Genomic DNA, 72,089 nt, shown 5'->3' with positions numbered 1-72,089 from the left:
AGTATGAGCCATCCACTGTTATATTTTCTATTTATTTATTTTCTTATTTTTAATTTTATCTATTTTTTAACTGGGTAAGCCTACTGGATACAAGAGTCCTTTCTCAGGGGTGATCTGGGACTATGGTTAAGTGACTTGCACAGAGTTAAACAGCAGGCAAATGGGGGTAGAAGAAATCAGACCCTGTACCTTTCATTGCCAAAAGTGGCTGATATCATTGCATTATAGAATCTCTGTATTTGACTGTAGCTTAATAAATATGCATATACACAAACTTGTTATAATGACGGAAGTTCTTTGGCTTCTCAGAGTACACTAATGTTTGAATTAAACTTATGGAAGATTATAATGTAAATACACACACACACACACACACACACACACACACACACACACACACACACACACACACACACACGCACACACATTTGAAAAGTTCACCCAGACTGTGCCACAACTTGCTGGGAGGGAAAGGTTAGTTTGTTATTGCTTTCTTGCATTTTGTGTTGCTTTTTTGACTTTTTCTGTTTTGTGTTTTCTGATTAATTTTCTTTACACTGTGTTTTACTGCTTTTAATTGAATATTAAAACTAGAAAAGAGACCATAACTGTGTCTCTTGTGAGTCATACAGAAATTAACTTTTCCCCACCTTCCCACCCCGGTGCTGTTGTGTTTTAAACTCAACTGTCTTTCTAATTGCCTGTCCCTTGTATTAATTTGACCACATATCTCCTTCCCTGTCCTTTTTTATTGGCTATTGTGAGTAAGCACAAAATAGTCATTTTATGAAATCACTCCCCTTCAACTATTTAAATTTATTGGTCATCCCACTGTATTCCACAGAACCAGAATACAAAGTGACCATGCCTTCCAATCTTTCTTGCTCTTTTAAAATTAGTTTCTCTCCACTTAAAGTTTAAGTTACACCTACTTTCATATCTAGCTGCTTAGTGCACACTGCAGCTCTTAAGATATTAACCGATTTTTTACATCTTACCTTTAAAATCTGCAACATCTAACCCCAGCCCACCAATTACTGGAGAGCCCACATTCTGCCTCTCAGTAGTCATCTTGGGATTAGTGCTTCTGTTTTGCTCCTGGTGAGAGAAGGAGCATAGAGACATTATTTCCTGGGGGAGAGGTGCTGATTACCAAGAGGCCTAATAACTGCTTCATCATAGATGCCAGCTTAGATTTTGTACTTAATTTTGTTCCTGATGGGAGAAGGAGCAGAGTGCATATATTATTGACTCTTTCTGGTTGGCAAGTGATTTCTGTGCTTGACCTTCCTGACTGGTCTGGTTGCTATTCATGGCATCTAACTGGAAAAGTTTACAAGAAGTCTACAGACACTTACATCATCTGGGACAAAGCTGTGAATCACCAAACAGACTGCAGCCTGCTTTTCTTCCTGGGATTGGTGCTACCATTTTACTTCTGGTGACAAAAGACACAAAGGAGCACTGTATCCCAGCAGAGAGAAGTTATGGTGAGACCAGCACTATTAGTAGTCCGGCAGGAGCCATTCAAGTGACTCTCCTCTTTTCATCATTCTTGACAAGCTAATTCTTTCTTTTCAGTAAGCACTGCTTTATTAGCTTCTAACTTTAGAATATCTGCCTAAATACGTTATCCATAAATCATCAGGTCCTACTAACTAGTTTCCCTTCAAGTCTTTGGTAGTGCCCTGTATAGTCACATAAACCTTGAGTTGACATCTTTCCTGTAAAAGCACCATTGAATTTCACCAATACCCAGCTACACACAGGACAACTAGTTTGCAGTCCCCAGAGTTGCAGACCTGATCCTCCTGACATTAATTTATATTCTCATTCCAACTGTTTAATCAATAAGAAATGGTCTGTTGCCATGGATATGAACTTTCCCACTATCTCTGTTACCAACTTTGTGGATGTGGGCATCCTGAGGCAATGTAGAAATTGCCTCATGTTTACTGACAACCAATTAATTCTCAAACAAACTGATATGGTATGTGAGAGATGTATTTATACAATGTCCTTGGAGGCAAAGCTCACACATAAAAAAACTTGTAATTTCAATAAGGTTGCCAGTAGTACACACTCTGCACCTATTGCAAACAATTCATAACAGACATATCAACCCACATATGCTGAGGTACTTAGATGTTACTTTCCTAAACTCTAATGACCTCCTAAATGAAGTACACATAACAAACAGTCTCAGCAACCCTGAATGCACTCTTTCAAAACAGCACCAACATCAACACATACAGTCACATCTCATGCAGCCTCTACTTCTAAGTCCATAAGGCAAGCCATCACAGAATCCAAAATTCAAGTCATTGGAGTCTCCATCATGAGACACACTGATGTCCCTCTCACCAGGATGAGTAAGGAGAAAGTCACGGTCAGTTGCTTATCAGGGGCAAGGATCTGCCACATTATGCATCCACTCAGGTCATTGGACCACAAGTACGAGTAAGACTCAGTCATGGTTAATGTGTGTGTGAATGATCTCAGACATACCTCCATAGACTATATAAAAAGAGACATTGTGGAGCTCTCAGAATATGTGTCATAGGCAGCTATGAGCCTAGCACTGAGCATCATTTTACCTTCTCCAAGGATAATGCCACAATATGAACAAAAGATGACTGACTTTAATAATTGACTTAGTTTCTGGTGTCATTCTTCTAAGGGGGTGTAATATTGTCAGCATGGAATGAGATGGTCAGCAGACCACATTGCTTTGCAAGGGATGGTCTGCACCTCTCCCCTCTAGGCTTTCAAATATTAGCTAAAACTTTGTTCTCCCCATAGTGGCTTTTTTTAGGCAATGCCAAACTGAAAGTACTTCCAATGTAGCAAATTAAAAATAAGAAAATCTAAAGGTATTACTGCTCAATGCTAGGAGTCTAAACAAAAACCTCCACTCCCTAGAAGCTCTCTTCACCCTAAAGAAAGATGACATCTGTCTGACAACTTAAACATGGTCTAAAGCTGTGGAAAGCACACTGACAGTGCAAGGTTATAATGCCTTCCACACATTCAGACCAGCTGCTAAACAGACAGGGAATATAGGTGGAGGTGTCTTGAATTACATCAAAAATAAATATACCTCAAGACTGGCCAAACAGGACAATGCACTTGAGCTTCTCCACATTCAAATCACCATAGCAAAAATCCAATACTACTTCCTTGCGAGCAATAGGTACTCCTCTTTGACCCAGGAAACCCATACCATGTATTAAAACTTACTAGAAGCACTCATCATCCAAACCAATACCATATTCATGGGTGACTTTAATTACCCTACTATTAACTGGGAATCATATATGACACCAAACGTACAGACACAGAGATTCCTGGATTTTGTAAACACAAACACCCTGGAGCAGATTTTCAATACAGCAACAAGGGGTGCACCATACTGGATCTGGTCCTCACTAATATTGGAGAGTTCTGCACTCCCCCTATTGTAATGTCTTCTCTGGTAAGATCAGACCACAAAATGATCTCCTTTGAAGTACAAATAAAACCTGGAACCCCAAATAACCCTGGAATATTCACAAGCTACTCTGAAGCTAAATTCCTACTATTAAGTTATAACCTGGCAAAATTTTAAGCCCCTATAAACCCTATAAACATTGTTACCTGTGCAGAACCATTCACAGGAACCCTATACAAGCATGTTAATAGTTGCATAGAGGCAGCAGTACCCATCGGGAGGAAATACAGAACTAACTCATAAAACAAGCCCCCTGGTGGAATCACAACATATATAACAGAATGAAGAATATCATGGCAAAAATCAGGAAGTGCAACAACCAGCAGGCTAAAAGCCCTCTCATCAAACTATATGAATAACTCAGAGGACAAATAAAGTCTACCAAGGACAACCACAAGGCATTCTTTAGCTATGCCACAATCTCCAAGGCAATGCACAATTGTGTGCAGAGCTCATTGTAAATGGAGCCAAAAGATATAGCAAACCTACTGGCCTACAAATACAACTCCAGTTTTACCCCTCTCTCCTTCTCAACTTACCGTCAGGAAATACAATCAAATATAACTCATCCTGCTATCACTGGAGAAGAGGTCCTTAATGCTCTCTAATGCTAAGAACAAGATCACTGCATCAATGGGCCTAGACAATATCCCAGGATGCCTTATAAATAGCATGAAACATGAACTATCAGGACCTCTGGAATTGTTATTTAACTGAAGCCTCCAAACAGCCTTTGTGCCTCATGAATGGAGAAGAGCAACTGTCATTCCTCTGCACAAAGGTGGACAATGTATAGACCCTGGAAAATGCAGACACATAAGTCTCACTAGTCTCATGTGCAAAGCCATGGAAAGAATTATCAAGAAAATAATCAATAATGACATAGAAAATCTCCAGACACTGAACTCGATCCAATTTGGTTTTATCAAGGGCAGGTCATGCCTACTCATCTTGGAGGACTTCTTTGAGAAGGTCACCAAAACAATAAATTAGGGAAAAATGGTTCACACTGCCTACCTTGACTTGGTCAAGGCATTTGACACAATTCCCTACTCAGGTATTGTTGACAAACCTATGAGGTTAGGTACAAATCCTTATGTCACCCAGTGGATAGCCAGTTAGTTCACAGACAGGACCCAGGAAGTAAAAATTCGGGAGTCCACCTCTACAAAGAAACCAGTCACAAGTGGAGTCCCTCAGGGATCGGTCCTGGGACCACTCCTTTTTGGCATTTACTTCTCTGAAGTCAAGACCAATGGCAATGGCCTCTGGCTGACTAAATTTGCAGATGATTGAAAATTAGTAGCTGTCATTGACTCATCCACTAACACAAATGTTCTCCAGGAAGAGCTGACGTAGACAAACAACTGGTGCCAGAGTAATGGACTAAAACAAAATGTCAAGAAATGCATAACAGGATCCTTTGGGAAATTATCCATCCCTGGTAACTATCATATTGACAACACACCCTTAAGAGTTGACCCAGTAGTCAGGGACTTGGACACACACACACACACACACACACACACACACACACACACACACACACACACACACACACACACACACTATAGCCTTTGACTATCGTGTGTCTACAGTAATGTGGAAATCATTCTGTTATGTAACTTATAAAAAAGGTATAGCATCTAGGTCCAAGGAAGTCATTGTTTCACTGTATTCAGCATTCATCAAACCTATGATTGAATACAATGCCCCTATGGTATGTACCTAACCAGGGATATCCAACAAATGGAATATCCACAGAGGTTCCTCACTAAAAGAATGCAGGGCATAAGTAACATGCCCTGTGCAGACTGGCATAAGACCCTATCCCTGTATTTTGTCTCCTACAGTCTGTTGACTGGAGATCTATGCCTGACATGCAAGGCATTATCTGACCCCACTCAGATGGACCTCCTGCATATTCAAAAAACAAACAGCAAAAAAATTACCCATTCTAAGGACTTTAACCTTGCATGTGATATAAATATTACCTGCTGGAGAGACGGGTATGTATCCCAGAAACTACCCCTTCTCTGGAACAGACTCCCTGTCCATGTGAAGCAGAGTACCTCCCTAACCCAATTCAAGTGTAACTTGGATAATTTAATGGGGAACAGGAAATTAATCCCTGGTTTGGTACCTAGGTCTCTAATGGACACAGGCATCCTGTAAATGTTTCACCTCCCAAGTCCCTGTTTACCCTTATCAAGGATACCAGAACTTGTCAGAGATTTGGGATGCATGGCTACGCTTAAGAAGGTGCTTGTGGTCGTTAGCCTAGTAAACACCTATGAACTTATGAATATATATATATATATATATATATATATATATATATATATATATATATATATATGAGAACACTTTACATGCTAAAAATACTAAAATATCGAATTTTAGAATTTTGAGCTTGTAAAGTCGAACAGATGAAAATCGCGAACCTGGAAATGTTGAATGTAGAATGTCGAACCAGCGGTATGGATAGCACTTTAGGTAAGTGTACTTTTTTAGGGTTTTGGGGAGGGCTTGTGAGTGTTTGAGTGTGTTGGGATGTTTCAGGTGTGGGTTAGGGTAGGTGTTGTGCAGTGTGAGTGTGTTACTGTTGGGAGAGCAGGTGTTCATGTGTATGTGGTGTGTGTTTGTGCGGGGGGGTGGAATGTGCAGTGCTGGGTTGTGTGTGTTATGAAGTATAGTGCAACCTCGGAGTTAGTATATATAAGTAGGGGGGTGTGGGGAATGCAGGGGGGCTTGTCTCCTGCATATACTAAGGGTGGGTGTGTGTATGTGTTTGGTTGTGTGCGTGTGTGTTATGTTTTTTATAGGGAAGTGTTGGGAGGTATGTACGTTCGTGTATGTATGTGTTTTCTAGTGTGTAATGTGTGTTTTTCGGGATTTTGTAGATTCGTGATTTTGAGTGTCAGTTTTAAGTATGTTCGGTGTTTAGGGTATTCAACTTCATGGTTTTGAGATACTGCAATTCGATATTGCAGTATTTTGAGATTATGAAGTGAATCTAGATATATATATATATATATTTATCTATAGATATATATATATATATATATTTATCTATAGATATAGATATACATATAGATATAGATACACACATGCACACACTAAAAACGGCTAGGAAAACTCAGCCAAGTGAAAGTTTTCTCTGTATGATATATTAAACCTCCTGTAATGGAGGCCCATAGAATATATGGAAATGACCCCTTATGGACATCAAATATTTCAACTACATGGCTTCTGAGTGCCAATGACTTTTTACTTTTTAAGTCTTTATGGCTACATTCAGGCCAATAAAGCCAAACCCCACTAACTGTGGACATGCATGTTTTGGCCTTTTTAATGACCTCATCAGAACAGCAAAAGTGAATTATATGGCTATACTTTAGAAGCATAAGCCTTTAAACCCAGCTGATGTCTATAAATGTTAAGGTACCTGCAAAATATCCCAACTAACATCCAAACCAAAGGGTAAAAAAGGTCACACAGACAAACCATTCAGTAAAAACTGCAGGATAAAACTCAGCCAAGCTAGAGTTTTCACTGTTTGATACCTTAAACCAGCTGTAACTGAGTCTAATGTATATATACCATAGGCTCTGTAGGGAACGCCCACAGTGCATTTGTATAGGTCCCACAAATCCATCCATCCATCCATCCTGAACCCCTTTTTCCCATTTTGCACATGGGGTCGGGGTATCACTTCAACAGTGACAATCATCTTTTGCCAAGGCGTGACTAATTTCTGCATAAACAGTATATAAGAAATACTGTAATGATTATGCAAAATATGTTCTTGGGCTGTGCCTGGATTATGGCCAAAAAGGGCTTTGTACTCACAATAACAATTCTTAAAGTGACAGTTCTGGTTAGTCCCCAAACTTCAATATATTTGTGTTGTACAAATGCCAAGATTTCTTTCCATACAGCTTTTCATCTTCCATATGAATATGATAGAATCTTGATACAGCTCCCTTTTCAATGACATCAATTTCAGGTTACATTTCCCATGGCTTCTGTATTCTTATTCTCTTCATCTTGTAGATGTGGTAGTCTCCTGCAACTTTTGTCATTTCTCACTCAGCTTTTTTCCAAGCTTTTCCCTATTTATTTCTATATCTTTTCCCTCCATGCCTTTCAGACATCAGACACCCTGTTAATGGGTCTTGTGCCCATTTGCTTATAATGCAGGAGTCCTGCCTACACCAAGTGAAAATTATCTGTAGGAAATAATCACCCATGCCACTGCTGACTTTGTGCCTCTGCCTGCTTCCTACCTTCCTATGGAAGGGTTGGTGTCTTCCTCCCAACAGTCTTAAATGCCTGACTTCTTGTTGCAGCTGTTCATGCTTCAGAATAAGCTTGATTGCCCCCTTGCCAGAGAGGTACACGACAGCCTTCACATTTAACAGACTACATCATGGTAGATAGAAGCTATTGAGGCATTTTCTGTTTTAGTCTCTAACCCAACACCCTGTGGTCTGATTCTAGCCTTCACATCACTGTGCATACGTCTTCCCAAACATGCACAGCGAAAACAGCCATCATTAGCTTGGAAGTTCCAAGCTTATATTGCTGCTTTCTATTTGTATCTTTGTTGTTTTCAATTCTCTACTTGCTGAAGGTAGACAGGTCGCCAGAATACCAGCCATCCAAATGAGCAAGCTGACATAAGCCACTCAACCCTACCACCTCCACCTTCATCTTCCATACCTAACCTGCTGTTCAAACAAGGATCATTTATGTTGTAGTCAGTGCTTTTTCCCTCAATGCAGCAGACCAGAAGACACCACTTTCTTTCTTCTGTGTTGTTCAGCAGGCATTGCTAAAGTAAGAAATTTGCTTTTCAACCTTTTACTCCTTAATTGTTGTCCTGGTGACAGATTGATCACCTGCAACAGGTTACTAATACTTCCAAAACTAATGTTTTCCAAAGAAATCCCTGCTATAGCTCTTTTGCATTAGATTTTTTATAATTTGTACAATTTTTTTCCATTTGTCCATTAGGCTGTGGTAATACAGAATGAGTATTATATGTTTGAATTTCCACTCTTTCAGAAAATTTTCTGACTTGCTGAATTTGATATTGTAGACCATTCTCAGATATGATTACATCAGGTAACCCCTGTCTTATAATATAGACTTCAGTGCATTTGTATTTATTGTGTCTGTCAGTTTGATTATTTCAATGTACTTTGGATAATAATTTACAAATACAAAACAAATAGCTTATTTAAACTGAAACAAGAATGCCCCCTTCTGTTCCTCAATAGAATGATACAATAGAATGATCTGAAGATGGCTATGCTAATATCACTTCCTTTGGATTAGTGTTATGGTATGCATTTCATATAGCACCCTACATAGTACTTTTTCTGTTTATAAATCAACATTGTTGGCCAACACAATTTACCTTATGTTCTTTCTTTGTACAGTATTATTTCCATTTGATTCAATTATCATCTCAAGCACTTGTTTTCTCAATTAAAAACTACTGTTGTGTGAACAATATGTCCTGAGCATAACTTCTTTCTTGAAAAAAAACTTACTTTTCTTTCTCAGTTTGCTCATGCTATGTTTTAATTGCAACTTCCTTTAGTATATATATATATATATATATATATATATATATATATATATATGGACTTCTCCTGTTTTTTTGTTTTTTTTATCTTATTTTATGTGTAACTGTTTATTCAGTCTTCTGTGGTAATTATATTCTGTTTCATGCATGTGCTATGTGTAACTTCTTGCATTTTCTACATTTTACTTTGGGATCATACTTCTGTAAATTCTGCAATTTCGGAAGCACCTTCTATAAAGATTTTGAATATGCTTTGCAAGGGTTTATTGCCTGTTTCCACCTAAACATCCTTAACATAGATATATTCATGGAATTTCTCACATCCCTGTGCTACTGCTAGCCATCCCTTTTTCAATCTGAGCAGTTGCAAATTATCTTGACCCATAGGAAACTTAATTATTCTCTTATAACATATCAGTTCCTGTATCATTGTGAATGGCATATACTTGCAACACAACAAGAGTATTTTTATCACAGTGTATGAATATTGGTGCTTCTGTAACTAGTACCTTCAGAATTTAAACACTGTTCTTCCATTCATACCACATGTCCAGGCTGCACATTGCTTTAACAATTTTCTTACATGCACAGTTATTTCAGATCATTAAGTATAAAATTTGCAAGATACTGCACAATTCATAGTAACCTTTGTAATGTTTGCATACTTTCTGGCACTGGCATTTGCACAACTGTCCTGAAGTTTTCTGTATCAGAGATCATGCCCTCTGATATTAGAGTACAATCTATGTATTTCATAGTTGTCCCTCTTACTTTACTTTTGCTCTTAGTTAACATGCAGCTATGCTGAATTAAACACTTTAGCCTTTGTAACAGTCCCTTGATATGTCTTTCTTCTGTCTAACCCAGCACTAGCAACCTCATTCTAAGCCTTCTATTAGTTATACAAGAGCTCTTTGAAATACCTCTGTGATGACGAAATGTCAAATGGAAGGCTTTGGAAACTGTATCTTCCTAATGGTGTATTAAGTATACAGAATTTGCAGCTTCATTTGTGTGGCTTTGTTAAAATTTCTGGTTCTTTATAATGCTGAAAAGAGCACTGATGATGCCCCCACCTCAAATTTAAGAAATGGGTAATACTCTATTTTAAGTACTTTATTCAGACAAAGCAGTACAAAATAAATATGAATTGTGTCTTGCTTCAAATATCAGCCATACCATCCACCCACTCTATTGAATCTAATTGTCACTTAAGGACATCTAAGCTTTCCAGTCTCCTCGGTTGTGCTCAATAATTTTGCTGAGAGTTAATGGTACTTTCCTTGGAGCATGTATTAACTGACATATCATCAGAATTTATTTGTGTTGGTGACCAAAGATGAGCTCTGAATAGCAGCAGATCTCTTCAACTCCACCAAGACTATCCCATAATCCAGGGAAATTTGTCACCAAACTCATCTAATGGATTTATTTTTCTTCTAATCTTATTTAGAACATACTTTTCTACAATAATATTTAAAAAAAAGGAAATTAGACAGATTTCCCTGTCAGAAATCCGCTCGGAAATTTCTTACTCATCTCAAGTCTTCAGAATGAGCTTCTGTAAGGCTAACAACCAGGATTCCATCCTTAAAAAGAACTTCAAACATTACTATCCAACATGCAGGAACTAACAACCAAAATAGATAAAATTGAGTCTAAAACAGACAACTTCAAAGTAAAAACTACTAAGCAAATGGACTTATTAGATGAAGACTTACAACAGCAAAAAACATAAATTTCAGGTATAGAAAAAGCACTTAATGACATGGACTGCAGGATTAAGGAAGGGGAAAACAACACTGAATTTTTACTCAAACAGAATACTTTTCTTCAAACTAAACTGGATGATTTGGAAAACAGATCACGACGCAATAACATAACGATTTTTGGGCTGCCAGAAAACATTGAAGGTAACAACATCATAAGGTTTTAACTACATGGCTTCCAAAAACTCTAGACTTACCTGAAGCATTTTCTTTCAGTATAGAAAGATCCCATAGGTCCTTATCATCCTCCGCTACTAACAAGAACATTCCTAAATCAGTTATAGTAAATTTTTTGTCTTCCTATGATAAAGAGATGGTGTTAAAAACAGCTTGGGCAAAAGCTCCTGTAAAAGTTAATGATGCAGTAATTTGCTTTGATAATGATTATTCTTCTTTGGTAATATCTAAAAGGAAAATCTTTTTACCACTGATAAGAGAACTCAACTGAAAATACATCTACATCTTTTATTCCTTGCCAAATTGAAAATCTTTCTGCCTGATGGCCCTAAAATATTTGGGGATCTGGACACTGCATTGGCTAATGTTAAAAAACAAAAAAATATTGGATAAGATAGAAGATAAGGAGTGGGCTAGTCCTTCATTAAAAAGACTGGAATCTGGCACAACCTGGAAGTCAACAGATAAACAAAAGAGACTGAGAAACAAATGACTAGCATTACGACCTTCTAATTACTCTGTGAAAACTCACAAGTCTCTTCAAATAATCTTCCATTAATCTGAGTTCTCCACAAAGACTCTTAAGCTCACAAAATATGTAATCTGTTTCACAAATAACTTTGCCTTTAAGGGATGGGCAACCTGATGCACCTTTTACTTATTAATATTCTTATCTCTCTTTCTGAGATCAAAGGTCAGTAATATGTTTGTTCATTTTTAACAAATAATATATTAAATCTATATAAATATGTTGCCTTTGCTTAATACTGTTTAGATATAATTGCTCCATGTTACAGTATAGGGATAGCATATATACTTTACAGCTGATAACTTGCTTTGATAAAAATGTAGTTGATTAATATTGTATGTGTGTATGTTTATTTCTTTGTGCTTTGATATAAAAGTAGTTGATTGATATAGTATGTGTGTGTTTAGCTCCCTCTGCTCCCCCCTTTTTTATTATATATAAAATATGTACATTGTTTCAGGGTTTGCATTTACATATGACATTGACTGGAAAATTTAAAAGTGGTAATGGTTCATGTTTGTAATACTTTCATATACAATGATTTCTTACTGCTTAACATGGTGGGACTTTGATTCGTGAGGTTTGTGAAGCAGCTCGTGCTGTCCTTTTGTTATACTGAGCCCTATTATTCTCAAAATTAGATGTAGTCACTCACTTTAATCAAGTTTCCTGCTGAAAAATCACTGGAGACAATTTTGGACCCAGGCAGCCTCGAGACTAGCGATCGCGAGCTGTTTTCAAAGCCTTCATCACTGAACTGAACAACTGAGAAGCAGCAAACAGGCAATATGAACTTTGACCCCTGCTCTCATGCATTTGCGATGTAACTCTGCAAAGCCAACTGGTATCAGAAAGCAGAACCATCGCAAATGCTGAAATATGATGAAAACGGACTTTTTATCATTAAACAAGTGAGTTAAAACTAATATAAAAGCTTTTTATTAACATAATATTTGTATGTGCAGTTACAAGTTATTTATGTAGCGTTACCTTATTTTAGCTGCCTTTTGAAGACTTGAAGCGACTGGATGCTGATTTGTGAAATGCTTTAGATAAGCAGTTTTTGAAGGTGCTCACCATAAGTGCAGAATTGTAGTTGCTAGTTCAAAGTGCTTTGTAGCTTATGCATTTATTCTCTGGTTATGTCCGGTAACCCTGTACACTGAATTCTTTTGAGTTAAAACCAGTTATTTGGTATAATTCTACTTTAGTAGTCAGTGCATTGACCATATGTAGCATATAGTAAGATGATTTCTTGACTCTTTTGTGATCCCTCTTAATTAATGAAACATTCTTAGTATTTTACTGATATTTGATAATTAACATATTTATTTCAGTTCTATGAACAGGTAGATAATATGTACATTTCCTTTTTCAAGTTACACTTATTTACTTCACTAACATTACTGTTATCATAATAACTTGAATGATTCAATCTGTCTAATGTGATTTGTAATATGATTACTTGTTAGGATATATTTTCTTAACACCAGAGGTGCTAAACACATTTGATGTAAATACCAAAACATAAATAGTTTAAATATGTGCCCCTTTTTTCCCCTTTCTTTATGCTAAGAATTTATATAGAAGGGACATATATATAAATGTGAGAAAGCAACAGGCAGGAATCCACACAGTCTTTTATTCACCTCTAGCACTTTGGCAAACACCTTTAAGGAGTATAAAACATTACAAACTCATCGCAATTAAATACACTAATCAATAAAACAATTAACCAATAAATATACAATTACATTAATTAATTACTACCAAACACAGAAATTAAAGAAACGCATACTAAATTAAATTAAAAACCTCCAGTTACACCCAACATTAAGACCCTGAGGAGACAAAGTATCATATTTTAAGATAAAAATACTTTCTTTATACAACAATTTTTTCTTATATAACTGACCAGAATACATTCCTTTATGCACTTGTTCCAAAATCGTGGCTTGTAAGCCATCAGGATTAGAATCATGAACCTGCATGAAGTGCTTAGCCACAGGACCATCTTCTTTCCAATTAATAATGCTCCTAATGTGTTCTTGCACTCTTGTTTTAAATTTACGTTTACTCTCTCCTATATATACAAGACCACAAGAACATCTCAGGGCATAAATAATTTCTTCAGTTTCACAATTATACATATCATTAGCACAAAATACATAACCATTTATATGACTAAAAGTCCGCACAACATAACGGCAGACATTACAATGGCCACATAACATAGTGTCCTTAACATTCATAGTTTGAACATTATTTACATTAATAGGATATTTAAACCTATTATGAACTAAAATATCCTTCAGATTCCTTCCCCTTCTGAAAGAAATACCTAACAATGAGGAAATTAACTTTGCCAGATCAGCAGATTTGAATAAAAAGTCCCAATAATATTTAATCAACTCAATCAAAATACTGCTGCAACACCATAAGCAGACACAAAATAAATCATAATTTTTTCATTCTTATTAATATATGTTCTATTTTCGCCTACTGTATCATGTTTTATGCTAATTTTAGGCCAATTATTAGTAACCTTATCAACAGCTACCTGAATACTTTGTCCATTATACCCCCCTGAAATAAACATATTAGTCATAATATTAACATATATAAATGTGCTCCTTTATGCTGTTATAAAATGATCAGCTAAGCTCAATGGTTGGTTAACATAGCTGTATACATGCACTTGACATGACTTACATACATTCCTCAGAAATGGTTTTGCTTTTATATCTTAATTCTTTTTAAAATGTTTCATGACTTGCGTACCTTTTGGTTACGCTCCAATGTCAATAAGTTTATTCTTGATAAGTGTGAATAACCTTACAGAACTCAGAATAGTTATATAAATACTTAATTTTATTTATAATTTTTTTCAGAAATACTCAGGTTGTATTTATCTGATTTACATATGTTCAGTTCGTTTGAATGTCCATTTTAAGATCATTTAACTAATCTTACTAAAAATGTTGTTTCAGGTTTCAACTTTCTGTTACTTAAGAAGTTAACTTGTGAGTGTTTCTGCCATTTCACACTGAGTTAATCGGAGGAAGGGCACTGAGCAAACCAATCTGTGATATATAACATTAAGTATCCTGTTTTTTGCTTATTTTTACGAGTTATTTATAGCACTTGTATTGTCTGCTGCATACTTTTCTAACTAGTTTCACTGTGTGTGAGGTATCAATTGAAAATTTTCTACATTTGTTAAGCATCTGTTTGGGTTTGTTTGTTCCGATTTTTGTTTCTCACACTCCCTCCCTATTGGTATCCTGTTCTTATACTTCATGGATTTGCAGTTGCCCACACCTATTGTAAATTTGATCTGGGACACTCCTCCCAGCCTAGTGTCATTACCTCATTCTATCCAATACAGGGAGAACATTTGAGAAGGCCAACCCACTTAGTTTATTAACCTTGAATTATCTTCTGCTCCTCCTTTCTCCCTTTCCACTTTTAAGCTTGTTTCCTGCCTTTCCTGTAAGAAGTCTAGTCCAGATACAGATTTGCTGTATCCAGGATTGTTTGTAAGTTTCTGAGCCTCCAAGTCTTTCTGTGTTGGAGAGAAGCCTTCTATCTTATCAGTGGAAGTGGTAAGCACTAGGTAGCTTATCTAAAAAAAAAAAAAAAAAACACTTTCTACATCACCGCTTAGCTAGGGTTAAACTATTCCAGGCTCCATAAAGTCTGCTCTTCAAATTTTCCCTTAGCACTAGCCAGTTTTTTAGTTTTAGCAATCAAATCTGTTTCTTTGAGCTCAGCACTTGTTCAGAACTCGTTGTAAGCACTAAATAAGCTACAAATTACTACAGCATTCAACTTTCCTCACTTGTCTAGAGGAAAACAGTTTTTAGTACTTAATAAATAAGCACCTATCCAGGCATGTCTAAGGGTCAGCTCCCAGTGTTTTCTCCTGTCTACCTGATGAGTCTGGGCATCTTGGAGCAATGCAGCAATTGCCTCATGTACACAGACAACCCTCTCCTCCTACCACCCAACACTACGACCTGTGAGAGATGCACTTATACAGCCAAAATGGAAGCAAAGCTCTCTTCACCCAAGACTGGACTAGACAGTCACGAGGAAAAGGTAAACACTTGCACCACACCACACTCATCACATAGTCCCTCAAAACCTACACCACCAAAACACACACATAGAAACATAACGCACACACCTACATTCATGGAGACTCCCAATAAAAATCTGCCCAAGCAAGAGGGACCTCCAAAGCAGAAACACAAGCAACCTCCACCCCCCAGCACAACCCAAATGACACATAGCCCACAAACTCAGTGTGCCACTCAACCACAGCCCATAAGACATAACAATGTACCCAACACTCTAGTCATAGGTGACTCTATAGTCAGGCACAGTGATGTTCCACTCGCCAGGCTAAACAAGGAGAAAGTTACTGTCAGCTGCCTGTCAGGTGCCAGGATCCACCACATAATGCATGCACTCAGGTCACTGCATAACAACTACAAATATAACTCTGTCATTGTCCATGTTGGTATGAAGGACCTGAGACGTACCTGCCTGGACTACATGAAAAGAGACATGGAGGAGTTGTCTTACCTTGTAGACCAGGTAGGTATGACCCTAGCCCTGAGTAGCATCCTGCCATCACCCAGTATGATACCACAGTACAAGGACAAAATGATTGACTTCAACAATTGGCTAAGCTTCTGGTGTTATTCTAACGGGATCCAGTATCTGTCTTCCTGGGATGACATGATCGACAAACCACGGTGCTTTGCCAGAGATGGCCTGCACCTGCCACCCTTGGGATTCTGGATACTGGGTAAGGCTCTTTCCACCCCTATAGTGCCTTTCTTAGGCAAGGTTCAAATGACAAATTCACCACCGTAACATGTACAAGCAAGCAAAATCTGAGGGTAATGCTACTCAATGCTTGAAGTCTAAACTTCAAAATGCACTCTCTTGAGGCACAACTTAAAATGGAGAACATCGACATCTGTACAGTGACAGAGACCTGGTTCAAACCTCCACAGAGCACCCCTGCATTACCAGGCTATAATTTATACCACACCTTTCGGCCACCTAACCTGGACCAAAACACTAAAGGCGGAGAAGTGTCCATATTCATTAAGGATATCCACACCTCCAGGCTAGTTGCTCAGCATAATGCATCTGAGATTATCCAAGTACAACTAACGCTGGGCAAGACTGCAATCCAAATTGTAGCTTGCTACAGATCCCCCACAATGCCCCAGGATTCCCACACCTCATTTGTTGATACACTGGAAAATATTTGGGTACAACCTAACACCTTAATAATGGGAGATTTCAACTACCCCACCATTAACTGGGAAAACTACTCATGTACCAACTCTTTTGCTCAACACCTTGGATCCACTTACCCAACACCCCCAACAGGGGCAGCAATATCTTTGACCTGGTCATTACCAACAAGGGCAACTGGTGTTCCACAACAGAGGTCAATTCCTCATTGATCAGATCCGACTGCAAGCTAATCAGCCTAGACATCCACATACCGCCCACAACCCCCCATTAGGGAAACCACTGTAAAAACTTTCTCCAAAGCCAACTTCATGCTTCTTAAGACAGAAGTGGCAAACTTCATGACACCCATGCAGATGGGCAATAGAGGTACAACTGCTGAATCCTATACAAATGCACTTTATAAGCACTTGCAAAAGTGCATGGATTGTGCAATCCCTAACAGAACCAAGACGGTATCCTCCAAAAAAAGGAAGCCAATCTGGTGGTCCCCTGCCATAAACAAACTCTACAACAGAAGAAAGAAACTGTTGCAAAAAAGAGTAAAATCCCATGATTGGAGGAACTCCCTGGTCAGCCTCAGTAAGAAGCTGTGATCCCTCATAAACTCCTCCAAAGCTAATTACGAAAACAAAATCACTATGATTCTGAAGACAACCACAAAGCATTCTATAGCTATGTCAAGAATCTCAAAGGCAACACTCAGATCTGCTCTGAGTTACAGCACAATGGCACTAAATATACAGAACCAAATGATACTGCAAACATCCTGGCAAATAGGTTCAGTGCTAACTTTACCCCCCTCTCACCCCCTAAAGGGCCCATCTCTATACTGGAAAAATGCAAAGTTTCTGTAATCACGGCTGCACAGATAAAAAACACAATCTCCAAAGCCAAGAACACAGCATCCATGGGACCTGACAACATCCCAGGCTGCATTCTACATGAACTACAGAACGAACTGGCACCCCACCTAAGTACCATGTTCAATAATAGCCTTCCCTCAGGCTTTGTGCCCACTGAATGGTGCACAGCAAAGGTTATCCCACTCCACAAAAGGGGAGCCACCAGAGACCCCGGGAACTACCACCCCATTAGCCTGACGAGCCTGGTCTGCAAGGATGTGGAATTTATCATCATGGAACTTATAAACAATGAAATAGGTAATCTCCAAACTCTGGACCCCACCCAGTTCAGGTTTATAAAAGGCAGATCATGTATCCTAAATCTGATAGACTTCTTTGAAGCACTCACCAAAGCCATAGATGAAGGTAAGGTGGTTCACACAGCCTATCTAGATCTTGCCAAGGTTTTTGACACCATCCCCCACTCTGGAATTATAGATAAACTCACTAAACTAGGTATAAATTCCTATATCACATGATGGGTTGCTAAATGGCTCACTGACAGAACTCACAATGTGAAAGTAGCAGACTCCAAATCCGACTTCAGACCAGTGAGAAGTGGAGTACCACAGGGTTCAGTCCTGGGTCCTCTCCTGTTTGGTATCTACTTCTCTGAAGTACAGGCTAACACAGAAGGTCTTTGGCTAACAAAGTTCACAGATGACTGCAAACTAGGAGCCATAATTGAAACTCATAATGACATGGACATCCTACAAAAGGGCCTCACTGAGACAGATGCCTGGTGTCAAAGCATTGGCCTCAAGCTCAATGCCAAAAATTTCATTGTCATCCCTTTTGGTAAATACTGTGTACCCATGAACTACCACATAGGTGGTAGTCTACTTAACACTGAAAGTGTGATAAGAGACCTTGGGACACAGATGGACAGTAATCTCTCCTTTGATAATCACATCACCACAGTAGTCAGGAAATCCTTCTACGTGGCACACCTCATTACAAAAGGTTTCTCATCCAGGAAAAAAGAGGTCATTGTTCCCCTCTACTCATCACTCATTAGACCCATTATAGAATACAGCACCACTTTTGGTATGTACCTCACAAAACATCTACAATAACTGGAAAGGCTGCAGAAATACCTCACAAAGAGAATTATCGGCCTCAAACAGATGCCATATGCAGACCACCTCAAAAAACTCCAGCTTTACTCCATCGCATATTGCCTATTCAGAGGCAATCTCTGCCTCACATACAAAGCCATGTCAAACCCAGAGCTGTTGGACATGCTCTACTTAAAGAAATCCCATTCCCTCTGAGCTACATGCTCTAGGGACCTAAACCTTGTCACCACAATAAACATAACATTCTGGAGGGATAGATTCCTGTCCCAGAGACTTCCCATACTCTGGAACAAACTACCTATCTATATCAAACAAAGCTCTTCATTAGCACTCTTCAAGAAAAATCTTGATGATTGGATGGGAGATAGGAAATTCACCCCAGGGATCACTTCTGTGGCTCTACTCGACAGGGACACAGGAAAATTATTTTCTTGGGTGGCAAAAGCCAGGGTACCTTTTTTGCTAGACTTATATTGGCCCTAGGGCCAATAGCCTAGTACCTACCTATGAACTTATGAACCTATGTTAAGAAGCATTTTAATGATTTACCTCATTGGTTCATATGTTCCTGCTGATAGCTTAAGTTATTTATTCTAGTTCTAAGAGAATAGTACATATAGAAGTCTTTAATGAAACTATTAACAAATAAGGAATAAATGCATAATCTGAATAAGTCCTTTTATAATAGACTTTAAAAGTGATGAGTTTAACTTTGATTTTGCAAACTTTAATGTTTACAGATAATAGGTGGTAGCTGGATTTCTGCTGTTATAGATAGAGTGGTAACTCAAGTGGTTGATGCTGCTCAAATTCAGTGTTCATAATTCCAGCCTGGGTACGAATTTAATTCCTAACACCTTATTATTTATTCATTGTCACAATATAATTATTGATCTGACATCCACTACATTCCTCATAATCACATTCTCATTTTCAATAAAAGTCAAAGACCCTCAAGCCCACATAGGAACTTCACAGGTCAAAGACTTGATTAATTCAACATCCAAAGGAGGGAATAGATTACAATCTCTTATAAAAAATGATAAGCATATTTTATCTTTTGCTACATACATTAAATGCAAATAAATTACAAGGATGCAACATGTAGCTTGCCATATATTTGTTCCAATGTGATATCCAACTGTTATAAATACGAAACCATAAGTAGAAAACAGCAATTTCTTTATTGATTCGAACAGTGGTAAGCGCTTTCACGTCTAAGAGATGCTTCTTCAGACCTCTACCTTACAGCTTGTGCTTGTTCATTAAATAAGAACAATACGAACATTTAACATATTCAATTGATTGATTATATCATAAACTATTTAAAGTGCTACTGCAATTTGTATTAAAATTCATATTCATTTAAAACTGTGTTTAAAAACAAGCCTTCAAGGTATACTATGCAAATAATACATATAAACAATGCATATAAATCTTATGTAAACCAATTATAAAATAAATGAATAAAAATGAATAAAGACTCCTCTAACCAAATGTATGTTGAGCATTTATATAATGTGTGCAACAACAACATTTAAAATTCTAAAATAATCTCTGGTTTATTACATAGAGGGAGACTCTTATAAAATGTAAAATATATCTAAAGTGTATGGGTATTAGTGTTTTAATGGCCTAGACAACAGATGTGGCTTAATGCTGATTTTCTCATTAAGCCCAAACTTATGTGCCTGTAGCCTGAGAATCCATCTATTTTCTATTTCTTCTGTGTGATTTTTTATGTTACCTAATCTATTTGTCCTTGATACTGTTTCTAATACCCCAAACTTAAAACTATGGGTGGATCCATGTTCCATAATGTGGCGTGCCAGGGCATTATTGTCATTCTCCTTATTTACTGCGTATATATGTTCCCTGATACGTTCACGAAGAGTTCTGTTCGTTTTTCCTATGTAAAAACTGTCGCATTTTGTACATTGTGTGACATAAATTAGGTCTTTGGTCTTACAATCCGCATACCCTCTAAATACATATATCTGCCCTGTGTGGGGGTGTGTGAAATTTTCTTTGTCAGTTATATATTTGCATTGGTTGCATGTACGACAAGGAAATGTACCAATCCTTTGTGACTGGTATGATGTATTCCCAACTTTCTCATAACACAATATTCTTTTTAGAGATTTCATATTTTTATAAGCTATACTTGGCTTATCATCTATGAACATCCTGATCTTATCTTCCATCAACAATAGCTTCCAATTATTCTCTATTATTTGTTTCACTTGTCCATTCCTATTGGTATATGGAATTATCAATCTGTTTTTCTTACTTTTGGTTGTTACAGTCTCCCCTTCTTCATGTCAGAATACATGTACAGATATATGTATTTAGAGGGTATGCGGATTGTAAGACCGAAGACCTAATTTATGTCGCACAATGTACAAAATGCGACAGTTTTTACATAGGAAAAACGAACAGAACTCTTCGTGAACGTATCAGGGAACATATATACGCAGTAAATAAGGAGAATGACAATAATGCCCTGGCACGCCACATTATGGAACATGGATCCACCCATAGTTTTAAGTTTGGGGTATTAGAAACAGTATCAAGGACAAATAGATTAGGTAACATAAAAAATCACACAGAAGAAATAGAAAATAGATGGATTCTCAGGCTACAGGCACATAAATTTGGGCTTAATGAGAAAATCAGCATTAAGCCACATCTGTTTTCTAGGCCATTAAAACACTAATACCCATACACTTTAGATATATTTTACATTTTATAAGAGTCTCCCTCTATGTAATAAACCAGAGATTATTTTAGAATTTTAAATGTTGTTGTTGCACATATTATATAAATGCTCAACATACATTTGGTTAGAGGAGTCTTTATTCATTTTTATTCATTTATTTTATAATTGGTTTACATAAGATTTATATGCATTGTTTATATGTATTATTTGCATAGTATACCTTGAAGGCTTGTTTTTAAACACAGTTTTAAATGAATATGAATTTTAATACAAATTGCAGTAGCACTTTAAATAGTTTATGATATAATCAATCAATTGAATATGTTAATTGTTCTTATTGTTCTTATTTAATGAACAAGCACAAGCTGTAAGGTAGAGGTCTGAAGAAGCGTCTCTTAGACGTGAAAGCGCTTACCACTGTTCGAATCAATAAAGAAATTGCTGTTTTCTACTTATGGTTTCGTATTTATAACAGTTGGATATCACATTGGAACAAATATATGGCAAGCTACATGTTGCATCCTTGAAATTTATTTGCATTGTTGGGGTTCTCCTTCTTGTTTTCAAGGTGCTTCACTCGTGAGGATCATCTCTTAACGTTACATACATTAAATGGTAACCTTAAAAGGGATCTCTCTTAACATTAATGGTTTAAACAACCCATGTAAAAGGGGAAGTTTATTCAGATACCTAAACTTACATAGATCTAACCTAATATTTCTCCAAGAAACCCATCTTCTGAAAAAAAAGATATAACTAAAATTAGACAATAACAAGTACACAACTTTAGTTAGTTCAGAACATACACTGAAAAAAGAGGTGTAGCTATTTTGTGGAACAAATCTATATTTACTCCCAAGATTATTAAGACATACAAGGATGACAAAGGAATGTTCTGCCTAGTTATAGCACAGATCAATAGAAAGATCCTTACCTTCATCAATATATATTGGATACCAGGTATAGGTATTAGTACAGTGAAACAACATCTCAATCAAATAGTACTCCTCTCCAAAGGAGACATCATTTTAGCTGGTGACTTCAATTGTACCCTACATGAAAATGGCACTAACATCCCTGGGAAGAGGAAAATTACTGCTAATGCAAAACATTTAAAAAACTTTATAAATTCATATAATTTGAATGACATTAACAACCAAGCAGATGCTAAGTCTTTACCATATACCTTTTTTAGGAATAGACATAAGTCTTATTCTAAGATAGATAGAGTTCTGATCTCTAACCAACTTGTTAATGATTTATCCAAATCTATGATCATCTCTTGCCCAGTATCAGACCATAACTCAATAACTTTTGAACTCATTGTGAATGTAATGCATAACCTTCAAATTAATAGAATTCCAGCTTACCTAACTCAACTAAAAGACTTCAAAGAATTCATAAACAAGGAGACACAAAATTTTATAGAAACAAACACCACACCAGATGTCTCAGTTATATATGTCTGGGATGCCCTGAAATCATATTTATATGGACAAAGTATTAGATAGTATAATAATAAAAGGAAAATGTGGGACAAGGACCTATTGGTCATACAGAATAAATTAGATACACTTAAACTCAACAACAAGGATAACATCACCAATAAAGAAGTCGCAAAAGAAATAAATAAACTAAATGATGAATATAAAAAATCCTAAACCACAAAACCAAAATATGCATAGAGAAATATAAATTCTTACCCTATTCAATAAATCCCAAGTATTTAAATAAACTTAAAAATAAAACAAAAAGACTTAGCAAACAAAACCATATTAAAGAGATTTTTTCCTTTAAGAAAAAGACGAATGTTTCTAACCTACCAGAAATTCTAGATGTATTCAGGGATTACTTTCATAAAATTAATCACACTAAAGTTAATATGGAATCAAATGATAAAATAAAAGAATTCATAACTAAGTATATAGATAAAAATCTTAACCAACAACAGGTTGAATTAACGGATAAACACATCTCATTTGCAGACATCTTCACTCAAATAAACAAACTCAAATTAAATAAAGCACCAGGAAACAACAGTGTTATACCCGAGTTCTATAAAATAATGCCTAAAAATGTTAATTCGTTAATACATAATGTATTTTTGATGGCTCAGATTGAATTTACTATCCCCCCATCTTGGAAATACACTTTCATATCACAAATTTTGAAATCTAATAAAGACTCAACAAGATGCTCCTCATATAGGCCCATCTCTCTACTTAATGTTGATTACAAGATGTTTATGAATACAGTTGCGGACAGACTAAAGGCAATTCTTCCAAATATAATTGAAGAATATCAAACAGGCTTTATTACAAACAGAAATATTCTTGCCAACATAAGAAGAACCTTAACTTTAATTGATTATGCAAATAAAAAAGAAAGACCTGAGATTAATAAGCCTTGACATAAATTTGGCGTTTGATTCTGTAAACTGGGACTATCTGTTCATCTTACTGAAATGCATACATTTCTCTGATACATTTGTAAATTTGACTGAACATTTATATAAAGGAGCAGTAGCCTACATAAAATTTGTCACATACATCTCTCAACATGTACCTATATTAAAAAGTACCAAACAGGGCTGTCCACTCTCCCCTTATTTATTTACTTTAATAATGGAACCCTGGGCTAACTTAATTAGAAACAACAGAGATATAGAAGGATTTAAAATAAATGATGATACATCATCAAAAAAACAGCTTTCTGCTGATGATGTTCTAATTACATCTAAAGGAAACAATTCTTCTCTAGCATCATTATTTATCTCTATTGTAGATTTTCAAAAAATCTCAGGCTTGGTTTTTAATGAAGAAAAAAACAAAAATGTTACCTATATACCCAGGGAAAACTATTCTAAATAGAGTTTACAATAAGTACAAACCTAAATCAGATCAAATAATTTATTTAGGTGTCATTTTAGCAAAACAATATTAAGTCTATTATTCATCTTAATTACAGTAAAAGTCTTGAAAACATACAAACACTTTTAACAAGTTGGAACAATATCCTTTTGTTCCACAGAGGAAAGATTTACAATAATTAAAATGATAATATTTCTGAAGATACTTTATTTAATTCAATCAATATTGCTTCTACCTTCTAAGACAATCATTAAAAAATTAAACTCTTTAATGTTAAAATTCTTCTGGGTGCCTTATAAACCCAGAGTGGCTTTAAGGACACACATAAATAGTTGGTCTAAAGGAGGCATAGCCTTTTCTGACTTTGACTTATATTCCATCTTCTCTATTATCAAGACTATATCACTACTATTAGATCAGTCATACTCCATGAAATGGAAGAAATATTGGGAATTAATTAGCATAGAATTAATCACTATACCACTAACATACAAAACTGTTATAAGTAATCCCATGTTGCGGATTCTCAAGGATTTCTGTCCCATCCCTATCATACCGAGCTACACATCTAATTACTTATTAAATATCATTATTACTTTCCAAAACTTTATATATAAACATCCTAAGTAAAAATAATGGTTCTTCATTTTATATCCTATAGCATACATACAATGTATTGTTTTATCATCTAACCCGGATAAAACACTATTATTTAAACAGAAAAAAAACATAATATATTGGTATCAGATGTTGCTAGATAATAAAGTTAAAAACTTAGACTTTTTAATCCAAGAGTTTGAATTGGATGAAACTTGTTGGTTGGAGATTCACACCTTCAGACATCTCTCTAATAAACTTGATTTAATATCACCGGCAGCTAAAAAATCCAACCCAATTCTGATAGATTATATGGTACTAAACTTACAGCTTAAGGTTTCAGATAATGGTAAACTTTCTCACATTCACAAAATTATTAGAGATGAAGCCTTTAGTTGTCCATAAAATTCCTGGAATTATTTCAATTCCATCAATAGTGAACCACCAAAAGAACAAGATAAGGAGTATATACTGAAATCAGCTTCTAAAACAACCTCTTCTATTAAATGGAAACTTTATACCTGGAAATTCTTACACAGTTCCTTCTATACTCCTCTAATAATGAGCAAAATTAATAAAAAGAAGCAATTTGTGTAACAGATGTACTTTAGTGATAAATGCTGACTGAGCATATATGTTCTATGACTGTACAAAATTGAATGATTACTGGAAATTTGTTAATAACTTTCTACAGGCTCTTTTTAAGGACAATTTCACAATTTCTAAACCACTAATCCTCTTCAACACCTCCTTACCTAAATGTGTTTAAAATATTAAACTTCCCTTATTATGGTCAATTCTAGCGGTGGCTAGAAAGATTATTACTAGAAATTGGATCTCAGATCCCTCTTCTTTTATTGAATTTAAAATGCTCCAACTGATGTATGTCAAATGGAACTAATGACTATTAAATCAAGAACTTCTAGGAAAACATCTTGCTACAGTATGTGGGCTACTCTACAAAGATTGTGAGAAAAAGATTTTGATTCTTTGTGAAATTTCATATATTTGTACATTGATGTAACCTAAATGTGGATGTCTTTGTAAATACTTTAGTTGTGTTATGACTGTTAAATTTCCTTTTCTTGTTAACTACTTGTATAAATTATTAAGTTTCACTGGTTATTTGTTAAAATCAATGAACTTGTTTTAAAAAAAAAAAATTTATTTGTCTTATTTTCTTGGCAAACTTCATAGCCATGCAAATAAATTGGTGCAGCTGTGAAAGATGTCATTGCTATGGTTCACTTCAGAATTTCAGATATGTCTAGGAATGAGTGACTATTTCTGTAAACATCTACTGTTTGTTTTCATGCATTGAATTTATTTTACCATTTCTAATACCTTACAAACTGAAAGCAATAGAATATCAGGTGGCTTAGCTTATTCAAGTGCTGTTCTTTGAAATGGGACTTTATACAACTTCCTTTTATAGTTACATCAGTTTCTTTTGATTTGGTGGCCTTACTTAGCGCATTGAATGTCTTAAAATATGCACACAGCTCTTTTTTGTAACTCTTAGGCTTGATGCTTCAAAAGTACATTCAGACAAAATACTATATTCTGCAGTAATGTTTGATTTAAAGTCATCATAATGTTTACATTTCAGCATTTGATTCTGTCATTCTGAGCCAGACATTTGTCTTACACTTTCTATAACAGTTTTACAACTCACAGTATTAGCTCTTTTCACATTAATAGCTCCCTTGAATAATTTATTTCCATGCTACTACTTAACATGACAAATCTTTACCTTTGCCATCTTTCTCAGAAAATGCATTTTTCTCTGTCAAACTATGCATATCATGCATTTTCAGCAGTTGTATCATTACTGCCATGATTCCATTTCACTGCTTGTGTCAATGCGCTAAGAGCCAGTCTGAAGTACTTCAGGCTGACTGTAGCTCAAAACAGAAATGTTACGTACCATATTAAGAAACCTGAATGCAGAGGACTATTCATGGAAAATCAAAGGCAGAAAAAAGAGTGAGAGAAGCTGGCAAGTGCTTTTTCATCTGAATGCTTCCATTTTCTTCTGCAATCAAAGCTTTGAAAAATGTTCCTTTCGTCTACAGCTTCTGCAAAATGAATTAAGTAGAGCACAATGCTTCCTATCATGCATGTAGCACCACCTAGTGCACAAAGCTTGAATTTTAAGTTATCATACTTCCTTTACCCATTATAGCTTTCCTTCTCATTTCCTTTAATGGTGTAATGCATTCTAACTTTCTTTGTCATGACTGCTTTTTATTTGACTCACATTTTAGCTTACATACTTACATTTCCTCACTTAATTCTTTTAACTGTATGAAAAACAAAAACTTAGACCACAAAATGAGTTTGTAAACTAATAAACAACAAAGAAAGTAAAAAAAAATGCACCATGGACTTCCAACATTAATGGAACACAGTTTAATAACTCCAATAAGTATACAAAAATATATAATAAAACAAATGACTAAGCACTTTCACCCTTCAATCACATAGGGCTTCAGCAGAGTAAAGAACCTTATGTAAAATCACCATTAAATAATTTGAGAACATCACATGATCCAACTAATTCAATAAATTCCACCCCTTACAAATTAGCCAGTTGTAAACCAAAAATATGTAATAATACAGTTTATATAATAAACCTAAAAACATTTATAACATCACTACTTGATGTAAAATAAACAACAATGTTAAGAACCATGCCCAGGAAACTTCCTAAAACAATAATAAAAATGTTAATAATAATGAACAACTGTGCAAAACTTAATAGATAGTAAAAGGGTGATGTGCAGAGCTGTAGTAACTACAGAGGTATTAAATTGATCAGTCACAGCATGAAGTTATGGGAAAGAGTAGTGGAAGCTAGGTTAAGAAGGGAGGTGATGATTAGTGATCAGCAGTATGGTTTCATGCCAGGAAAGAGCACTACAGATGCGATGTTTGCTTTGAGAGTGTTGATGGAGAAGTACAGAGAATGTCAGAAGGAGTTGCATTGTGTCTTTGTGGATTTAGAGAAAGCACATGACAGGGTGCCTAGAGAAGAGTTGTGGTATTGTATGAGGAAGTCGGGAGTGTCAGAAAAGTATGTAAAAGTGGTACAGGATATGTACGAGGGTAGTGTAACAGTGGTGAGGTCTGCTGTAGGAGTGACGGATGCGTTTAAGGTGGAGGTGGGATTACATCAAGGTTCAGCTCTGAGCCCTTTCTTATTTGTAATGGTGATGGATAGGTTGACAGACAAGATCAGACAGGAGTCCCCGTGGATTATGATGTTTGCAGATGACATTGTGATCTGTAGTGAGAGTAGGGAACAGGTGGAAGAGACCCTGGAGAGGTGCAGATATGCTCTAGAGAGAAAAGGAATGAAGGTCAGCAGGACTAAGACAGAATATATGTGTGTGAATGAGAGGGAGGATAGAAGAATGGTGAGGATGCAGGGAGTAGAGGTGGATGAGTTTAAATACTTGGGATCAGCAATTCAGAGTAATGGTGAATGTGGAAGAGAGGTGAAGAAGAGAGTACAGGCAGGATGGGGTGGGTGGAGAAGAGTGATTTGTGACAGACGAGTACCAGTAAGAGTGAAAGGGAAGGTCTGCAAGAGGGTATTGAGACCAGCTATGTTATATGGGTTGGAGACAGTGGCATTGACAAAAAGGCAGGAGTCAGAGCTTGATGTGGCAGAGTTGAAGATGTTAAGATTTGCACTGGGTGTGACGAGGATAGACAGGATTAGGAATAAGTGTATTAGAGGGTCAGCCAGGTTGGAAGGTTTGGAGACAAAGCCAGAGAGGCAAGATTAAGTTTGGACATGTGCTGAGAAGGGATGCAGAGTATATTGGGAAAAAGATGCTAAGGATGAAGCTGCCAGGTAACAGGAAAAGAGGAAGGCCTAAGATAAGGTTTATGGATGTGGTGAGAGAGGACATGCAGGTGGTTGGTGTGACAGAGCAAGATGCAGAGGACCGGAAGAAATGGAAACAGTTTATCTGCTGTGGCGACCCCTGACGTGAGCAGCCGAAAGAAGAAGTTTATTGAGTATAAACAATTTAGTCATTTGTTTTATTATATATACTTTTTATGTACTTGAGCTGCGGTGGTGGTGCTGCGGTAGCATTGTTGCCTCACAATAAGATGCTGCCCGGTTTGATTCTCAGCTAAAGCATCTTCTGCGTGGATGCATGCATGAATGGGTGCACCTTCGTTGAAGGTTGTGCATCAGGGCTGGCAACTCGGCATGTAAAAATCTATCTGCCAATCACTAGCCGACCGGAGTTCCGCTGTGGCAACCCCTAACCGGGAAAAGCAAAAGACACAACAACAACAACTTTTTATGTACTTGCTGGAGTTATTAAACTGTTATTGAACTGTGTTCCATTAACACTGCAAGTCAGTGGTACTTTTTTTTATTTTCTTTGTTATTAATTCCTTTAACTCTGTTCTTGTAATTTCACTAAATGGGTACACATCCATGTTTTTTGATAAGGTCATGTCTGCTTCTCTTAATTGTCTACCCTTTATTTGATCATTTCTTATTCTACAAACTATTATGTCTCTTATTAATACATTTTGCAACCCACCTAATTGATCTGATGCTTTAGCTCAGTATTCTAAGCTTCTGTAGTGTCTATAGGACATGTCTGCCCTTGTAAAGAACAAATGGTAAATAGTATTCAAGAATATTATAATTATTAAATATCTTCAGGGTATTTTTCCAGACATGTGGAGAAATATTCAGGCTTCTCAGCTACTTTGCTCATATTGAAAAGTCAAGTTATGAATCCAAAGCATTTATTTTTTTACTAAATTGCCTTAGGGCAAAAAAAAATCATAGTGATTATAATTAGACCAGTCTTCACTATGAATTATAGGTATGTATTTCTGAGTACAAACTCTCAAACAAGTATATTTCTTCTGTTCTGCAAACTCTTCTTCACTTCTGACTAGAAGTGATATGTGAATGTTTATCAGGATGCTCTATAAATAGCGTAAACACTGTGGATGAGTTATTAGCCTCCATAAGGTTTTTACTGATTCTACCTCTAGAATGTATACCATCTGACATAAACTTCCTACAGGTATACAAAAGCATACTTAAAGCTATATACCACATCCATGACAGACATCACTACCACTTTAAAAATGTATACACTGCTGGAAAAAATAAAAAAGTCAAAGTAGTTATTGGAAATAAGTACTTTGATATGGAAATAATCAAGATGCAGATACACATTTTCAGTTTATGATTATGCATTGGACCAGTGCCCCATCCAAGCCTAGTTTTATGCGTTATGGCCATTGTCTGATGGAATATACTACAACTCCCCTGAGACCATGAGCAATGTAGAGTGGATATTGAAAACTAATGAATGAATGGCATAGCAAGTCCTTGTTAATGTAATATTTTTATATTATCTTAGCCATCTCCCTTAGAACATGCATTTTCTCTATCGAATTGTACATCTCATGCATCTGCAGCAGTTGTATCAGTGCTGCTGTGATTTTAGTTCAAAGGCTGAAAAAAGCGGTGAGAGATGCTGGCATGTGCTTTTACATCTGGAAGTTACCATTCTCTTTTCAGATTAAAAAACACTATGATAGTTATAAGTAAGTGCATGTAGAAAGAAAGGCCACACCTAAAGGTTTGCTTTCCTTTCTCACTTTCGAGAATCATTGTAAAGTAAGAACATAACAATAGCCCATGCCAGTTTAATTTAACAACAAATCTTAACTGTTAGTCCTTAATTTTACTTTATTTTCTTTCTTCCTTGAATCTGTAATTCTGTTGATGACAGCCAGAGATACATGGACCCATTTTATTTTCTTACAGAAGAGTGACTGTCAAAACACATTTTTGAAATATTAAGTATTGTGACTTACAATATAATGACCTGGAAACAGGAATCATCATCATAAGCTTGTGTATTTGCTCCTCTTCATTTTGCATCTAACTGGTTGGATGAGTCTAAGACACAAAAAGGCGGAAAAGATACTTCAAGTAATGTGACCACCTATGCATTCAGCAGTAATACGTTGCAGTAGAAAAGAACAGAAAGACCATTACACATAATATACTGAATGAAAATGACACACTGGCTTCATTTCATAATTCAGACTGCAAAGTAGGGTCAGGCAGTGTCAGCTGAAAGGAAGAGGCCATAATTAAATGCTAATGGAGAAGACCTGAAGCAACTGATGGAAAACCCTTATTGTGAAACATAACAAGGAAATGCTAACTATATTGACCTAACAGAGACAATGAGATTGTTTTTTTCTTGTTTTAGGAAAAAGGGATATGATCACTCAAGAAAAACTGGGGCAGATGGTATGAATGACAGGAATGCCTATTTCAGCTACATGGGTCCTAGAGCTGCATCTCCATCAACCCCTCCCCAACCCCATCAATCCATCCCCACCAACAAGCACCAAAGACTGAAAACTAAAAGACTGTGAGGTTCTTCTTCACAACAGTAAACAGCAGAGTCAGAAACTGAAAGAATATGGACTTACTCTGAGAAGTTATACTTATAATAAAGCTCACTCTGTGTGTCTTTGCCAATAATCATGTTGCTCCAAATTACCTCAGACTGAGTGTTTCCCTTTCTTTCTTCATAGGATCTCATACGTCTGTAGAAAATAAAATTAAATTTTACCCAGCTTCAACGTATTGCGATTTTAAAACATAAAAAATTATACATTTTATTGTGTATTACTGAAATAAATCCAGCAGTATGAGAAGAGAATTTGTTGAAAAGTAATTGCAAAAGCTTTCCCGTAGTAATCATGAAGTAAAGCCATTTTAAGAGCAGAGATTTATGCTGTAATGAAATTCATGTCTTTAAAGAGCAAAAGCATGCAATTATCCTCTGGTCATTTAATAAGAGCGCTGTGCCATTTACCACACAATATATGCACCCTTTAACACCTGATTTTCACATTTTCAGTGATCAGACAAACATATTCCTAAAGATGCATGTTTTTCAGAAACTGTAGCAGCTGCTAAAATAAATTTAAATATTTTGTCTAGAATAGATAAATAAACGTTAGTCTTTTTCTTTTCAGGTTCATGAGAAGTATGATCAGTGATGTTTAGCTGGAATAGATTCCCTGTTGCCTGCCTACCTCAAAGTAGTATCCAGTTTCTGCAGTCATTCTTCAGTACAGCTCTAAATGTTTCATAGTGACCTTCCTTTGGTTTCTGTAATACAACACAAAAACACACATGCACACAGGTATTCACACACACACACACACACACACACACACACACACACACACACACACATACGCATACATGCACAAACACACACACAGACAACAGGGTACACACATGCAGGCACACATATACACACACATGAGAATAACCTTAGAGACACATACATGCAAACGCGTACAGACAGACACACACACACACGCACACACACACACACACACACACACACACACACACACACACACACACACACACACACACACGCACACACACACACACACACACACACACACACACACACACACACACACACACACACACACACTCATGAATATCTGCAGTCATAAACATATATTTACTATCTAAACATTTCTAAAAGTATAATGTGTGAAATATTCCACTGTGAATAAGCAGGAAAAGAGACTATTTTCTTCTATAAAACAAAACAAAAATAAGCACCAAGTTAAAAGTACAACAAGCCATTAAACTAAAAAGTGGAATGTAATCTCAACAAAAAGAAATACAGAGGCCATTTTCTAAATAGAATAATTTCAATCAGAGTAAGCATGATAGTGAATTAATAGACCTTTCCTGAGGAAGGGAGGCATTGCACTTGCAGCATCATGCCTTAGATAACCTTAGGTTGTTCCTTATTCCTCTATAATGTCCACCCTGGAGAGCATTATTGCTTACTTACAATGGCCTTCAGAATGTTTCAGTGTAATTAGTCAAACCACAACAACTTCAGGCCATTATTAAAGCATGAAACCTGATAAAAAAAAGAAGAGATAACACAGACTTTTTATAGGGCAGGACCACACCACGGTGAAGTGGTCTGTAATACTGTCAGTATATTCTACCCTGGATTGCTAATGCTGTGGTTGTTCTTTTGATAACTGTCGCAAATCCTGCCAAACTATGGCATATTAAAATAAAACAGGAAATTACCAGACAGCAGTTAACCCATTGCTAACACTGTGTAAATAAAACCTTTTTTCTTATTTTCTGTATCTTCACTGTTATAAAGTACAGTATAAACTCAGTTTCACTCTGCCCCCTCCCCCCACCTCAAGTCAGAGCTCCAGTCAAAGATGTGCAGCTTTGGTGTAGCACTTATTAACTAGAATAGCAATTGCTAAGGTGTGTGTGTTCCATCTCATAAAATGCAGACTTGCAGCTCCAGAACAGAACTGGCCACAAAGAAAAGCACTAAAATACCAAATCCTGCTTTTGTTTTAGAATTCCTTTAAATACTGTATTTCACTTTTGCATTGTGCAATACAAAATATCATAGCTCCACCTGAATTCAACCCAGTGTCACAGCTTTACTTAGAGAAGTACAGCTCTGGTATTTAGAAATGTTGCTATCTTGTTGCCCTATCTTATAAAATACAAAGCAAAATGTGACAGCTCAAGTGAGAAAAGTACTACAATGCCATATATTGCTCCAAAAATTGTTTTTAAGACAAAAACACAGTCAAATATACATATGCTTGAGCGACGCGTGCACACACACACACACACACACACACACACACACACACTCACATGCATACACACACATGGGTACACAGATACACAAAGACACAACACACACAAACAGATCTGTAGTCATTTACATATTTCAATTATTATAATTATATATTATATTATAATTCAATTATTATTAGCTAGCTGTTTCTAAAAGTACAATATGTGAAATATTCCACCTTACACAAATGAAGGAAAGGACTGCTTTAAAAAAATCACAAAAAAGCAAACAAAATTATCTTTTAAAATAAAAAATTGCAATAAATAACTCAAGCAAGGAAGCAATTTGCTAATGTAAAATAGGTGTCAATGGTGAGCATTATAGGGAAATAATGGACTTTCCAGAAGTTGGGAAGCCTTCCATTTATGCATTTGTGCTTCAGAATACTACTGAGTGGTCCATAATTTACCTATATTGTCTCCCCTTTCAGCCTTTGTTATTGACTTGTAAAACAGCTATTTATAATGTTTCAACATGAATGGTTAAACTGTAGAAGCATCAAGCCGCTGTTACAGCATCAAGCCTAAAAACTGAACACAGAGATTTGCTGTCTTCAACAATATGTGTTGCAGCTCCAAAGCACATCACTGTTCATTTGAATAATGTTGCTCATTACCATTTGATTATATGAGCATTGCCATATAATGTACCCAGCACTGCTGTTTGGCATTTCCCACTAGCGGTAGGTGTGTCTCTGAATCACACGCACTCTTCACGTGGCTGCTTCTCATGCAGATTCACTCACTATAAAGCAGCAAGCTTTCTGTAGCCCAACCACTCACTAACTTAGCTATTTCTAAAATATTCTAAAACTACACAAGTGATATATCCCATTATAAATAAAAAAAAATACAGGGACAATTTTTTCTAACAAAAACACATGCAAACTAAAACATACTTTTAAAATAAAATTAAAATATCAATAAAAATCTCCATAACAGAAAATAAATGGTCATATTACAGGTCCAGTAATGCCTTCCTGGGTGGGCATTATAGAGAAGTAATAGACCTGATAATACCACTAGGTGTTCCACTATTTACCTATAATAATCAGTGTTAGTGGCAAAACAGGTATCACACTTGCCTTTGTTAATGGAAAACCAGTAATCAGTGAGTTCTATTCCCACTCTATGTGACTGATTATTGACACTGCAGTGTAGGATTAGGAAGGTACTGTTCTCCGGAGTATGCCATCCTTCAGGTGAGATGTTAAACCAAGGTCCCATCTGCTTGAGTTGGTGATAGCTCAGGTAGATGGAAAAGATTCCATGTCCTCTATTGGAAACATATGAGACATTCCCCACTGCCCTGGCCACATTTCCCTAGTAGTGGAAATGCCATCTTGAGTCTCCCTTAAATAGAAGCCACTAGCCTAGTGGGACTAACCTGGTCTGTCCTCCCTGTTATGCATTATTGTTTGTACCATGCTGTGAATGGAAAATGCTGTTTTGTAATATGCATAACTTCCATGTATGTCATTTGCTGCAGTATAATACCAATGATATATTTCTTTTGTATTCTTTAGCTAGTAAATATTTGTATGCACTCTAATTCAAAGCCACACTCTATATCCACTAAAATCTGATGTTTGTGTGTGTGTCTCTCACTATAAGAAATTTTAAAAAGTCTCCAGAAGTCTTTTTATTGTACACATTTTTAGCATGTTTATCAATATTTTAGTCATGCAACTACCTAGTTTTCCATTTATTATTACAATGTTTTCTTCTTACCTACTAGCTCATGGTGTCATTTCCAGCATTTCCTATAATTCTGCTACATTCTGAATAAAATAAATATTACACACAAGAGCTGTGCTTGATTCTATCTGCTGTGTATTTTTTATAAGTTCAAGTTGACAATAAAATATTAGTAAACAGAGATTGTTGTTAGTGTTCTACTTCTGAACTGAAACACCATGCCACTTTACGCAAACACCTTCTACGTATGCCTTAATGCTTAGCATCTAAAAAATTCAATAACCTCTGGCATTGTAACACCTTAAACTGGATCTCTATCTTTTTTTTCTTTTCCTTTCCTCAAATTGTTCATTCTACTCTCCATTCCTGGCTGTATTACAGTTTGAAAAAATAAATAAAAGCATCTAGTAATAATTAGTTACTATCCTAGTATGAAAAGGGACCTGGGGTGGAATCAGAGAATGCAAAGTCAATCCCAGTGAACTGTCCTTCTCCAGAATAAACCAATAGTGGCCACAATTAGCTGTCAGCAGTAGCCAGAGAAGGCTCTGAGATCAACAGAGACTAGGCTGAAGATCTAGAAGTTGACTGGAGTGAAAGCACAGGAGTTCAAGGAAATATTCAAGGCTGGAAGAGGAAGAAATAGGTGGAGATGAAGAAGAATGGCAGTGTCTCAAAACAGTATTTGTGAAGATTAGATAACAGATAAGGTGCCGAGCCAGAATGCAGATGTCCAGGAAGATATCAAAAGAAAGAAGGAAGGTAGGCAAAAGTGGATGGTAAAAGAGGCTGAGACAGCAGTCACAATGGTAAAGAAAAAAGGTATAAGAAAAGTTCTACCAGATCCTGTAAAGTAACTGACTCAACAGACAGCACAATGAAACTCTATTGGGTTTCATGGCAAAATCATAAAGATAAAAAGATTATACTTATTAGGCATCATTCATAAGGGATGCCAACAACAATCCAGTCAAGAGTTCTTCAACGGCAGATGGAAGGAGAACTTTCAGCAGCTTCTGAATGAACAAAACCCTATATAAGTTGTATTACACCATGCACAGACTAGAATGAAGGAGAAGAAAGGAGCCACCCTAGAAGAAATAAGTACAGCACTAAGGAAAATGAAGTCAGGGAAAGCAGCATACTGAGATGAAGTTACAGCAGATATGATCAAGATGTTGGGAGAGTTAGGAGAAAATTGGCTCCTGAGGGCACCCATTACAGTATGAGGACAAAGTTGAATCCCTTATGACTGGCAAATAAGCATTCTAGTGCAACTGTATTAGAACAAAGGGGACATTCACAACCATGGGCCTTAAAGAGTTATCAGATTTTTGTCACACTGCATATAAGTGATGGAAAGAGTGACTGATACATGAATACACACAGTAGTAAAAAGAGAGATCAGAGATGAGCAGTTCAGATTCAAATCAGGATGCAGCAGAACCAACCTAATGATTGCAGTGTGATAAGATAGTGGAGAAGTTGGAGATGAGGAAAGAGTCCAGCTGTGTTTTCCTAGACATGGAGAAAGTATATGACAGAATCCCAAGAAAGCTGATTTGAGCAATCCTGCAGTGGTCCAAAGGCCCAGAAACATTGTTACAATTAGTGTAGACTATTTTCAAGGATCAAATGACACAGGTATGAACAATGTTTGGACTCACAAAGGGATTCCCAGTAGAACTGGGTGTGCATCATGGTTTAGTCTACAGCCCAATGATGTTCAAACTGGGGATGAACTCTACCTGGGGGTCAGGGAGAAGAGCTACAGACACATAAACTATCTACCACAGGTAGGTGTAGTGTATGAGGTCTCATAAAATGTGTCTCAGAAACACGTTTAGCCACAATGAGGAAGAACATATTATTGTCTAAATAGCACATTACTAAAGCACCCATAATTACTGCTAGTTCTAAACACTTTTTGGAGGTAATCACCACTAGCAGCCCTTTTGTTGCAGTGGCACGTAACCCCACCAGTCACTTTTCCACACATATGCAGGCATGCAGGCATTCTTACATATGCACTCAACATGACAACCCCCACTTGAATGCAGTCACAGACATAATCACAAAGTAAACCATGCAACCACACATACACAAACCTGCATTTGCTGAAGAGACAAAATGTTCAATTAGAATTAACCACTCCATCAAGATGACTCATAGAGGTTATTCTTCTGCCCATGTAAAATCAATGTGGTAGGCCTGTTTCTGACTGGGAAAATGTTGCTGTGAGGAGTTTGGTGCATATGTTAGGGTTTACTACTCACAGTAACCCTTTCTGAATCCCAGGGTATGTTTGCAAACAGGTAAAAGGGGATAGATTAACAAACTACTGTCTGCAGATGCCATGACACTACAAGTAGGCTCTGAGCAGGAATTCCAGCACATTATAAGAGAGTAGAATGCAAAGGTGAAAGCAGATGGTATGAAAAAGAGTATAGACAAGACAGCTGTCATGGCAGCCAGTGGAGGAAATCAGAAGAAGCTGAAAATATTTCCTTATCAAATAAATTTTAAGATAACAAGGAGTAAGTTTAAATGTCAGCTTCACTGCATTCCTGTAAGTCTGTGTACAACATAAAAGCTTAAAGGATTGTGATCAGGTCTATGACCATAACTAGCAAATTATATATTCGAGATATAGCTGCCTAGAAATTTACCTTGATCAAAATTCAAAAGGTGAATCTTGGCAGTTGAATGCTCCTTTGGCTCACCTATGTCCAAAAGATGAATTTCAAAAAAACAATGAGTTGAATACCCTAAATAATACATACACACACATATATATATATATATATATATATATATATATATATATATATATATATATATATAGACTCACTTTAGAAGCTCAAAATGCTGAAATATCGAAATTCAGTATTTCGAGCCCATAAAGTGGAATCCTGAAAACAATGAAAACTCAGAAGCGCAAAATTCAAAATCTCGCATACCGGAGATTTTGAATTACCGCTTCTGCTGTTCACAAACACACACCTTCCTCCCCACACATAAACACAAACTCTGTCCTACATAAAAGCAGGGGGGGCAAGCCCCCCTGCACTTCCCATGTGGGGTGCTGCTCCCCCCACACCCACCCACTTAAATATTCTAACTCCAAGGTCGCACTACATACAAAAACACACATAACACCACCACACAAGCTACATTCTCCTCGCACACACACATCACAGCAACAAAACACACTAACACACACCACAACCCCTACCCAAAACCCTTAACACATAAACACTTACCTGAATCCATAACCACAGCGAAACACCAGAAGCACTAAATCAAAATCTACGGTGTGCGAGGTTTTGAATTTCGCACTTCTGAGTTTTCGTTCTTTTCAGGATTCCACTTTATGGGCGTGAAATACTGAATTTCGATATTTCAGTATTTTGAGCTTCTAAAGTGAATCCATATATATATATATATATATATATATATATATATATATATATATATATATATATATATATATATATGTGTGTGTGTGTGTGTGTGTATGTGTGTGTGTATTTATATATATTTTTTTGCAGAAGGTCAAGCCCCCATGCAGCCTCATGTTAGGGGGCTGCATCCCTTATACCCTCTAAATTATATATACCAGCTCCACACTCACTCCACAGTGGGGAAAATGGGAAAACTCTACAAAGCACCCTGCCAGGTCACACAATACAACACATTATAATGAAACTCACAGCAATACTATATTTTCATACTGAAGCCATGCGTCCACCAGTGTTGTGATGACTAGTAAGAAAACCAGTTCTTGGCATGTATGTCAGAAGAATAGCTGTCTACAATCAGAGACATGATCATAATTTTTGGTAGTGTATAGAGCTTTATTTGCTCTGTATACTACCAGTTACAGAAAACAATAGGTACAAAAAATGAAGTGTTTTATCAGCTTTCAAAGCTTTTCAAAGCTGGTAAAAAATGTGTTGGCACTATCAAAGAGACAGCAGGCAGTAAAAATGTGTCCCTCTAAAAACAGGTTTGTGAAGTTGATAAGACACTTTGTTCTGTTACATTTTTTACTTGTAAGAGTGGTAAAGTGAAATTCTACCAGCTTTTAAAAGCTGCTTTACTTTGTGACACTGTTCTTTGCCAGCCAGCAGAGTCCCTAGTATGAGACTTGATCATAACAGGGCTTAGGGGTGCTTAAAAACCTGTTGTTAAACACCTCTCACTATTGTCATGATTGCATCTCCTAATGGAGGAGAGCTTAACATGTTTATCTTTTTCCTGATATCAGAGTATAATATGCCTCAGTGCTCCATGCACTATCAGTTAAGTTAACATTTTTTCCTAAAATGTACAATGTGTGAGGCAATATATTTTCTCAGTCTTAAATAGAATATACAAGTAAAACATTCAAATGTTACATATTTCCTGTACTGAAATAAGAACAAAGATGCATTGTTTAATTTTATACACATCATGATCTAATAGAACACTTCAAGAGAAAACAACAGTCTCAGAACATCAGAGCCCCAATCAATGAAATATTAAATTCTTATATTACTGCCTTGCAGTAACAATTAAACATTAATTTAGAACCTGTTAGGAACTATATCATTAATATAGTCATTAGTGTATTAAATTATTTAATTTAACATTTAACAGTAGGTATTAAATTCTATCATTTAAATAGTTCTTACCACATTTCTGAACTTCCTGTATGCCTGTGTGCTTGCATATAAAACTCTCTTTAGCAAAATTCTCATGTATTTTGTGTAACTGATTTAAATACATTTACTTTTAAACAAAATGCTGTTCATATTTTTCTGTTCCTTTGCATTTAGAATGGATATCTATTAATTAGCATGTCTAGATTTCCGAAAGCAGAATCTCACAGCTTGCATTTCTTTGTTGAATAAAGCAATGCAGCAAAATTAAACTTCATAAGAGTGTCTCTGCCAGTTTGCAGAAATAAATGTACCTGTTTTTTTTCTAAGATTCATAATTTTTGGCTAAATTATGTCAATTTCACAACCTTTTTAAAAATCATTACAGTAGAAAACATAATTTCCTGATGCTTAAACACTTAATTTTTAACTTAGGATGCAAATTCAGGGAAGTACAGTCAGGAGACCTGGCCATATCTGTAATACTCTTCCCCCACTAAAAGGTGCCCAAGCTGTCCCTAAACCATTGTGTTTTTATTTGCTTAAAAATGCAACCTGTTCTATAGGTCAGTTTATGTTTTGCCAGAGGAACATTTCTTAGACGATTGTTTGACCAGTTAAACACTCAGCAATACTTGCTGTTTCTTGGCAGTTGTAAACAATGCAGTCAAGTTCAGTTCCAACAAAGTATGTAAAGGGTAAACATCAGCTTAAAAAATTAAAAACTATGAACATCACTACGTTCTATCTTGATATTATCCTACACAAAAATATCTGCTGACTGCATCCCTTAAGTGTCTCTAAAATACCAAATAAAGGTTTAAAAATTCAGTTCTGTTTTCATTTTAAACAAACAAATGTTAATAGCGTTAAGACAAACAAGATTATAGTATGTTTAGATTTTGTAAGTGATTTCACATTAAAGCATGATAAAATGAATCATAAATCACATATGCTTTATCTTTTTACTTTTGGTATTTATGGACATGGAAAGAAATCAAGTCCTCAACTAAACTGCAAATAAACATACAGTGCAATGCATTAGGTTCAGATCCACTGTGAGAGGTGATGCACAGGACAGGGTAGGGCAGAGTCACAGACACAAGTATCATAGTCATACAAATTGCTGAAATCGCACTCAGCATCACATACTAATAATCACATAATGATGCAATGATAATGATATGTAAATGATCAGCATTATGCTATTGAGACCAATTTTTAATACAAATAAGGGTAAACAACATGACAGAGGAATTTGAAAGCATAAAAACTGTGCAGTCATCTGCTGCCTTGGCAGAGGACTTCAAAAACATAAAAACTGTGCAGTCAGCTGTTGCTGTCACTGAGTTTGTACACCATGATTTCAATGTGAGCAGAGACAGAGATCAAGCTACAGTGCCAGTAGTAGCAACCATATTAGTCAAACAGACTATATTAGAGGCCACTCTTTCAGCCAGTATCCATGAAGGTGCCCATCATAATTCTCTGTGTCACTTCCATGACAGGCACATGGCAGTGAGACCAGCTGACATAATGGTTAAGGTCTTCACTTCTCATGCACAAGGTACGAGGTTTGATTCTGACCTCTTGTCAATGCCTCTATGGAGTTTGTATGCTCTCTCTGGAGTTCCTCTCACCTCCCAAAAACATGCTGAGTGTTTATATCTCAAATTCACCCAAGAATGGAGTTGCTGGCAGCAGCATAGACTTTAGATATTGCCCTATAGGAGAAGAGTAGTATAGACCAACAGCTTTGGGCATCAACTGTGTTGCACAGTATCCTCAAGATAGGAAAATATGGATCACAGACTGTGCACAGTGTCAGCCATAAAGCAATGTAAAAATTGACTTTAAGTGATTTGGTTGAGTTGACTAATGTGAGAAAATGTTTATGGATACTTGCTACTGATAAGTGGGCTGAGGACCTGGCCTACTCTAACCTATGCCAGAGGCACATGCTAATGATGGGAGGAGATATATGTGACCCTATTAGCCAGTGTGAGCCCACCATACAGCCCAGCAGCCCTAGGTTAATAATCTAACAGCCATTCGGGGTATTGAGATACCCGAGATAGTTCTACTGAGTGAAAGCTGGACATGAAACCAATCAACCTGCCAAACATGAAGTAATAATTGCTGCACTCAGTGTAGGTTCACTGACAGGATGCAGCTTGGAAGTAAATTATATGATGGTAAGGAGGAGGCTGGACATCCTATGTATCCAAGATCCAAGATGGAAGGGCAATGCAGCAAAGACACTTGGCTTGGGGTCCAGAGTTTACTACACAGGTGGAAGACAAAGCAGAAATAGTGTAGGAATTGTGAGGGAGAGTCTTCAGAAGACAGTGAGGGATGTCATCAGAATTAGTGACAGACTTGCTGCAATCAGGCTCCAATGTAATAATAGGGCACTATTCATAATCTCATACTATGCCTCACAAGAAGACAGTGATCAAGATGAAAAGCGTGCATCCAGACAGCAGCTGCAAGACCTAGTAGCAAAAGCAGTGGGGGACCTAAATGCACATATAGGGACAGACAGAACAGAGATTTAAGGACTGCCTTGGTCCCTTGAGGGGAGGCAACAGGAATAAAGAAGGAAAGACCATTCTAGACTTCTGTCTGACAAATGGCTTGATGCTGACCAACACTTGGTTCAGTAAGAGAGACAGTCACAAGATCACTTTCAAGAGTGGCAAGAATGAAACTCAGGTATATTTCCTTATAGTAAAGAAAGGCTATTTTGGTAGAATCAGCAATTGCAAAGTTATCTCAAGTGAAATAGTCAGCCCACAGCATAAAACACAGGTTGCCACAATCAGCTGCAAGTGGTGGTCAGAGAAGGCTCTAAGGTCAACAGAGATTAGGCTGGAAACCTAGAAGTTGACTGTAATTACAAGAGTTCAAAGAATTACACAGGCCTCTAGCACCTCAGAAAGGAGAGGAAATAGGTGGAGTTGAAGAAAAATGGCAGTGAATCAAAACAGCATGTTTGAGGATTATACAAGAGGTCTGTGGCTGAGACAACTATAGAAATAAGATACATAATGAAATCTGGTGATCTCTGTCTAACATATAAAGCTATGTCAAACCCAGAGCTGTTGGACATGCTACACCTAAAGAAATCCCAATCCCTCCGAGTTACACGCTCTAAGGACCTAAACCTTGTCACCACAATAAACAGGACATGCTGGAGGGATAGATTCCTGTCCCAGAGACTTCCTGTACTCTGGAACAGGCTACCCATCTATGTCAAGCAAAGTTCTTCATTAGCACTCTTCAAGAAAAATCTTGATGAGTGGATGGGAAATAGGAAATACACCCTGGGGATCACTTCTCTGTCTCTGCTCATCAGTGGCACAGGAAAATAACTTTCTTGGGTGACTTAAGCCAGGGAACCTTGTTGGCTAGGCTTGCGTAGGCCCTTGGGCCTTTAGCCTAGTACCAACCTATGAACCTACGAACCTATGGTGGTGGAGTGCAGAGGAACGGGAAGTCATTAAAAGAAAGATGGAGTGCTGGAAAAAGAAAGAGATAGGAAAATGGACCAGGCTAAGAAGGAACACTGGTTGGGTAACAAAGAGGCTAAGAGAAGAATTCCAATAGCAAGAACAAGGCATCAGAGGCACTCTACCAGCTACAAAGAAACTATCAAGCTGTAAGGCAAAGACAGAAATATAAAGAATATTGTCAGACACCCTTCATAAGGGATGCCAGCAACAACCTGCTCACCAGTCCACAGGAAAGCAAAAGCAGATGGAAGGAGCACTTCCAGCAGCTTCTGAATAAAGAAAATCTCAAAGAAGCTGTACTGTCCCACACACAGCCTACAATGAAAGAAGAGGAGGAGCCCACCTTAGAAGCAAGAACAGCAAAAAGGAAAATTAAGTCAGGGAAAGCAGTAGGCTCAGATGAGGTCACAACAGATATGATCAATATGTTGGGTGAGACAGGGGAGAAATGGTTCCTAAGGATACTCATAGCAGCATGGAGAGAAAGGAGTATCCTAGATAAGTGTAGAATAAACATACTAGTGCAGTGTTCAAGAACAAAGTGGACATTCACAACCATGGGCAGCACAAAGGTATCAAATTCTTGTCACAGTGTATGAAACTTCAGGAGCAGATGATTGTTAAATGAATATACAGAGTAGTAGAAAGTAAGATGGGAGATGAGCAGTTCAGATTCAGATCAGGATTCAACACAACTGACCCAATATTTGCAGTGAGACAGATACTTGAGAAGAACCTAGAAATGAGGAAAGAGTCCAACTGGGCATTCTTAGACTTGGAGAAAGCATATGACAAGGTACCAAGAAAGCTGATTTGGGCAGTCCTGCAGTGGTTTGAAGTCCCAAACATATTTTTTGAATTACTGCAGGATATGAACAAGGACCCAGTGGGATTGTGTGCAATTAAAGTTCAACTGAGGGGACAGATCAACAAAGTTGCTGTATGCAGACGATGTGGTATCAGGCAGACTTTGAGCAAGAATTTTAGCCAAGGGTAGGGAAATGGAATGCAAAACCAAAGGCACATTGGATGAAACTTGGTACAAATAAGACATTTGTAATCGTAGCAAATTAAGGAAATCAAAATAAGCTGATAGCTGAGATAGAACGGAAAATGGTGGAACAGGGCAATAGCTTCAAGTGTCTGGTAGGGGTGGTTGCAGAGAAGGTGAGGTCTGAATGAGGAGGTCAGTGCTAAAATCAGAGGGGCTACAACCAACTGACACAAAGTGTAAGAGTAGTGTATGACAGACGAATGCCAAAGAAGCTGAAAACTAAGGTGTACAAAACAGATTACAGTGGTTTGGGCAGTGCAGAAAAGCAAAAGACAATCTGGTGAAGAAGATTTTGGACAGACAGGAAGAAGGCAAGAGGAAATAATGGCATTCAGCAAAGAGATGGATGGATTGTGTAAGAGAAGACCTATGACAGTCAGACATGATTGTTGAAGAAGCTAGGAGAGTGGCATTGAATTGAGAGAGATGGTGAAAGTTGGCATGACATGTTGACTCCATGTAGAAAATTGGAAAAAGGGGGTTGATGATGATGGCAGGGTCACAGTCTAATGCTACTTCATGGATATCAATGTCATATGGCTGTTGATAGACATGTGCTGTCCTCACATGTAATCCCATGGGATGCATGGAATTATCCCTGTGGACACCAAGTTATGGAGAGCTTTAATAATCCTTGACACAGACACATTCCATTGTCAATCAGGAAACATGTTCATCTGATCAGATACACCAGTCTCATAAATACTACACCAGTTTCTTGATGTTATGCTGCAGCACATAGAGTACCATATGTGGTTCCAAAGGACTTCAGAAGAGAGAAACCACATTAAAGTTGAAACTCACTAAGCTAGGCATCAACCTCTATATCACTAGGTGGGTTGCAAACTGGCTCACAGATAGAACCCACAGGGTGAAAGTAGCAGACTGTAAATCAGACTGTCAACCAGTCACGAGTAGAGTCCCACAGGGTTCGGTCCTGGGTCCTCTCTTGTTTGGTATCTACTTCTCTGAAGCCCAGACCAACATGAAGGGACATTGGCTGACAAAGTTCACAGATGATTTCAAGTTGGGAGCTATTATTACCTCCCCAAGTGATGTTGACATCCTACAGGAAGGCCTCAATATGACCAACGACTAGTGCAAGAACCATGGCCTTAAGCTCAATGCCAAAAAATGTGTTGGCATCCCCCTTTGGAAACACCCGGTTCCCTTGAATTACCACATCAATTGTAGTCCACTGAACACAGAAGGCAGTATAAGAGATCTAGGAACATAGGTTGACAGCAAACTCTCTTTTGACCTCCACATTGCCACTGTGGTCAGAAAGTCCTTCTATGTGGCACATCTCATTACTAAGGGTTTTACATCCAGGAAGAAAGAGGTCATTGTCTCCCTCTATTCTTCCATCATTAGGCCAATCATTGAGTACAATGCCCCATTTGGCATGTACCTCACTAGACACCTGCAACAACTGGAGAGGCCACAAAAGTACCTCACAAAGAGGATCCTAGGCCTCAAACACTTGTCCTATATGGACAGACTCAAAAACTCCAACTATTCTCTGTCTCATATCGCCTACTTAGAGGTGATCTCTGCTTGGCTTACAAAGTCATGTCTGACCCAGCTCTGTTAGAAATGCTATATCTAAAGAAATCCCAATCCCTCTGCACCACATGCTCCAGAGACCTCAACCTCATTACCACAATCAGTAGAACATGCTGGAGGGACAGGTTCATAGCCCAGGGACTGCCCATGCTATGGAATAGACTTCCCATACATGTCAAGCAGAGCACCTCACTGGCCCTCTTCAAGAGGACTCTTGATGAGTGGATGGGAAATAGAAAAATCACCCCGGGGATCACTCCAGTGGCTCTATTCAACAGAGACACTAGGAACTAAGGTCAGGTGGCACAATGCCAGGGTAATCCTATGGGCTAGGCTTGTAAAGGCTCCAGGGTCATTAGCCTAGTACACACCTTTTTTTCACAGATGACTGCAAACTGGGAGCCATTACTGAATCTCCAAATGATGTGGATACTCTACAAAACGGCCTTACAGAAACAAATGCTTGGTGCCAGAGCCATAGGCTCAAGCTCAATGCCAAGAAATGTATAGTTATCCCCTTTGGGAAAAAACATGTACCCGTGAATTACCACATAGGTGGCAGTACCCTAAACACCTAAAGTGTGATAAGAGACTGAGGGACACAGGTGGACAGTGGTCTCACCTTCGATAACCAGATCGCCACAACAGTCAGGAAATCCTTCTATGTGGCACACCTCATCACTAAGGGCTTTTCATCCAGAAAAAAAGAAGTCATTGTCGCACTGTACTCGTCCCTCATTAGACCCATTATAGAATGCAACACCCATTTGGTATGTACCTGTCAAGACATCTGCAACAACTGGAAAGGCCTCGGAAATACCTCACTAAAAGAATCACAGGCCTAAAGCAGATGCCCTACGCTGACCGCCTTAAAAAACTCTAGCTATACTCTGTCGCATATCGCCTACTCAGAGGCGATCTCTGCTTAATATACAAGGCCATGTCAAACCCAGAGCTGTTGGACATTCTACACTTAAAGAAATCCCAATCCCTCAGAGCCACACGCTCCAGGGATCTAAACCTTGTCATCACAATAAACAAAACATGCTGGAGGGATAGGTTCCTGACCCAAGGATTCCCCAGACTCTAGAATAGATTGCCCATACATGTCAAGCAGAGTGCCTCTTTGGACCTCTTCAAAAAGAACCTTGACGATTGGATGGGAGCAGTGAAATTCACCCCAGGGATCACGTCAGTTGCCCTGCTAGACAGGGGTCAAGGGAAGTAAATAGTGTGGGAAGAAATATCCAGGGAATTGTTATGGCTAGGCTTGTATAGGCCCTAGGGCTGATAGCCTAGTACCAACCTATGAACCTATGAACCTATGAACCTAGAACCTATTATACAGGCATTATTCAAAATAGCCTATTTCCCTGACATTCTACTTCTATTGCTTGTACCCACACTGTTTTCAAAGCCCTGCCTGCTCCAGACAGACAATGGTACATCAATTGGAAGAGTGGTGTGCAGGTACTATATACAATGTGTCTGTACACTACCCAGGTAGTTCCACATTTCACACATCTGGCACATGTCTGGCCTATACTAGTGATATGTGTAAGTGACTTCCCCTAGAGAACTATTACCAGTGATACCAGGTATACCTCTGGAGCCATGGCTTATGACACAGATATGTAACCCACAGAGCATGGTTGTGGTGCAGTAAACTTCCACATTGTTGCAGACCCACACTTTTATTAAGTGTGTGTCTGGATTGCTATAGGCCTGCTTCTGCTGCCTAGATATCTCTGGTGGCATGCTGCAGTATGCTCTAGAGACCTGTAGCAAGACACTGCCAGCTCAGTTCTGTACAACATGGTGGTATGCTAACAGCTACAACAGGGGAGTGTCATCAGAGGAACAGGCATATCAGAGCCAGTTGTGAAAGAGGTGCAGGTTGAAGAGCTATTACAAGAACTGGTTGCAGGGAAAAACTGTGCAAAGCAGAGGAGGGAGCAATATACTGTGGCAATGGCAAAGAGGTGACATCTGGTCTAATGGGCCACAATAGACAAAACAAAGATTAAAGCTGATACACACAATATTATACCCAGGTGATGCTTTGCAGTGCATTGACTGGCCATGCTTTGTATCAGACATCCTCTTCCTTTATAGCACAGCAAGGAGGCCAAGACAAAGTTGTCATCATATGCACAGGTGGCATGGAGCACAGTGATAGGGTCAGTAGTGAGAACAATGGAGGGAGAGTGGGGGGGAGGAGTAGTCAGTGTAGTAAGGGAGTAGTGCTTAGTGAGTGGGGTATGTACTCTGATGCAATAAGTTCCATGAAGCATAAGTCCTGCAGATACGGTTGCATATAGTGTGTGTGTGTGTGTGTGTGTGTGTGTGTGTGTGTGTGTGTGTGTGTGTGTGTGTGTGTGTGTGTGTGTGTGTGCATGTGTACGCGTGTGTGTGGGGGGGGGCAGGTAAACTGAGATTTCAGGTGGAAATAACACAGACTATGAAAGTCCTTGGCCATGGTTACATTTTTCTGTAGAATGGCATTGACATCAACACTTACCAGCAAGGACAAAGGTGAACCATGATTCCATAACCACATTCCAGCACTTTATGTCAGACAATCATGTAGGTTACCTTTGTATGGGCCATTATATAATGCCATACCAGGCACACCACCAGTGTGGAAGACATAGAAGTACATGACCTTGACCTACATGTCCTGTGGAATGTGCCCACAGTGAAAGCAGATGAGCAATAGCCACAAGAATGGATTAGCACAGGAGTATAGAGGCAGACTGCCCCATGGCAAAAGTTATCACCCCCATGTGCCCATCCACCATGCCAATCACTTGAGTGATGCCCTTACATATGCCATTTTGTAGACCACACAGTACAATAATTGCATCAGCCACAGCAGTGGTAGCATCAGCCTGCGCCTGAATGACAGCTGTGCACATATGTTGATTAATGCTGACTGTAGCACATGTCAGACAGCAAGTAGGAGCCATTGTGTTGGAAGTGATCTGTCCAATGATCCAACAATGTTCCCACTCTCTGTGGTAGCACCACTGTAGACTGTGGAGCTGTGGACAGGATGGAGTGAGTTCCAGAGGCAATATAGTTCTTTTAATCAATGTGGGTGGTATTCTGCTCTCAACGGTCACCATTGCAGACAGTAGCACTGTGGCCTTACTTAGATGGTGCTTTTGAAAGGCACCCATCAATGTCAGTGTCTGATGTGGCACTGACATCAGGCATGCCCTGTTCTAAGGTAGAGGATCCCATAACCACGGCACTCATGAAAGCAGACATTTAAACATGTATATAGCATTATTAACATGTGGCAATCACATTTCCATGTGATGCATCAATGGTAAACAGAGCAGATATGCAAAGAATGCAAACAAATAAACCTTGTATGGTATGGTCATGCCTGTATCCCAGATGTGCCTGTAATGGAAATATGGTGATGTTTAGCATCCCTACACTGACCAAGTGTTCATCTAAAATGTAAACATATGTACCTTGTGTGATATGCCTTCATCCCTGTATCCCAGATGTGCCTGTAATGAAGATATGGCAGTGTTCAGCATCTCTAATTTTACTGAACAGGCATTCCACTAAAATGTGTACTAATAATAAGGAAATATCAACCTGGGGCATCCACAACAAAGACACAGGATTATGCATCCAGTTCAACTCCCACATTCAGGCCTCTGCCAGGTATAACTGTCCTTCCATTCTCTCCAACAAGGGACAACAGCAACTCCTCCACAGTACTGAAGGTGGTCTGCAATGGTAGACCCCCACCCATTGCCGTCCTCTCCTTTCCAATACCATGGGCCTTGTTATTGACATACAGGATCATGTTGGTAACCTTGGCCACCAAATGCATTAACATCTGTCACCACCTCACACCACACATGTTCTTGAAAGGTCAGTTTGTTCTTGTCTTATCTGATCTCCAAGCTCACACAAGGCTTGCACTAACACAACAGTCTTTACCTGCAAGAACTTCTTGAAGCACTCTTCTCTCCATCTCTAAATGTGGATTTACAATTCTGTTCAATGAGTGGGCACAGTAAGTGTGCAGCACCATGTGTGTGTTAGTCATGCTTACATGTACAATGGCAACATCATAAGGTGCCATACCTACCATATCCCATTATCATAGGGCACTTCTCCATAGCAGTCCAGTAAGGCAGCATGGAGATGGACAGTGTTGTGAATTGTACTCTGTCATGACCCTACTTGTACCAATGAAAGCAGAGCCACCATGTGCTCCAGATATTCACCCCACATTGTATCAGTTATCATGTGTGCCTTCTCCACACTATCACCTTCACTATGTGCCACATATATTATATGAATGTTGACGTTTTGTATCACAGCACAGTCTTTTTCTATCTGACCCACCTATTATGTTACAAAGTCCACCTCACACAGTTCCACAGCCATAATTTCAGTGGGGTACTGCTGCCTGCACCTGAGTCTTACCCTTTTTCATTCTGCATTGCAATCATTCCTGTGCTCTCCACCCATGATAGCAAGCTGTGTGCATCAGCTCCCCAATAAAACAAAAGACTGGTACATTTATATGGCCAGTGTACCTTATAGCAGCAGATGTCCACACTTCTGTAATCTGCAAACCAACACAGCTATTTACTGCAGATATTCATCACAACTCATCCCCACATGAAACGGCTGTTGTATAACAATCCCTGACATAAACAAAAGAGTATTGCAGTTATCTAGTCAAACTTCCCACCTGCCAAAGGCCTATGTATCTTACCCCAGCAGATATCCACACTTTTATAATCTGTAGACAGATGTAGCTATTTATTGCAGAGATTCATCAAACTCTCCATGTAGTAACCCCCTCCCATCAGCAGGAAGCTGTGGAGCAACTCCCAAACCAAAAAAAGAATTTTATAATCACTCTTCTCATTTTCAGTTAGCCTGTACACCCTTATCACAGCAGATGTAGATTAGTCCTCCCACTTTCCATTAGCCTATGCACCCTTACCACAGCAGATATAAATTAGTCCTTTGCACATTTGATTAGCTTGTGCACCCTTACCACAGCACAGGTAGATTAGTCCTTCCCACATTCCATTAGCCTGTGCACCCTTACCACAGCAGAGGCTTATTAGTCCTTCCCATATTCCATTAGTCTGTCCACCCTTACCACAACAGAGGTAGATTAGTCTTCCCACCATTCCATTAGTCTACACACCCTTACCACAGCACAGGTAGATCAGTCCTTCTCACATTCCATTAACCTGTGCACCCTTATCACAACAGAGGTAGATTTGTCCTTCCCCATTCCATTAGCCTGTGCACACTTATCACAACAGAGATAGATTAGTCCTCCCCCCATTCCATTAGTCTACACACCCTTACCACAGCACAGGTAAATTAGTTATCCCCATTCCATTAGCCTGTGCATCCTTACCACAGCACAGGTAGATTAGTCCTTCCCACATTCCATTAACCTGTGCACACATATCACAACAGAGGTAGATTTGCCCTCCCCCCATTCCATTAGCCTGTGCACCCTTACCACAGCACAGGTAAATTAGTTATCCCCCATTCCATTAGCCTGTGCATCCTTACCACAGCACAGGTAGATTAGTTCTCTCCCATTCCATTAGCCTGTGCACCCTTACCAATCAGAGGTAGATTAGTCCCTCCCACATTCCATTAGCCTGTGCAACCTTACCACAACAGAGGTAGATTTATCCTCCCCCATCCCATTAGCCTGTGCACCCTTACCACAGCACAGGTAGATTAGTCCTCTCACTTTCCATTAGCCTGTGCACCTTTACCACAGCACAGGTAGGTTAGTCCTTCCCACATTCTGTTAGCCTCTGCACCCTTACCACAACAGCTATAGATTAGTCCTCCCCCATTCCATTAGCCTGTGCACCCTTACCACAGCACAGGTAGATTAGTCCTCCCCCATCCCATTAGCTTGTGCATCCTTACCACAGCACACGTAGATTAGTCCTCTCACTTTCCATTAGCCTGTGCACCTTTACCACAGCACAGGTAGGTTAGTCCTTACCACATTCCATTAGCCTATGCACCCTTACTACAACAGCTATAGATTAGTTCTCCCCCATTCCATTAGGCTGTGCACCCTTACCACAACACAGGTAGATTAGTCCTCCCCCCATTCCATTAGCCTGTACATTCTTACCACAGCACAGGTAGATTAGTCTTCCCCCAATTCCATTAGCCTGTACACGCTTATCACAGCACAGGTACATTAGGACTCCCCATTCCCTTAGCCTGTGGACCCTTACCACAGCACAGGTAGATTAGTCCTCTCCCCCATTCCATTAGCCTGTTCACCCTTACCACAGCACAGGTAGATTAGTCCTCCCCCATTGTTAGCCTGTGCACCCTTATCACAGCAGATATATATTAGTCCTTCCCTGCTGCAGACTGATCCACTCAGTATTTCTGAAAAAAAATGTTAGCATGATGAGCACTGGTTATATCCTGGAGAGTCAGGACTCATAGCACAGCAATTATGCTAGTGAGGCATTTTAGGGTAAATGTCTTTAAATCATATTTTTAACCCAGTGTGAACCAGGCCCAGATTGTGCAAGGAGGCTGACGACCACCTGTGCACATACAATGAAGAATGAGAAGCAATTCACACATGTATAAGCAGGCCCATGATTTACATGCATCTTCCAACACCTCACATTGGTTTCAAGGCTGGAAACACATGACTATATGGTGGTGCTACACCACATTGTGCTGTCCTGCTCCCTAGTGATGCATATCATGTGTTACCCAGAACATGTGAAGCAGCAATTCCCTCTTAAAGGTCTGAGTCTTAAAGGGAACCTGCATGGTGCAGGAAAGAAACAACATTTTTTCTACACCCTACATTGGAAGCACCTGCAGGGTAGCATTTGTGATAGCCTTTAGTACAAGGTGGATGCCAGATGCTACAGGCATCACTTACTCTGATGAGCACTGGCAGCATCATTACAAGGACATATAAAAATGCCACCATGACCTTCTTAACCAATTAGAAAGGGAGTTTAGACAGCTACGGTGCTAGATTTCAAACACCAATAGTTGTGACTGGTTGTGGTTTATACATAGGCAGGCATCCTTCTTCAGCTGTTTGCAGTATTGGGGGCTCATGAAACACTTATTCTTCTTTTCTGTTTTTCAGCATCTTGTGAAAAAGAAGACAAATGGTTAATATTTCAGAGGTGGAAAGCAAAACTGTAAAGGTGTTAGGTTATGTATATAGCATTGAAGCTATAGCTACAGACCTAACAGGCATCTCTTTCATTATCTATACTTGGATTGTTGTTTATTATTTTAACCACTGCTTACAGCTTTGCTTTATTCTGTGTAACACATTGTCACTGCAGTTTAAACTGTTCTGCTACCCAACCTCCCACCAAGGACTGTCACCAGCAGCATGGTGGTATAGACTGGACTGACTGTAACCGTGAGTGTTCTACCACCTTCCTGGTTGTCATTGTCTACTTTGAAAATGACTGCTTGTTCATTCAGTGCCACACCCATGGCACTCCCCAAGCTATCACTACACAGTGCCCTGGCCATTCTGTCATCCTTTAGTATTACACTGGCCACTCCATAACCCCTGTCTGTGCATTCACACCTGACATGCCATGAACATGCATTTGTCGGGCTTTTTATATAATTGTATATTATTATCACTTGATCTTGTTTTCCCATGTGTATTGATATTGGACTTATCTGGTGGTATATACTTGGCGTGATCTACATGATGCAGGGCAACATTTGGTAGTACAGGTTTACAACTTGCTGCTAAGTGCCAATGAGCCGAACAGATCATTATTAAGGGGGTTGGTTAGCCTGGCTTCACTGCCTCTTGGGGCACACTGTTGGCAACTCATGCATTCGTCACATGTTCTACACAGATGGAACTGGTTTGGTGGCATTTAGTCTTGTCCCCTGTGGCACACATACTACAATGGTATCTTTGTCTCAGACCTCTATATTGCTTTTGGTTTGCCATTGCTGTGTCTCCAGCAGGCTCTTGGTCTGACTTTCTGCAAGGCTATAAAGATCATCCAGTAGGGAGCAACCTGGAGGACTCTGTATTATCCTGTGGTGGTGGTGGTCTGTCTCAGGTGGAAGTGTGGGCTACTCATCAGAAGCATCAACAGTGCATCTCACTATGTTACCAGGCAGGAGGAAGACCTGGTGACAGCTTTTGTGGACCAGAAGATGGACATTTACACTGAAAACCTGGAGCAAGTCTTCATGTACATGGCAGCCACACAGCTTCCTGATATGACAAGTGAGCCAATAGTGGCTAGGCCCAGTCAATCACAGAAGTGAATGACCTCAAGTTGGGAGCACCACCACCCAATTTATCTTGTCCACAACCGTGGTGTTCCTCTTTCCTTGTGGGTGAATTCCCTTCTCAGTTTGTTGTACAATCTAGTTTGTCTGTCTGTCTATTTCTCTCCTTTGTGCTCCCCTCCCCTTTTGTGTCAGTATCTCTCCTGTTGATTTTTGTCTGTCTTTTGCGTTTGTTTTCTGCCCCTGCTCTCATTGATATACCCTCTTTCCTGCCAACATCTTCCCCATGCTACCTTCCCCTTCTAGCCTTCTTGTAAATATAAAAATTGGACACCTGTCTCAAAAAAAAGATACCTTTGTTTCCCCACCCCATGCTAGTTTCCCTTCCCCTTGTCCTTCTGTGTATTCCTCTGTTTGCGCTTTCCCCTTCATGATTGTCATATACAACTATTGCCTTCTTACTTAAAATATGAAAATAGTAGATTTTGCTGTATAGTCATTATCTGGGTCGTCAGCAGTGCTCATAGTGGTACTTTGCTGGGTGAGTGAACACACTTCATTGACAGCATGCACTGTATTGGATTCATGGGGTCACATGACCACTGTGATACTGTCCAGGCAATTGTGTGACCTGTTGGGGTCCAGCCAGTGAACTGCCTGCTTATTCTGACTGTATTATGCAGTGTCACTCACTACTGCATAGTTAAGCAGCAATGGGACATATTGTGTTACTTCAACTGCACTAGGTAGCCTTTATCTGGCCATGTAACTGGTTCTTCTGAATCCAGCCCTATAAGTCTAAAAGTTATTTTTTTTTGGGGGTGGTATTTTTTGCTCCCAGCAGCTGACCATCATACTGCTACCTAGGAGTATTTTTCTTTTAACCCCCTCCCCAAATCATGTTGGTAACACCCCAAGAAAGAGATGCACAGTTGATATCAGCACCGGTTGGCCCCTCATGTCTGCAAGAGGCTCAGTGTCAGCAAGACATCCACTTCCCAGCAGCTCTGACACTGTTTTCTCTCCAGTCTCCAACAGGGAGCTCAATGTGTCCTTGTATCCTCATACGTGTGTCTCTCCCTCCACTGCAAAGGAAGAGCATGTATAGTCAGAACTATATCTCTATACAGCACCAGTGTAGGAGTGTCAAAGTTATTTAGCTGTCAACAAGTTACAAAGGACCAGTGATTTCACTGACACCTTTTAATGTCTGTTTTACTAATGGTGAAATCAGAAAGTCATAGTTTGGATTTATATTTTTTTCCACAAACACATTGTTTTTGCAGTTCAGCCTAGAAGGTTTTGTATAGATGAAATACATAACAGGACACAGTAATATACCTAAAATAATTTCTTTCATGCTGATCAACCTTAGAAATTGACTTGTAGCTTCACTGCTTGTGAACTTAAAAGATCAAAATGCACTCACTAAAAATATTACTATCATAACATTCGAGATTTTGCAACTTCAATGTTATGATATAGACCCATATATATATATATATATATATATATATATATATATATATATATATATATATATATATATATATGGTTCCCATTCAGAAGCCTGAAACATCATAAGCCTGAAAATCAAAATCCTGAAACCAAAAGCCTGAAAATTCAGAATACTGAAAACTCAAAATCCTGAAAGCCCAAAATCCTGAAAGCCAAAAAAATGAAACTCAAAATCCTGAAAACACAAATAATGCTAATATGTCACTATAAAGACACTAATATCTACCAACTGACCCTGACCTAACCCTAACCCTAAGGTCCCTATTGCATACATGCCTAACTCCAAGCCCCTAAAACCTTAACTTACCCCCAAACTAAACCCTAAAATAAAAAAAAAAACCAAGCACGTACTCCCTAACACAGGGCTAACAATAGCAAAGCCACAATGACATCAGTATGTCTATTTTGTGTTTTCAGGATTTTGAGTTTCTTTTGGGCTTTCAGGATTTTGAGTTTGATTTTCAGGCTTATGATGTTTCAGGCTTCTGAATGGGAACCATATATATATATATATTTATATATAAAGATGGATATTACACACACACACACACACACACACGCACACACGCACACATGCACACACATACACACACACACACACACACACACACACACGCGCGCGCACGCACATAACCTCTTACTAAGTAATAACATCATTCTTTGATCATATAAATATTTTCACTTTTGCTGGTATTATAAACGTTTGATATTGCAAATGTTTGACCAAAGGGCTGGTTCCCATACCCATATATAAATTGATTAGCTGTTTGGCTTTTTCTCTTGCTGTTTAAATCGCTGAGACTTGCAAGATATTGCATTCCTTTGATTGGGATTCACTGAGCTGTGCATCTGGCCTCCTTATGTCTGCTCTGCTTTTCAGACACAACCTTCTACTGATCTCAATAAAACTAGGAAATCAGAAATTCTATTCATTTTATTTTAACCAGCAAAAGCTACTGCTGTTGATTTTATCAGCTGTATTTTGTTATGGGTAAAACTTCTACTTTTAGGACACAAGTTTGTTTTGTGAGAGGAAAGTAACTTGGATGGTGTTATGGGCAAATCACTATTCCAGGAAACAATTGAAACTATATACAGAGTGGCCTTCTCTGAAATTGCATCCGAGGCTGGTATGAAGTTAGTTTTGAGCAGCACCCTACCTTTGCTAAGAATGATGTTACAATATAAACAAAGGATAATTGACTTCAACGTTTAGCTTAGTCGTTGGTGTCTGCCTGAAAGTAGATGACCAATAGTACCTGCTTTCCCCTGAATGGACTGCATCTTTTTCTTCAAGGCTTTTGTATAATGGCCAGGATTTTTTTTACCCTAACAGTGGCTTTTTAGGCAATGTAAATCTGTTCTCTATACCAGCTTAACCAAACCATTATAGGACAATGTAAAACTAGTGTTCATTGATAGAAGTTTTAATAAAAAATTTACCTCCCTAGAAGCCTACCTGACTCTTGAAAATATTGGCATCTGCATTATGTATGAAACTTGGTTTCAGGGCAATGACAATATACCCTCCCTACAAGGCTTCAGTGCCTACCTCTTGTTATGACCTACTACTGAGGGAGTCCCTGTTACATTTGATAGTATATCCATATTCTTCCATACTTTCACCTGGTCTAGAATTATATGTAAAACTAATAAACTTGAACACCTCCATATCCTAATAACTATTAATAAGATCTCTTGGCATATCCGGATCAGCTACAGAGCTCCTTCTGTGACACCCACAACCCATGAGGCAAATGTCCTTCACCAGTAACACCACTGAAGCAAACATTATTCTTGGGATTTCACTTGTCCATCTATGAAATGGAAAACCTACATGACTACAAATAAATATGTGCACACTTCCAAGATTTAATCAGTGCCAACTCACTAGGCCAGGTCCTGCATTTCTTTAGATTTAGTCATTATAAACATAGCTCTGTTTTGCTGTAAGGCTACAGTTATCCCATCTCCGGTGAGATATGAACACCACTAAGTGGTCTTCACCATCATTACTCAGTGCAAAATGCCTTCAAACCCTACCATCTCCAGAGATTTCTCTTAGGTGAATTTACTGCAATTGAATGATGACCTGAAGTAGTTCAGGATTGCCCCTTCTCTTAAGGGTCCAGTAGCCAATGCTGCCTTATTTGCAAAGAGTTTCTACTCACTCCTGATTGGCTGCTTAATATTAGTCCTAACCTGACAACAGTACAGCACTAAGTTTAATGAAAAAACACTGTGATGGAACCATGACATCAACACATTTTAACAAAGGAATAAAGCTCTTCACCCTTATGAACAAACTGAAAACCACACTCCATTAAACCCCAAAAATTAAACAGTGGTCTTAGAAACAAAATGAAAATTATCAAGGTTAAGTATGAACTGAAATTTTCCACATCTGTTAAGGCTAATCATATGTTCATTCTTAACTGTGTCAGTAAGCTTACAATCAATATCCAACAATGCTTTGAGAAGACACATAACGGCAATAAGAACTCAGGCCCTAAAGACACAGGAGCATAATAGCAGATGCATTTAATTACAACTTCTTTCAATATCTGCCTAAACCTATTCCTCAGCTCCTTAGATTTGTACCCATTTTCCACGTCATAGCTGAGCAAGTACTAAAAATTATCTCTGAGCTTAAAAAGATTAGCTCTATGGAGATTTATAAGATATTGGGGTGAGTCCTTGTTAGTATGAAGCTTGTGTCTCCAACTGTCTCCTAAATCTGTTCAGTCACAGCGTCTCATTTGAATTAGTGCGAGAGGCATGGAGAACAGCTGTGCTTGCTCCACTCCATAATGGTGGTTTCGACACTGATTCTGGAAGCTTTATTGGTAGAAACCTTAATGAGTTTTATCCACAAAAAAGGCATGAATCATTATAGATCTCCCCATAAACAAAGATATCGACAGCCCACAATTCCTTGATCCAAACCAGTTCAGGGTTGTAAAGGGAAGATGCTATCTGATAAGCCTAGTAGACGTCTATGAAAATGTCACTGAGGCCTTGAATAAGGGCAGATTTCTACACACAGCATACCTTGATCTGGCCAAGGCATGTGATACCATACCACACTCATTCATTCCAAACAAGTTAATAAAAGTAAATGCAAATACTTATATAATCCACTGGATAGAAAACTGACTCAATAGCAGAACTCAGCAAATTGGGACTGGGGGTACATTCTCCTGTAAAAGGCTTGTTATTAGTGACATTACCTCAGGGCTCAGTACTGGAGCATCTTCTGTTTGATATATCCTTCTTTTTTATCATTGTTTTTATTGAAAAAAGATTTTTAACAGAAACAGATAATAGCATTTAAATAATAATAGAAATATAAAATAATATGTAAAAAAGACCTAACTACTAACAAGTCATACACAACATAAAATAACTATTTACAAGGGTGTCTACTAAAGATATGATATATGTACACAAAAAGGTGCAGTATATTAACAATACTCCAAAGGAAAATCAACCATTATTGTTTATCAGTTCTTTTAATTTTCCCAAATATTATATGTGTAAGTGATTCTTTGAGTCCTTGATTTAATAGTCATGAATTCTATATGACAAACTTCATTCATGATGTTGTAGAATTTATTGAAAGATGGAGCAATTTCATTCTTCCAATTTCTTATTACTTTCCTTGCTACCGTTAGTATGCTCCATAATAAAGGATATTTCTTTTTCGTTACACATTTAAGAGTAGCAGTATAAAACAAAACCAGAGATTTAGTCAAGGTAAAGTTGTCTGAAAAGAGGGACTGTAAGAATACATTAATTCCATCCCAAAAAGTTCTGATTATACCACAATCAAAAAACATCTGTTGCCAGTCAGCTGTAATATCTAACTTGCATCTCCAACAGACTATTCTTGTGTTTGGCATTAACTCAATTCTATATGGTGTATAAAAGGATCTATGCAAAAATTTCCATGAAAATAACCTCCATTTAAGTGAACTTGTAGTCTCTTTTGAAGATAATAAAATAATATTGTTGTCTAGTTCTTTAGGAGGTTCATTATTTATAAGATTAAAATAGTTCCAATAGCTTTCTACTTTGAACTCCAATTATTTTTTTGATTACTTTGTTTAATTTAGACAAAAGACCCTTCCCAGAAATGTTCTGATGTACCAGAAAGGATAATAAATCTATTTACTTAAGAAATGAGCCCCTTAATCTAGGTTGCATTAAATTAATCTTATTTTCCATATATTGTCTACAGTTCTCTAAGTGCAACCATATATCTTTATCAACATCATATTTGTTAATAATATAATGAGCAGTACACAATTTATATTTGTCCATTAGCTGAAACCAGTACATTAAATTACTTTCCTTAAAAGCATTCATAGCCTGTAAATTTAGAGTAGACATATTACTTTGGGTGAAAGTTACTGGAAAAATAAGAAAAAAAAACATGCTTTATATATAGGATGTCTATAAATAAAGTTTCTCAGGGAATTTATAAAAGTATGCATATAAAAAATCTTTTTCTGATTAGTATTGCTTAGAACACAGTGTTTTAATAGCCAGAACAAAGGGCTATTTAGAATTAAGTGGTAATTACTATATATAGAACCCAAGAACTGTATACTTAAACTTTCTTGAAATTCCTTCCATTTAGCAAAGTAAGGATTATTAGTCCAGAATACTATTGTTGTGATAATAGATGATAGAGAATATAACTCCAAAGCTGGTAAATCTATAACCCCATTTGACCAGCTTCTATTATGATGGTTTAATGTAATTCTTATAAGGAAACCAGAAGAACTTTAAAATTAAATAATTAAACTCTTTAATACAGCTCCAAGAAGGAGGAAGAGATACAGACTGAATGGTATATAAAATTTTGGGCAAAATTATCATCTTAATTAGGGAAAGTCTTTCATCCATAGTAAAATATACATATTCCATTTATTTATAAGATAGTTTATAGAATTTAAACTATTTCCATAATTGATCTTTATAATCGTATTAGTTATTCCTAAGTAGTTTAACTTCTTGTTTTGGATAGTATATGTTTTAAAACTTTCTTCTATGTCTTTTAAGTTATAATTTATTGGTAAGATTTTTGTTTTGTTTTCGTTAAATCTAAGACCTGATTTCTTCTGAAAGGTTTCCATTAGGCTAAACAAAGCCAAAAGGGAATTGTTATATTCATTTAAGGATATCAGTATATCATTTGCAAACAATTGGATCTTAAGATTCTATATTCTTACCTACTTTTATGCCTTTAACACGTGAATTTGTTCATATTAGGTTAGCAAATGGTTCAATGACTAATGTGAAAAATAAAGGAGAAAAAGGACATCCTTGTTTGGTTCCCTTAAGAATTTTTATTGAGCCAGAGGTATATGAACCTATTTTGACACATGCAAGAGACTTTTTATAAAGAAGATTTATAAGCTGTATAAAATTACTAGAAAAAATAGATAATTCCAGTTTACTGAGTCAAAAGCACTGTGCATATCCAAACTCACTAACATTAGCTTTTCATTCAAGCTGTTTGCATAATCAATTAGAGTTAATATTCTTTTAATGTTATCAAAAAAGTTTCTATTTATTATAAAACCTGTATGATCCTCATTTATCAGTGAAGGAAGAAATTGTTTTAACTTACTAGCATGGATAGCCATAAATATTTTATAATCAATATTTAGCAAATAAATTGGTCTATACAAAGAGCATTTAATAGGGTTTTTATCAGATTTTAAAACTGGAGAAATGAGAGAATACTTCCAAGAAGGTGGTACATTTACTGAGTCTTTAGATAAGTTAAAACCTTTAAGTAAAATTCCCAATGTGTTTTTTTTTTTTTTTTTTTTTTGCATTAGCTTGTACAGTTCTGGGATAATACCATCATTACCAGTAGATTTATTTGGTTTTAATTGGTTAATTTGTATCTTTAATTCAGATAAAAAATTGGTTTATCAATAAATTTCATCTGTTTATCTGTTAATTTATATTGGATGTTTTTCTGTAAGAAATTCTTAATCTCAACTTGTGGATCCATTATTAAATTATTATTATTTAAAGCATTAAAATGAGCTCTAAATTCTGTCAAGATATCTTGCAAGTCTGTGACCTTTTTCTTTTTATTAATGGAGTATATTTCTTTATATGATTATTTTTATTAAGTAGCTTTCCTGGTTGCGAATTTATGCATAGATTTAGTATTAATAGAGAAATTAACTAGTTTAATCTTTTCCAAATTAATCATTGTTTTATTAATTAGGATTTCGGGATAGTTGTCATTTAATTTGTTTATCTCTTTCATATTGTCTGTATTTGTTTCCTGAAATCCTAATTTAAATGTATCTATTTTCCCTTGCAAATCTAATAAATCTTTATTCCACTGTTTCTTCTTTTGACCAAAGCACTTAGTAATCTTGATATATATATATATATATATATATATATATATATATATATATATATATATATATATACTTTTAGGAATCCCATATAAATATTTCCAAAATATCCATAGCATGACTGATTTCTAAAACAACTGCATTTCTCTTATAAAAATTCCCCAAAATCTTTAAGGTTAGTGATATAAGTAGGAATATATTTTATAGATAAGATGTTATTATTATTTAGAAATATTACAAAAGTTAAGATGTTATGGTCAAAAAGAGGGCAGGAAGCTACTTTAGCTTTATCTAGTCTATTTATTAGATCATTAGGTATATAGGCTCTATTTATTCTGGCCTGAGTACCATGTCTATGTGAATAATGGGTAAATAACAAAGAACTTGGATCTGAAAAGTCATGAGTATCTTTAAGATGCATAAGATTTATACATTTAATTAATTCCTTAGCTGATGCAGTTATTTTCCTTTTCTTAGTAGCAGTAGATTCATTTTCTTTTAGATTGCAATTAAAGTTGCTTGCCCTAACAATACTTCCTTTTGAGACTTGAATAATCTGCTGTAAAAGTTGTCTAACAGTCCTAACACCTATTCCAGGCATCTAGTATAAGTTAGTGAGACTATATAATTTTCTGTTAATTTCAGTGGCAATAGAGCAAAGGGTTCCCTTTTCATCCTTATAGGTACTAATTACCTTAGGAATAGGTAAAATGTTTATAAAATAGCAACTCCTTTTTTCTGAGTATAATGAGAACTAACTAAAACAGAGTATGAATTGGTGTTAAGCCTATTTATATCAGGTTATAGCAAGTGTGTCTCTTGAAGAAATATCTGTGAGTTAAATCATTTTAAATATTTGTTTACATTTCCTCTTTTACAACCATTATTTAGACTATTGATGTTTAATGAAATGCATTTAAGGCAAGACATATGAGATATGTCATAGGACTATATAAGTTGATATCATATAAGTCACATTGTGCATAAATATGAAAATCACTATCCGCTATAATAGCAATGTACAGAAAGAAGAAAAAGCCTTGTAATAAATACTCTACACATGGTATATAAAAAAGATATAATATTAGACACCCCCAAAAAAGATTTAAGTACTATTGACATCAAAGAAAATATTACAAAACCATCCAAATATGACATGGAGTCTGAAACTCCCTGTTTGTACTGAACCACTGTACAAACATTCCCTCCAAACAAGGAAAAAGACAAATGAGAGAACATCATCTCTGCTATATTCAAAATAGATAAAAAAGACAATTTTTTAAGAGAAGAAAAAATATTGAATAGTTGACATTTCGCTGACATATAATATCAGTATTACCCCAACATATTAATAAAAATTACTATACATGAGAGATGAGGTTATCTATAAATAAAAAATCATTTAGGATCTAAAATCCTATAATACACATTAATAGCAAACTATTAGCATGTAATAGTATATAATTGAAATTAAGCATTTGAGGTCAAGTAAGAAAAGTATTAATTATTACAAAGAAGAGTCACTAAAAGATAAAAAAAAAAAACAAGAAACTATGTTCAGTTAAAACAACATTGAAAATAAAAACCCTCCTAAGTATGAGTGTCTGTGAGCAAAACAATTCATTAGTATAGAAAAAATTGCCAATGTTCTTTGGTTATAACAAATGGAGCTGTCACAGTCAAAAGCCAAGCATTCATATAGTTACTCAAAACATATATATGTAGCTAGAAATAATCAGGGACATCCTCTTTAAATATATGAAAGAAAAAAAAGAATGACAAGTTAGAGATAAATGTAAGTAAGTTGTCGCAATACAGGTACATATGTTCACAATGTGAAATAAAATAGTACAGTATAGATGTACAATGATAAATATACCCTACACTCTTAATACACTGCACTAACTTTCGAATATTATACCTGCCCCTTTTCCCCAATGACAAGCTGAGCAGTCTCATATCAGGTTACATTACATTAAACTTTGTCATCATCAAGCGATCTTGGCAGGAAATATAAGCACCACTGCTTGAATAAGCACACATGCATGAACAAAGTGAGAGAAAGCAGGTCTCACAGAAATGAAAAGCTTCTGTTTTCACCACCAAATAGCAAACACAACAGAAAAAAAACAACCTTTTCTCCTTCAAAAATTCATCACCACACGTCATGAGTCACATGACAAGGGAACATGCATCAGTCCTCTCTTACACTGATAAACAAACAACCACAGCCAAAAAAACTAACAAAACATTACTCTTATAAAAAATTCACATCCTTTCACACCAAACACTTACACTCATGATGGACCCTGTCTCCCAAAGCACAAAGTTCAAGTTCATTGTATGATGCATACAACCAAATAACCAATGAAGAGAAAACCAAAAACATGGGAATCTTATATCCCAATAAGACCTATCTATCTTGCATTTACTCAAAAGCACTATAACACTATACTCATACTAACACAACAAAAAAGCAAGCAAGTCAAAGTAAGTGTGTATTAGGACATGAAAACAAATAAATAGGAAGACAAATAAGATATATACATAAAGCAACTCTGAGAATATTAAACGTTAAGAAATATCTGTTTGACCTATTAATACTTACAAGAAGATTCCATCAACACTTTAATAGTATCGTAAGACAGAAGGACACAGAACTATTATCTTTGTAAATAGAAATTATAAAAATAAAAAGGATATGTAAAACAATAATAACTAATAAACTATATAGAAATTAGCAATTAAAGAAAGTATATATATGAAGTTACAGTAAATATTTTACCTTATTGAGTGAAGTTCCGAGTCTCTCTATCCAGTCTTCAAGATGCTGAGTAGGTTAGAATCCAGAGTGAACTGGAAACAGCAATAAAGGATAAAATAATAAAGGAACTAAAAAAGGTAAAATTATTTTGATACAATAGCAATTAATATAATTTAAGTCATTTGTCTTTTTGCTTCTTCTTTTTTCAGTTGACTTCCACCCGGGTCACTCAGCCTGTCTCTTCAAGGCAACACCTGCCCAGTCCATATACTCAGTGTGTTCAAGGATGTTACTTGTCTTCAAAAAGGAAATAATTGCATCTGGTTCCTCAAAGGTTTTTGTTTCATCTGGGAGAAAGATTTTTAGTCTGGCAGGGAACAATAAATTAACCCTAATTTGCTTTCTCTTTAACTCTCTAATCAATGGGAGGAAACATTTGCTTTTGCATATGACAGAAGAAGAGTAGTCATTGTCAAAATGAATTATTTTGTCATCTATTTTGATAGGAAATTTTGAAAATGTAGTTTTAAGAACAAGCTCGTTATCTTGTGTGGAGAGAAACCTTACTATTGTGGATCTTGAAAATGATTTGTTCTTTGAAGTAGATGTAGTTGCCAGGGATCTGTGTGCTCTCTCTACTCCAAATGACATGGCTTCGGGTAAATCTAAACTTTACGAAGCCAGGATGTCAGGAAACTAGCCATGTCATTACTATCAATGTTTTCTGGTAGTCCAAAGATTCTTATATTGTTTCTGCATGATTTGTTTTCTAAATCATCCAGTTTATTCAGCAAAACGGTATTATGTCTTGAAAGAAATTCAGTGTTATGCTCATCTTCATTTAGTCTTCCTTTGATGTCATTCAATGAATCTTCTATGCCAGAGATTTGAGCCTTCTGGTGTTGTAGAGCCTCTTGAATTTGGTCTATTTGTCTGGCACACTTTTCCCTAAAATTATCCAATTTGGTATCCAGTCTGTCCATTTTCCTTAAAATTGTCCAATTTGGTATCCAATATGTCCATTTTTAGTGATAATTCCTGCATGTTGACAAAAAGAGATGGCAGTTCTTTCTTAAAGGTAGACTCCTGAGAGCTGTTTTTTAAGCGACTCATTTCAGAGCTGTTTTATAAAAGGATTTCCAGATAAAATTTTGACAGGAAAATCCTAAAATATCTATTTAATTTTTTGATGCTATCTTAAGAATACTTTAAACTCAGTATATCTACTAAAATAAAACTGATATGAAAGCTTAAAATGACTTTTCCTGTCAAAAATATATAATACAGCAGAGCAGGGAAAATCTGCTGCTACTTTGTCAGCACCCAGGCCACACCCATGTTTGATAAATACTTCTTAGAGGTCAAAGCTGATGTCAAGGAGCTTTGGCTGGCCAAGTCTGCTGACAGTTATAATCAATTCTCCAGAGGTCTCCCAAATTCTGCAACATGAACTAACATACAAACAAAGGCCTGAATCATGGCCTGATGTTAAATATTACTAACTGCAGTATTGTGTCCTTTGGAAAACATAAGTAGCCATGGTATGAAACCCTTACATTTTTGCCACACAGCTCAAACTGAAGCCATTACAAGGACCTTGGAACATTGTAGATAATGAATGCTCCTTTGTTCTCCATGTGCTAATGGTTATTAGAAATTCCATCTACTTTGCTCAGATGATTTCCAAAGGTATATCTTCAAAGTCCAAATATATTATTCCATCTCTCTACTTTTCCCTTACAAGACAAAGAATATAATAGCCCCTTTGGCATGTGCCTGTCCACTCACATGAAAAAACTCAAAGGGCCATAACATTTCCTCACTAAGAAAATCAAGGACCTGAGTGCTATGATTTATGCAGAGCACTTGTGTGCAGACTATCTGGCCTACAAGGTTGAGCCTGTCCCAAGCCACTTTCCCAAATAATTCTTCCTCTCTGTTTCAGACTCCATCTCCATATCAAATGATGTAGCTCCTTATCCCTCTTCATATGCACTCTGGATGAATGCATGAGTAGTTGTAAATACATCTGATGTCTGGCCCCATTAACCCTCGAGGAAAGGTGATGGAAATAGTTGAGATTTGCAGTAGTTGGGCTAAAAAGAATCTATTTGATCAAGTGCCTACTAAGAGCCTATAAAGCCATGAGCCTCTGAATCTACATATATGGATTCCCTGTCACTAATCAGTGTAAAGTGGAAGAGATTGCAACTTGTCAAGTATGGTTCAAGATGCAATTTATTTATTGCTACTCCCAAATGGAAATCACTGTCAGCATGGTTTCTATTAGTGCATTGGCAGGAATTCAAATGTTGTGGGCTATTCATTTTTCTTGATTATGGAACCATTGAGTTAGTTTGTTTAAGTAAGGGGGTGAGATGGGAAAAAAACTCCCTCGTGGAGGTTCAGAGGTTTTGACCCCACATCTCCCCGCTGAAAAAAATTAAATTACTTTTCTTTCAATCAGGCCAAAGCTTCATGGTTTGTTTTACCTGGCTGCAGCCTTGACTGGGCATTACTTGACAAATTCATAGTAGAACCAGTATGTCTATCCATCTATCTGCCTATTTATCTGTCTGTCTGTTTATCTATCTATCTATCTATCTATCTATCTATCTATCTATCTATCTATCTGTCTGTCTGTCTGTCTATCTATCTATCTATCTATCTATCTATCTATCTATCTATCTATCTATCTATCTATCTGTCTAGCTATCAATTTGTCTGTCTCTCTATCTACTTGCCTGCCTATCAGCATATATGTTGACATCTGGAGGCTTCTTGGCTAGGACTGAGAAATAAAACAATCATGAGCGAACAGGTGATCCACTGTGGCGATCCCTAACCGATATAAGCCAAAAGAAGAAGAAATAAGTATATATATATATATATATATATATATATATATATATATATATATATATATTTGTGTGTGTGTACAGCCAGACAGATATTATATATAAAGAGAAAGGGAAAAAGTGTGTCTCTATAATAAGAGCAATATGTGGAGGTCTGGTGAGCTATACACAAAATAACTTTTCCCATAAGGTCAGAGAACAACTTTGCAGATGAATGGTAAAGCCGCACATGACCAAACTCCCATATTCTGAATCACATATTCATCAGTCACACAAATTAAAACCCTACACATTTCATATATTATGATTTCCATTTAACATAGAAAGGGTTGTGCTAAAATTTTGTAGATTTATTGTTAGAGGTGGGTGTGTATTGCTGATAATGCCATTTTATGACTGTGTTATTTTGGTCTTTTTTCCAGTAATGCTGTTTTCTGGAAGATAGGTTTACAGTCTGTATTTTCCTTGGCTTTTAGTTTTAATCCTGTCATTCTAAAATGGACAAATTGTATTTCTTGGGGTCATGATGTACACAAACATTGCTGATTTTAAGGATTGGTTGTGGATTTTTTATGTTCAGTGTAAGAAGATTGATAGGTTGATTGAATGACATTTTTTATTGAATGGAAAATATGTTTAGCAGTATTTTATGAGTTTTGGGTTGCCAAAGCCTTTGCTTTCATAATTGAGTCCTCTCAAACCAGAGTTATAGCCATTCTACTCTATATAGAATGCTGCTGGGCTCCTCAGTTTCTCTAAGAACCCTGTTCAAATTTCTACTTTCTGCACCTCATCTCATGATTTAATTCTCTTCATCACTACTCACAGCTCATGGCCATAGGTCAGGATGGGGATATTGACTATATGGTAGACTGAGAGATTTGACATGTGACTAAGTTCTTGTTTCATCGCATAGTCCAGTATAATACCTGCAGTCACTTGATGTTAAGAGTACAACATCTGCAAACAAAAGGCAATGCTCTTGTGCTCAAATTGTGTACCCTCCACAGCTGCACAATGAAAATCATAAACAAGAGAGAAAGCATACCTTGGTGTTGTTATACATCCACAAGACATATATTTTTGGTCCCCTTGGACTTCATCTTTATTGGCCCAGCCCCTAGTACCCCATCTCCAGACATACTGCATTTTTGCTGGGCCCAGTCATGGATCCTGAGGAGTATTCTAATGGCTCAGCTCTTCTATGCTTCCATTTGGGGAAATTCTTTTTATGAATGACCTACCCACTCCATCTTCACACCCAACCCCCATACTCATTGATTATGTCTGAGGGAAACTCCCATTTCTGGACCATGCTTCCCCTTAGAGAGCATATCAACAACCACAATCCCACCTTGGTTGGGCACATCCATCCCTTCCCTTCCCTGCTGCATCAGTTACCTGAGCTGCTAATCAACCCCAGGTTGGCTGGGCAGTAGTCAGGGTTTTTCACATTACCCCACCAGAGCAGCCTAGCCATTATGACATAGTCAGTTTAACAAAAATTATTCATACACAACCCCTGTTCCAGAAATACAGAGACGGGTTGGTACAAAGCAACAACCTCAAAATCATGTACTGTTGTAGCATTTTAAATGTGTTGCCTTACAGAACCTGGTACACTAAATGCAGTGCAGTGCAGTGGAATATTTTGTCGTGTACCATGCAAGTGTTATCCTGAACAACCAGTTGCACTAAACTAAACCATTGTAAAGCATAATAAAGCTACACTTTTAACCCTTATACATTTAGACCCATTATAATGCATTATGAAAGAGAGAATTATTTTGATATCTGAGTTAGGGCAACCTTAGAGTTAACATATTTAGCTTGAGAAGGGGTACTCCCCGCTGCAAAAACACTGACCATTTAATAAATGCATTGAGCACTCCCTCTAGACACACAGCTGAAATATCTGAAAACATTTCAGAAGGATGAGAGTGTGAAATACATGATTTCAGAGTTTATCTGTAGAGTCTACATAATTTGACATGGGCTTAAGAAAGAATATGATACCCATTAGGTCCTCTGTAAGCAATAAAGACAGAAAATGTGTTAGGAAAGGTAAACACCATGGTATGTTGCAAGCAGTAACACTAAAGTAAACCATGTAAAACATAATAAAACTATGCTTTTACACTGAGGCCATAAAAGCTGTACTCTTGAAGTGTGATGAAGAAACAGTATTCTTACCGTCAGGAGAACCTTTGGAGTAGGTCTACAGAAAATAATAAAGAAAAATATATTTGTATTTGTTGGGGGAGGTAAGCCACCCAGTGCCTCCAAAGTCTGAGCTATGTTCCTATATTATCTAAATGAAATACATAAACTCCAAGACCTGAATATTTTGGAGTAAATGGAATTATTGGATTTCCTGGGAAGGAATATCTTTTTTTCCTCTCAAAGCAAATGTTCCCTTTATCTCTGAGGTACAACAGCCTTGGAGTTAATATATTTAGTTTAAGCTTGGGACACAGCCCACTGACATTATTTTACAGATTGTTTATTTAATTTGTCTTGTAGCTATTTTCTATTCTGATTTTAAGCTAATTCAATATAAAGGTGGCACATTAGCACAGCTGTTTCTATCTCGATGTGTTTACGGTTATTTACCACCTGTCTACTTTTTTTCTGAATTTTCTGGAAATGGAGTTGTATGTCTAGGTGACCAGTTTTCTAACTATTATGCTAGTTTCCACACTGCCCTGACTGAACAGCCTCTAACTTTGACTGATTGGATGAAATGACTTGACAGACAACCAACCACAGGTGAGGAGACCCTTGTGTGAAGAGTCAAGAGTGCTACCCCTGTGAACACTGGCAATACTTTGTAATTAGGTGATGTTGAGCAGATCATTTTATATATATATATATATATATATATATATATATATATATATGTTGTTGTTGTTTGTCTTTCAGCTTTTCCCGGTTAGAGTCAACAGGAACTCCGGTCTGCTAATGATTGGCAGTAGATTTTCATGAATACCGAGGTGCCAGCTCGACGTCCAACCTTCAACAAAGACACACCCATTTACACATGTCTTTCAAATGCCACCGAACTGCGGGGAGGACATGCAGACTCCACACAGAAGGCACACCCCACACACCAGCCAAGAATCGAATGGGAGAACCTCTTGCTGTGAGACAACAATGCTACCGCTGCACCACCGCGGTTTATATATATATATATATATATATATATATATATATATATATATATATATATATAGTGTGTGTGTGTGTGTGTGTGTGTCTCCTGACTTAACTCTTTTTTTGTGGGCTACCAGTGGTGCGGTTGCTGGATTTGATGAATTTGGCAGCAAGATTGAAAAATCGTTTCAGCCGCAGAACTGGAATTTGTTAATGAAGTACTAATTACTTATTTTATTTCATTCTTTAAGAAGGACAAATACACACAGGCACCAATATCAATCCAAAAAAGTAAGAAAGAACGATAGAAAAGCATTAACACACACACACACACACACACACACACACACACACACACACACACACACACACACACACACACACACACACAAAATAATGGCATAAAATGTTTTGCTTCTCAGTTTTGATTTTATGTTGCTTTTATTTTTATTTTACAATTAAGTTCAGTTTGATGAATAGAGTTTCATTCTGACTAAATCATCATGTATGCTCCAGGCCTATAGGTCATCACATACATTTGCCCTCATTTTTTTGTCCACTTAGTGCTTTAAAAGTTTAATTTTGGATTTGTCAAACTTTGATTTTTAGAAATTATTTATTTTCTGGTGGTCCCAGTACAGATTTGATTTATGTAATGAATCAGTGCTACAGAAAAAAATATTTATACGGCACAGAATTTTCCAGTTCTGCTCATGACTGGGGTGCCTTCTGAGTGAAGTCTGTATGGCCCTTATGTACCATGGAGGTGCTACAATTTATTCCCATATCCCAAAGATATGCTGTAGGTAAAAAAATCCTCCAAACTGCATGTAAGTGTTGGTGGCATATGCGTGCATGTACACACCTGTGATATACTGACATCCTGCCTGTCCAAGA

Source organism: Protopterus annectens, chromosome 6.part0 (genome assembly GCF_019279795.1).
Source record: "Protopterus annectens isolate FY-2018-M chromosome 6.part0, PAN1.0, whole genome shotgun sequence".
Classification (NCBI taxonomy): Eukaryota; Metazoa; Chordata; order Ceratodontiformes; family Protopteridae; genus Protopterus; species Protopterus annectens.
This window is presented reverse-complemented; position numbering follows the sequence as displayed.